The 72,089-nt window shown below is 46.2% G+C and overlaps 2 protein-coding genes across 2 annotated transcripts; both read right to left on the bottom strand.

The window, feature by feature from the left end:
* Positions 1 to 23,045: 23,045 nt before the first annotated feature.
* On the bottom strand, positions 23,046 to 26,808 carry LOC149358094 (uncharacterized). Its single transcript, XM_089578020.1, has 2 exons — positions 26,662 to 26,808; positions 23,046 to 24,777 (listed from the first exon to the last, which is right to left on the bottom strand). The coding sequence occupies exons 1-2, from the start codon at positions 26,671 to 26,673 to the stop codon at positions 24,493 to 24,495; spliced, it is 297 nt and encodes a 98-aa protein (XP_089434146.1). The 5' UTR covers positions 26,674 to 26,808; the 3' UTR covers positions 23,046 to 24,492.
* Positions 26,809 to 39,814: 13,006 nt separating this feature from the next.
* LOC149358093 (uncharacterized) lies at positions 39,815 to 42,305 on the bottom strand. Its single transcript, XM_089578019.1, has 2 exons — positions 42,294 to 42,305; positions 39,815 to 40,096 (listed from the first exon to the last, which is right to left on the bottom strand). Exons 1-2 carry the CDS (start codon positions 42,303 to 42,305, stop codon positions 39,815 to 39,817), a joined length of 294 nt encoding a protein of 97 aa, XP_089434145.1.
* Positions 42,306 to 72,089: the final 29,784 nt, after the last annotated feature.

Here is a 72,089-nt window from a genome sequence, read left to right as displayed (position 1 = left end):
CACCCCTACTGCCATCACAGGGGTCCAACTTCCGGTGACACATTTTACGGACACTTCCGGCTAATTTCGCATTAAAAATGGCGCTCCCCAATTTTCACAGTAGCAGACTTAAAAACTACAGGCGGCACGTCTGAAGCACTTTTTGTGAAAATCGTACTTGTCGCGGCGTCTGCACTTTTTCATGCTGCGTACTCGAATACTAAGCCGAAATTAGGCAAAGAGAAGTGCGAATTGTCTTCTTTAGCTGAAATATAGGTATATGTAGCCGGCGCCGCGGGGCATACCACCAGCCACGCCGCCGCCTGTGATTGGTGAAGAGGACATGACGACACTTTGAGTACAGGAGAAACTGCCGCTATGGAAACGGCGCTGCGCTGAGTGCAGGTCGCACCTTCCCGCGGTGTTGAAAAAGCGCTTATGAAGACTATTTTTTCCCTGACCGTCAAAGAAAAGGATACCGCAACTCGTTCATTCGACGCATCACTGAAACAAAAAAAGATGCAGCAAAAAATTCTACGCCTTGCCCATGCATACGCGTATGCATTCTATACGTATAAGGCGTCAACTACACCCTTGTCTCTGCGCTAGGGGGTTTCTGGATGGCCCATCGCCGCATTCGGGGCCGCGCGCTCACGCGGCTACCGGCAGTCTTTGTGCTTGTCCCGGAAGTCGAGCGTCTGCTTCAATGGTGGAATCGCCGTTATTGTTTGCGCTTTGTTGCATTTATAACTGCGTGGTTCGAAATGGCTGTCTGGAGAACATGTAGGGAATATTTAAAGGCGTAAACAATAATGCTCGCAGTTTGTATATCGCAGCAGTGCCGCCTCGAATGGTAACAGCAGCTGGAACGACATGCGCGCGGCCGTGTCGCTCGCGGCTGACCGATACAGCCAGCGCAACATAATTTACAGCTTATATTGGAAAGTTGGCCGCTTGTTAACACAAATTCTTCGCTTTTCCAGTGTTCTGCGCGTTTAAGGTAAAAAGACCGGGAAATTCGGCCCGGTTTCACTCCAGATTTCCGTTTCTAGGCAATTTACCTCAGTACGAAGTGGCATTTCGGCGCATGATGGCCTTAGTTGCCTATGTGTCATGAAACTCAACAAACCAGAACGAAGTAGCATTTCAAAAAGGGACATGAGAGCTACGAAGCAATGTTATCTTCCGAAATTCGCATCATCATTACCTACAGTTTTCTGGCGCCAGTAAGCTGTTGCCATAACATAACATCGAGTGCTTGCACCACAGGCATTATGGCTATTTCTGAAGTCTCTGTCTGCTGTTGGTTCCTTTGGAGACCACACTTCTTAAACCAATCTGCCACAATGTCAAGTACCAAGATTTTAATCCACTTTGCCGAGCAGGTGGTCAAAAACTCTTCGCAGCCCTTTGCTAAAATGGGCTGTGTTGCTTGATTCAGCTTAAAAATTTCTATCTAAAAATTCAAGCTCCAAAACCTGATGGATCAGAGCTACAGCCTGTAAAGCTAGATTGTCTTTTTTAAGGGACCGATGACAGTCATTGGTAATCTCTTTACTAGTTTTCCTTCAGGTTCTGAAAGACAACTACGAGCAAATATCAGCTCGTAAAAAAAACGTAAAAAAGCGGGAGCTTTTTGCGTCACAGATTACACTACTTCACCTTATAGCGATTGAAAAGTACCAACTTCGTCAAGCGCTTGCGTATGTTTGGGCAGTTGACCTTTTCTGTCGCTTGCTTTGCAGCATGGTGCATTCTCACCTTTATGTAGCATCCAATGACTCATTAAATCAGACGCACGAAGTGATCTGAATGAGCAGCTTACTGAAACCTGTGCTAATGCAGTGCTGAATACAGTATGCCGAGCCGAGTTGCCGAGACCTCACTCATGACCTTGGCTTCAAGGCGCTATCCATATTCGGTTTCTTTGGGAGGCGGCCGCCATTAACTTTCTCCTGAAGCCGAATGACCTTCACAGTCATCTCACAGATATACGAGGTAGAAGAGGATGGCTTGGCAAGGCCTCCACGGTTATTCCTGTTCAAGAGCGCTGAAGAACACGTCTCAGCAGTAGTAGTAGCTGAGAGGCATAAGGCGCACGGGATCTTGCGCTCTATTTTACGGCAGACAAAGGCAGCAATGTATCGGACATTTTCTAAGTAGGGAGACAGTATAACTAGCTTCCCAACTTCGACATCTAGTTCACTTTCCCTTTGAAACTCTGCATTTTCCATTAGGTCTTCAGTGTCATTCAGTTTAGCTGTCGCCATGTCTTACTCATCAGAGCAAATGTGGCTGGACACATTCAAGAGGCATGTTTCATGAAGAGATGTGCAGTTGCCTGCACCGTCTTTGACTTGGTTGCGGATGACTAGCCGCTTGTACGCCGATACAAACTGTGCCACTTTGAGGTTGTCATCCCATCCCCCTCTTGCTCGCACAACAGCAAATAACAGTTCAGTGTGGTCCTGGGAAAGCTTGTAAGTAAGAAGGTAGCACAACAGAGGAGTTTCACTCAGGAGGAGAGTGGATGCCAGGCATTTTATGCTCTCCATCGTGACAAGAAAGGCAAGCAATTGCGTTTTGCTAGGTTTCTTAAAGATAGGTCTGCCTATTACGTCAGTGAGCCTCTTTATAAAAACCTTCACTTCTTTAAAAAAACTTCTTCCATGTTCCCTTGTTGAAAGGTCTTAGCGGGGCCTTAAAATTCTTGGCAACAGGGTTGCGTCAATTGAGGTAGTCAAAAAGCCTGTGAAACAGGCGAATAAACTTTACTGTTACTTCAGAATGTTTGAACTGCGGGAGTTCTAAATCTTCCCGGCCGAAGTCTGTGGCATCGGCGGCACTGGAGCTCAAAGCTTGAACAGCGAGGTTGACTTTCATTTTTGTAGCGATAGCTACACTACGCCAGCCGCTTCGCGAGGCAGGTGGCTGCGCGCTGAGCCCTGGCACCACCGCTCCGCCAGCTGTGCGCAGGCGCGGAGTGACGTCATAACCCGCAGCTGGTGTGCGCGCCGCGCGCCTCGCCGCTACACTGACGGCGGAGCAGACGCCGCCCGCCTCGTCAGTTGTGCGCATGCGCGGAGTGACGTCAGAGCACGCAGCTGGTGTGCGCGCCGCACGGCTACATTACGCAAGCATTTCGAGCCTTCAGCGGGGCGTCGCCGTGGCTGGTCACGAGATTGGTCACGTGGTGCGGAGCAGGCGCCGGCGGCGCGCCGGCGAAACCGAGTGGGGGAGGAGTGGAGAAGGGGAAAGAGTGAATCCACGTCCAGGGACAAAGATGAAGAAGTCATTACCAACGAAACGGAGCGGCGAAAGACTGCAGTTCCACTGAGCGGGTTCAACTCGGCCAGCTGTAGCTTTCGCGTCACCCCAGGTTTAACCAGAGCTAAACCACAGCCAATTTTTTTGCCTATGCCAGTCAGTCTGAGCAGCACGGAGTTTTGTAGCAGCATGGAGGCCTTCTTTCTCTTGCACATCGTGCAGCAGGCGAATGTAGTGCCATTGCACCAATCCTCCTGAGGCATCCCTCAGACACCCAAGTGAAGCCAGAGCGTTTCTCACCAACTTCACCATGTGGCGTGCGTCCAGAAGGCAGTGCTCCTTTCTATTGGTGACAGGGTGGGGGAATGATGTGCATATTGCTGATTCATCTTCAAGTTTGGCACCTACATCTCGAAACATAGTAAAATTGCATTGAAAGCTATCACAAATGAAGGATGCGACATGGACTCCTGTGTCGTGCGACTTAGGAAGACACAAGTACACTATGTTTGCAAGTTATTTTCCTCAATTTACTGCGAGCGGCGGGCAGTTCGAGATAGGACTACCAAGGGGGTCACGCACAAGCCTCTGGTATGAGAACGAAAACAATATACTCATATGTCAAACCTCAGGTGTATCCGCCAGCATGCATGCTTGTCTAGAGTTTTGGAATGGTGTAATACGGAAGAAAGTGAAGTCCTGGCTCAGCTGCTCCAGTTCAGGGACATTGAAATTGACCGGCAAAAATGTGCGCCTGTGCACTCACACCAGTGCACGCCCTCTCCTGGCTACTGAGTACCTGCACAACAATTTCGCTTAGTCTGTGCAGCATCGAGGACTTCTAGCGTTCCACACAAGCATTCTGATGACGGCACCTTGGGAGAGCGAATGCGACGGCGCAGCTTTATTTTAATTTTATATCTTTTAGGGACCATTGCACCTTATTATCACCTTCAACAGGCGCCACAATTTCGCGGGTAGTCCTACCTTCTGCAAATGTTTTGGGAAAGAAAACAGCGTGGGAACTGTATCACGTAGCAGATGTGTCACTGCGATCGTTCGATCAAAGCAAGACTCGTGGTAGTGGCCACTACAGAGTCTGCTGCCAGGAGATCGTGTCCGTTTGTCTCTATTTAGGTCCACGACCCACCGCTGATACAGCTGAGGGTTAGAACGCGCAAAAATGCGAAGTAGAACACAACCTCTATGCATGAGAAGAGGTCGTGTTTTCGTTGTGTGCCGCATAAAGTTTTTATGAGTGCTCTAAAGTGGTGATTGCACCAGTGTTTCAGCCAAAATCGAAACAATAACTACATAAACGTGATTACAGTTAGTACACTTCAGAAGCCCAATAGGTTAGCAGATTTGAAAACGGCCTCAGTATCCTTTTAAGAGTACGACGAGATAGCGTTAATGGGTTAGTGCCCACAGATGCGGAACTGGTCATTCTCTGCTTTACATTAACAGTCTCGTGGAAGTCCTCAAACCACTCCTGGCGCAGCGGTACAACGGTTAAGCGATGCGCCCCTGCACTGCGATGGCAGGTGCTGCCACTGGTGGGGCTTGTGAGACCCAGCTTGCTCTTCCCAAGCAACCTCTCGCGAGCTAGAGTTACTGTATATGCTACCAAAAGTAGCAGAGTTGCGCGTCTGTTTTCCCTCGCCGCTCCGAACGCCATTCGCCGCGAGGCAGTCACATGATTTTCGTGACGTCTTGTGTTCAACACTCCGCGGAGAAGCTGACTACACAGGTGCAGCGCCGAGCGAACCCTTGTCTGCTCGACGCGTCATGTGAGCCCGCGCTGTCGGCTACATTCAGTTGTTTTCCGTGCACACCTGTGGCGTCAGGTTTGGTGTTCTGCAGTGGCAGTGACGGACGCAGTCGTCAGCTATGACTGGGTGCAGTACGCCAAACTGCGGCAACCGCACGGGAAACGGCAAAGCGTTTTACGCAGTGCCATGTGGAAGGTCGGCGGCCGAAGTGCGTCGGCGCCTCAAGTGGCTCTTGAGAATGAACCTCTCCTGTTTGCGGCTGTGAAAGGCTTACAGTATTGATAAGTAAATAAAAATTTCTAACCTGTTCCAAGATCTACCAGTGCCATCACAACCAACATTTGCCTGTTTCGAAAGCGAAATCAGAATTGCATTGGTAAAAACATTTTTCATGTGTCGACATTTGTTTACCTTGAACAAATCACTACTTTTTTTTTCTAGCTTACACACATTATCAAATAAGGAACAGGCAACGAAAATCTTGTTTGTCTATATCTTTCACTTAGTGTCCTTTTATGGATACTAGTTTGAGCCTATACCTGTCCCTCGAAACAGTATTTGTAGCATATCACTGCATTAAAATTGTACAGAATTTACAGTCTGCATCTGCAACTTTTTGGCCCTTCACTAGGGCAGGCTCTGCTTACTCTACTGCTGCTTCGAGCCTTCTGTAGTGATGGTTCGAGGTGAAATATAAGGGACAATGAATGTTCAAGAAGCAAATTCCATGCAAAGTTTTGCTACATTTCGATGCCAGTCTCACCTGCATAAACATTTAATTTGCCTATGCAGCTGCTGCGGAGGCTTAGTGGTTATAGCTCTCGGCTGCTGACCCGAATGACGCGGGTTCTATACCGGCCGCGGCGGTCGAATTTCGATGGAGCCGAAATTCTAGAGGCCATGTACTGTTCCCTGTCATAGCCTGAGTCGCTTTGGTCAGTTAAACCCCCCTAAACCATTTGTCTGCCTATGCTATAAAGTATTGTTCTTAGTAAAAATGCCCTTAAGAACCATCTGACAAGGATTAAGTGAGAGATGTGAGGATAGGATAGGCAAAAATCGCATGTAAACAAGTGTCGCAAATCTTGATGCCGCGAATAATTTCAGCTAGAAGACAGCGAATCAGCCTATAACCTCGGCTTTAAAAAAAATCCAGAAGTCGCGAAATGTTTTGATACTGCGACCTAAGCCGAATCTACGAAGAAGGAGTACAAAAATGCAAAGCGGAACATTAAATTAGTTTTTCCGAGCAATAAGGATGAAGCAGGCAGGAAAACCTACCACAGTAATCAACAACTATTGTAATTTAATAACTAAGGTGAAACGATAGTGCTTTTCGATAAAAAAATGAGGAAAGTTAAATAATATCTACGTGTAAGAGTACTTTCAAGGTCCTTTAAGGATCCGCCCTATCACTGCATTTAGCAACGGGGTACATTTTGTGAAATGTGTTGGGCAAGCAATTGAGTGTTAATTTTTTCGTTATGTCAGACTCGCCTCGTTCAATGCATTGGCGTTGCTTTAGTCTGCTTGCCTACAACAAGTTGCGCAATTATTTTAATGTGGTTCTAGAGAGATGCATTTTCGTATTTTCCGCGCATAGCTCGTACAGAACACGCGGCGGTGCTAGTTGTGAAAAAAAGTAATTCATCGCTATACTTTGTTTGTTCTTAAGACGTGCACGCAGGAAGACAGGATGGGACAGACGCTGCCTCATCTGGAACGGAACTGCTTGTTCTTGTGAAATTACTGGTTCCAGAAAGAAAAAAAAAAAACTCGCAGGCCGTTTCCAGTTTTTTTTCGTCAGTTTGTCATGATTACGATTTGCTGTTAACCTTTGGCGATTTCTTTTTCGTGCTGTATGCACACCCTCGGCAAATCACAGATTAGTTTTCAGCGTTACGTTTAGAAACTTGCCATCAAGTCAATCTATTTAAAGGAGAAAAAAAAGAAGCCCAAGCGCCCTACACAGCGAGCTACGCAGCCCCTGTACGTACGAGAAGTGGCTTTCCCGCACAGCTTGGAACATGATGGTGGACCTTCGCGCAACTCTGCTCCCTGCGGGAGCATATACAGGAACTCTATCGCGAGCAATCGTTAACTGCCACCTGCCATGGTGGTCAGCATGCTCACAATCCGGTGGCAGGTTGTGATGATACCACAAAGTCACGGGACTTAGGTGGCTCACCTGGGTTACTTCTCCTGGGATTTTTTGCTCACAACGCAGACGACAACGACACCAGATTATATGCATAACGAGAGCCTTAGCGCTGTCGCGTTAAATGTCATGGAATTCATCTTGCCATTCCATCCAGTACATGAACATCGTGTTGCCACTTCATCGTTCATCAGATACAAAAGCATTCATTTAGTTCCCATGCTGGCATGCCTGCCGCCAAGCTGTCGCAGCTCACGTGCCTGCATAAAATCATTGTAGAAGACAAATGCACAAAATTAATGTGTGTGAAGTTCACATATTATTACCCGCTAAACTAAATGAAAATGGTAACGCACATACAGAAGTTGCTTTTCAACAAGGTGTAAGTAAACTGCTTAAAATCAATTGACCGCATGCACCACTTCTGCGATGCATGTTCATAATGCCCTGAGCTGGCCAAAAATGCGCTCAATTTTATGCATCGAGAATATGTTACGTTAATGTTCTACACGCCAGCCTAGGGCACGACCACAACATTTAAACTTTAACTCCGTGCGTACCGTGCCCATTCAGCATTGGTCACCGGTGACCCCTAGATATTGGGCACTATGAGAATCCTACCAATGAACTTTCCGACTTTCTACCTAACAGTTATGTAGTCCCAGAAGACAGCTTGCGGTCTCAAAGTAATTTGTAACTCTGATAAGGAGCGCTGAATAGACGATATGCGAAATGTGCAGCGCCATCTCTCGGCGCTCCGAGAACTAAGTCCTCCATGTTGGCTTCGGTACAGAAAACGAAACTGCTGCCCAGCGTTGGGTTAAAACGGCTGCGCTTCGTTTGAAAAGTAAAATGCCAATGCAGTGTTGCGCTGTCCTCTCCACTGTGAAAAGACACTACGATGCGTGCCAGAACTAGGTGCGTTCCAGCTTTTCGCTTTTCTATTTTTTTACTCCGTCCCAACGTTTTAGTAACACAAAACGCCATGCGAGGTATCATGTATCAGCACGCGGATCAGTGCGCAGCTTTCGCTTTTGCGCGGATTTTTGCCAGATCTCTCGAGGTGATTTGCGTTTAAATTAAGATAGGGACCACAGCTTTTGTTGTCTCTGATCAAAATTAGGAGCCGATTTCGTGCATTTATCAACTCTCCGGTCGGGCGTGAATATATATAGACGCATACTTGAACAACGTAATAGAGAAGGTATTTTTGTTGAGCGGGCCAATAGCTCGTGCCGTGGCGAAATAAGTTCACTCGAAGAACCGTATGCCGATTACTGCTTATTTTGCTACGTGTTCAGTTAAGCTTTTCCCGTGTTAAATTATTTTTAGAAGGGCGAGCAAACTCTCTGGACCACGCATATGTTATGCGCGTTAAGGAGTCTTTGTGAAGCAATACACCCTGTATAAAAACTGAGGTGCGAATGCTTTATTTCTTGAGGATTCCTATACCTTCGATATCTGCGGCGACGAAAATCTAAAAAAAAAGAAGCGAATAATATAGCTACTTTATTGTGAAAGAGAGACGCATTTCTAAGCTAGAAAGTACGTGCAACAGTGTTCTGAAAACGCTTCAGGCTATCAGATTTTATTGTCGTTGTGGCAAGCTCCAACAGCTTGCTGCGCAGCAAAGTTTGGGAGTAAGCTAATTAAGTTTCGGAAGCAACCGAACATGCTAATTTCGCCCCTGCACACAAAGCTTGACCAGGGTATCGAGTCCGTGCATGCACCTACAGCTGTAGCATCTTTCTCTAATCAAGCCGCCGCGGTGGCTCAGTGCTTATCTGAAAAAAAAGCTGCGTCTTTGCTTACAATAATTTGAATTATATGTGCATGCCTACTTTCCTCTTGTTAATGTCGACTGACTAACTCCGTATTAAGCAGGACGCGGTTTCAACGAATTGTGGCGAAAATCAACCGACGCCGGGCTCTAAAACGGTGACGTTGAAAACCGTGGATGTGCACTGCACATTACAGTAAAGGAATCGAATTACGCAGCTGGTCGAGGGTCTTGTGTGATTATACTGCAATGCACGAAAATCCTAGCGTCGGCGTGAACGAAAGTTCGCACTGTCACAGATGTTTGTCAACACACGTACGCACTCACCGCAAAATAACCGCTCGCTACCCTACCAGATGAATTCGCGTCCACCTGGGAATAAAATAGCCATGATAATGCGTGATGCTTGAACTGGTGCTTTAATGCGAGCATTGAAACAACAACAGCACACGCTCACGGTTCGACTTTCGAACCCACTTTCGAGTGCCGATTATTGCGATCATCAACACCAGACTTCAAGCGAAGCTGACGACGCGGTAGGAGTTAAGCTGGCGCTTATTGAAAGCACCTACATTTGGTCAAAGATCAGCTGTGCAAACAACGCAGCAGCTGAAGCTTGCCTCTTGAAATCCCACTCTCAAGAAGAAAGTACGCATAGCAAACGATGCACCAGCTCGACGAGCTCGACCGAACCAAGATGGAATCCGGAAGTTGTGGGCACGGTGTTGCCAGACCGCCAAGCAATTTCGCATATTGTCTATTCTGATGTGGAACTGAAAAGCGCGGTGCGCAACTTTTCTTAGCGAGCATAGAAAACTTCACAATATCTTTACCGCCTTAAAAACCAGCTCAGTTCTGTCGTTTATTTAGTGATCGTGATAATATTTTGAATGCTTGTAGTAGCAGTCAACTTCAGGATAATGTCAGATTATATAGTTTTAGTTTTGAGGATGAATACCTCTAAAAAGCACCCAAGACCATCAATTGCTGTCAATTGGGGAGCATTTTTCGACCTGCTACCGCTCGTATAACTGAGCAGCAGAAAGTGAACAAGGACGTTGAAGAAACATACAGACAAGGACGATGCTACGAATTCCTCAAGGTGAGAGCTTCGCACGAAAAATTGTTTCGACAGTATTGCCCGTCTACAGCGGCATCGTCCTCGTCTGTATGCTTCTTCAACGTCCTTGTTCACTTTCTGCTGCTCAGTTATACGATCATGAACCAACCAGCTCACCAATCCACCTTATTAACTGCTAGCGCTGTGCTGTTTTTTCTTTGCCAACTAAAATGGGATATCCTCAGTACAGCGACAGCTATTTGTAATCTCTCTATATTATGTGGTCAGAAGTTGGTACCACCATCTTTATATATACAGCTGTTCTGCCCGAAAAAATTACCGCCCCCCGCATAGAGCTCTGCAGTTCCCCTTCGATGAAGTAGTCAGGGGACGAGATGTAGTGATGTTGTCGGGCTCTTTTTCGCAACAGCGTTCGATAAAAATTCAGTCCACACGAATAGGTATGTCTGGATGCTGGTCCTGAGCAAACAACTTCGAAACAAATCCGATGATCCATAAAAAAAATGACCCCAAGCGCGGAGTTGCGTAGTCCATTGCCTTGCTCATTTCCCAGGACGTAGTCGAGCTCACATATGACTGCATTTCTACTGGAGTAATGCGAGCTTGTTTCCTTGTATTGTTCTTCCCAAGTTAATTTCGACAAGGTATTTTACTGCTATTCTGCGCTTGTTGAATGTCTGTACGCGTCTTTCAGCGCTGAGGAGCTGTCTCAAGCAGTGACATGCCAGCCTAGGTTAGTGAAGGTTTTGTATTCTGCGGCTGAAAACATTATCGGGTACAACTCTATTCTTATGCGTAACCTTTAGCCACTTTAACTGGAAACATTTCTCTGCACAAGATACATGCCTACCAATTTGTTCTTTGATGATATGCGTGTTTCATTCTTGGTTTTGCTGTTATCTCCATTTCATTTCTTTTTTCTAGACTTTTTTTGCCGATTACAACTACGCTTTTACTGTTGAAATGTCTATCATTCAGGAGAAAATTGAAGTTAAAAGGTTTGCCTGTACTTTCTAGCACTTTCAAATAGAAACTTTTCGATGAAAGGTAACTTTTGTAAGAATTTAAAAAAATGGCTGCTTTCTGTGTGGTAGCAAACATTTTTTGTAGCAGGAGGCAGTTGTCAGTAGAAGCGTTCAAACTTTCAGCTGTCTTATGCGGTAAAATGAGCAACGTTTTTCATAGTTCAGAACTTCTATAATACATTTGATTTTCGTGTTTTAAACCTAGCGTCAAAATATGTGCTATAATTTGCACCAAACTGTGTGTATTATAGAAATTAAATTTCACATTCCAATTTTACATTACATATCTCTACTCTACATATCTCTACATTACATATCTCTACTTCTGTCAAATAGGGAATTTATTTAGCTTCATTTTCAAATGCTGCATGCTAATGCAACTACCATAATATTTTGAGTCTAAAATAATAAAAAGAACCCACAAAAAATGACAATTTCTTCGCCACGGCACCGAGAAGGGTTATGCCATTTGCACATGTGAAACTGTGACTGCTGCTACTACTCAGCCGTTGCATTTTTGGCAAGGCTTCTGTTTACAGCAGGATAACGGTCCCTGCTTTTTTGTTGTTGCAGAAGTGAGACTTTTGTTCATTTCAGTACACTGGCAAGTTGCTGCTCAGTTTTTCGCATTATAATATTCCTGGCTGTAGCATAAACTGGTTCGTGGGGGCGATTCAGTCTCTCATATTTAAAGCAGAAACACTACTAGAACAGGAATTTAGTGGAGTCTTTCCTACTGAGGCAAGGAACTCGCCTGAATTATACAGAAGAAAGTCATGTCATTGCACGCTGTACAGCATTTGTGACCTAAATAGCGGTGTATAAATAAAGTAGAGGCGAGATTAAACTGGGATAAAAAAATCTTTCCACAGTATATCTCACAAATAGATCAAAATGCAGTGTAGCTAGAGCGCCTAGCCAGCCAGTTGCTGTGTTCATTTTTAACATGTCAGGTAAGACATTGTTCGGAAATTTATCACAGAACAAAGAAAAACGGGACCGCTTTATAGTTTAGCTCCTTGAATTAAAGAAACAAGCAATTATTTGCAAAACAAATTTATTCAAGCATATCAACTAATCTTCAGCCAGCAGTTAAAAAGAAATCCTCTTAGAAAATTTTGTACCACTAAAGAAACGTTTAATGTAAGGGCATTTACAGCGTGCATAGTCGATAGAATCGCGCTAAACTATTACATGGCCTCCTGAAGCACCGTACTTGTACCCAACTGCCCCGATGATTAGTGGAATGAGAAAAAAGTGTGCAGCCTTTTCTTTGTCCAACTGTTTGTCTAATACCATGAGGCAAGGCACTTGAAAGGTTGCTGAGTGCGAGCGGGCAGAGTGGTGACTGCGCGTCTTGGACAGACTTAATAGATCTAGTTCAGCATTTCCCAGTGTGGTTGTGTCAAGAGAAGAATGCTGAAGAGTTTCGAAACATGCTGCCTGATTTCTTTAAAAAAAAACCAGCTTATGAAAGCATTTGTGTAAGGCACCACTTAACTGCCCGTGAACTTTCGTGATTTTTCAACTTAAAACACAAAAGTGCTATGCTATAAAGGTTCCATAAACGAAATATAAAACACAAATGACATAGTGCCAAGTACTGTACTCTCATCTCTTGTGCCACCCTTTTCGCCCCTTTTATGTTCTAAAATTGCAAAAGTTCATCATCAAAAACAGTTAGCGCTTATGTCGTCAACTTCTTCCACCCCATCTCTTCTAGCTTGCTTTCAGCTATGGCAAACCAAGTGCCCGTATAGCCCGCACACCTAACATCGGACTTGCTGACCCCTAACGAATAAACCAGGCATCCTGCAGAGACAGACTCAACCAAGTTGTCCGTCCCAGTGACGCACGACACTCAGATAGCAGTTCGAAACTTATACACACCTCAGGAGCACTATGCGACGCACTACGGATCACGCTATGGTTTCAACGAGAGAACTGCCACGTATCCCATCCTGCGATACTATGCCAGGTCCATCCCTCTCATGTCCCGGCATATATGAAACTCATGTACACCGAAACATTCTCAGAAATAAGCTTAAAGCCATCTCTAGAATCCTACGACACAAATGATGCACCCTTCCCTTACCTCGCCCCATATCCCTCTCGCACGAGGACAATTCGTTATACTGCCCACTGCCGTCACTGGCCACACTGTGCAATGCAACCAGGACAATCGCGGTCACCACTGCTGTGAATAATCTGGAGCCTACCCTCACAACGCATACGCATTCCCGACCTTCACGCACTATCTGTTGTGGGTACCAGTTAACAACATTGTATTTAGTGTGCCGAGTGGCTCATTCTAATCCCCCAGCTTTTCTGCGGATATAAGGATGCTCTGATTTAGAACGTTCGAGCTGTCCTGGCATATTTTGTTGCACTAAAGGTGTTTGCCTATCTCCATGTCATCCAATACGCCGTAGTGGATAGGGAGCGTTAATGCGAGACCATGCCACTGCGCGGATAACTGCATCGTTTCCATCCGCGTCACGAGCAAATGTTTCCAGAGTTGGTGTCCGAGATTTGCGCATTTCTCCTATTTTTTTTTCGAAGCGAGCAGCTGGCGAGCGCCTTTTTCATCCTACTTCATGGTCGCAAGCGAACCGGGACGCCCTCCAGCGCTCAACAAGTGTAGTCTATTTACACACTGAGCCGTTTTGCTTTTTTAATACAAGCTTCAGAGCCCGTCTTCTACATTTAACAACACGTAGAGTCCCCCCCCCCCCTTCCAGCCCGTTTTATCTTCTTTTCCTTAGCACTGCACTTGTTCTTTTCGAATTTTTTGGTCTTCGTTTTTTCAGTCTGACCACCAGGAGATGGCTTTTCGAGATGTATGTCATGCATGTGCGCTGAGCGTTTGAGGTCGGTGCAGCGCTAGCGGCAAATGACGTGAGGTATTCTAGTTTCACGCTCCACAGTCTGCCAGACTGAAGCTGCGCTAATGTGAGAATGATACTCTACTAAAAGCAAAAACTTCGAGCAAGAGTAAGAACAAATGTAGCGATGTTCTGAGCAGTGTTTGTTTTTGATTAGTCCATTTTATTCTCTATCTTGTGCGTTTCGGGACGTGTGGTGCACGGAAATACTGCAATAACAGCAATCCGAACACACATAGTCAGTCACGCTACTGGGTGTAGTTTAGGTGGCGGATTACAAAACTTGCAGTCTTCGATAGGCAGCGCGATGACAGGAAAGGCGACAGATAATAACTCGAGCGCAGATGCCATGCACGTATATATTAAGTTTTGAAGACAAACAAGCTCTAAAGATTGCTACTACGTCATAAAAAGGGGCGATAAACGTGGCGGTAATCAACGTTACTGAATGAGCATAACGCGAAGTCAGTTTCCCAGGACATGAAAAATAAACTAACTTATTTATATATTTACTACATTGCCCTTCAGGGCCCGTGAGCATTACAAAGGGGGTAGACGTTATGTTCAACAACCTAAGAAAACAGGAAAAAAATTGCAAAGTATCAAAGGCAATAGTTGAAGGGAAAAAAAATTCAGGAGGCACTTTTTCTCTCTAAAGTACTGCAAGGCGAAAGCGTTTCCTGGCGCAGTTCTTTAGTTAATTATTTTTTATTTTTGTATTTTATGTTTCTTTTTCATTTTTATTTTTGTTTCTTTTCTTATTTTTATTGTTATATTTATTTTTCATGTTTTGTTTTTACTTTATTTTCGTTTTTTGTTTTTGTTTTCATTGAAGTGGCAGTGAAAGAAGACAGGGGGCCGTAATGAAGAAACTGAAAATTGTTTTTGAGGAAAGGAAATTACGCAGTAACTGTCTCACATATCTCGGTGGACACCCGTCAAAATGCGGACACATCTGTCGACACGGATTGCTAACGACAGCATGAGGCATTAAAGGTTTTCGCCTTAAAAACACATCAGGTGAAACGCAGGGAATACTGAAGAATAAAAATGCACAATAGCTTACATAAAAGGGTTAGTGACAGCTGATCTAAATAATAACGTTTTTTAATGAATCTGAAGGATGGACAAAGGCGGTTCCATTCTGCGCTAGATTTTGATAAAAAGGAATCGTAAAGTTCATTACATCGACAGTATGGAATGAAAACGTGATGGCAGAAATTTGACCAGGATGATAAATAAGAGTGTTGACCTAAAGGTTCTCTTTTCAGGAACGGATTACGGAAACATATTTTATGAAAGGCACATAGAGAGGAAATCTTTCTCAGTATTGGGTAGTTTAAGTTTAAATTTAATGAGTGAAAGACTATCTGTGGGCGAATAATTAGAGACTATAAGCGAGCAGACTGGAATGGCTTCAATGGCATTAATAAAGGTATTTTGAGCTGAGCGGGGTCCTGTATTGCTGAGCCACATTTAATTTTGGACTTGCAAAAAAGTGATGTATTATAATTTGAAGATGTAATGGGAATTGAGAAAAACTGCGCCGTAGACAGCTAAGAGTATGGTTTGCATTATTTATGATGTAATTAGCGTCAGTACTACAAGAGAAGCTATTGGTAATGTGAAGTTCTTGATAATTATATGTATTAAAATGCTCTGAAGGACTGTCAATAATTTTTGGCCGGATATTTCGGCAGGATTAGAACGGCAGCGTGAGATAGCTAAGTGCACGAATTTTTTGTTATTAAGAATCGTTAGCCATATGCTACACCAACTACAAATATTCTTGAGGTCGAATTGCAAGGTTTAGTTGCTTTACGACAAATCACGCAGTCGTCACCAAATAAATGATTACAGGTTACGACATTACATACAGGCAGCCTTATTCTGGAATAGAAGCGAATCAGAGCCATGCACTAATTAAATCTTCAGTAAAAATTGGCAGTGGTTTGGCTCTGGTTAAACCTGCAGGATTGCGAAAGCAACGAGGAGAGAGAGAGAGAGAGGCCATGGAGGCAGCGGCGGCGGTCCCGGCACGCTAGCTATGCGCCGTTACTGCGCATGCACATCTGGCGAGCAGGGCGGCGGCACCTCTGAGTCACTCGCGCAGCGACGGCGGCGGCGCGCCAGCTGTGCACCGTGTGAGGTCACTGCTCCTCGCGCATGCGCAGTATGGTCTTTCCTCAGCTCCGCGAAATGGCTGGGCGACTCGCGTAGTGTTGCTTTCGCAACAATAAATGGGTTCTCCGCTAAGAACAGTACGCGCGCCTTCAAGGTTCTTTTTCTCCAGTACACTGTGTGCCTTCTTTCTTTGGACCAGTACATACTCACTGTACCGTGCCTTTGGCTTCAAAATTGTGTCATTTTAAAATACTGCTGTAAGGAAAACTACTGCGTGTCTCGCATTGTATATTGTCCCTGCTACCTGCCCTCCCGCTGCGTGCATAACCTCAAATTTGGTAACGAAATTTTCGTTTGCAGTCACCATGCGGAACTGTCCCTGCATATAAGACCGCCTGCAGTCAGCAAACCCCTTCTCTTGTCTTTGTGGCTGCTTTTAATGTGTCCTTTAACCTCCTAACGGCGCATTTTTTTTTTCGAAAATGGTACCAAAGCGACATTAGTACCTCTGCTGCCATCTGTTGTCAGACCAAAATTTGCTCTAGACGAGCCCTATTTGCTGCAAACCGGACACAGAGTATCAGAAAGCACACGACGAGCTGGACTCGTCCGAAGCCAGATATGTGTCTTCTTATGACGAGCCTGGCTCGTCGAAGTCCGCTAGGGGAGCAATTTTCTGGGTTGTGTTCTAACGGGTCCCGTATACCAGTCGCAATGCGCGTGCAGCCGTTCTTAAATTCGAGAAGAAATGGTAATTCACCGCATTTGCTAAGTCGTAGATATGCTTGAAGACGAAGGCAATGCAATGATGCGAGCCATCGAAAACAAATGTCCGGAATGGAGCAGCATCGACGGAAGGTATTGAAGGCGTGCGATGTGGCTGGTATCTGACCAAAGATGGAGAATGTTCTACCAATGGCAGCCGCCAGGAACTTGAGATCAGTGACTTCGCTCTGAATGCTGTAAGTTAATGAACTTTTCATGGAAACTGTTTCAGCGAATTTGCGAAGCAACCCCGCCGGTTGGGAGAAGCTAACGTAAGCTAAGGTTCCAAAGCGTCATACTCGACAATACGTAAGCAGTGTGGCACCTTGAATTTATTTGAGGATATGGTTTAAATGTACGGGTGCTGCAGATGGTTGGCCTAGTTTAATGCGCGTTGAAATCCAACACACTACACTCTTCATTTTGCGTTCAACAAATCTTTTCTATATCGCCGCTCAGTTGATTGATCTCGAATACTCGAGTTATTTGAACTGAGCGGCGATGTAGAAAAGATTTGTTGAACGCAAAATGAAGAGTGTAGTGTGTTGGATTTCAACGCGCATTAAACTAGGCCAACCATCTGCAGCACCCGTACATTTAAACCATATCCTCAAATAAATTCAAGGTGCCACACTGCTTACGTATTGTCGAGTATGACGCTTTGGAACCTTAGCTTACGAAATTTCCGGAGCCCTTCACTACGGCGTCTCTCATAGCCTCAGTCGCTTTGGGACGTTAAACCCCAATAAACCAAATCGAGTTATTTGATCTCATTATATGATCGAGTTATTTGAATACGCGAATATTCGAGTTCATTAATCCTGAATAAACATGTTACTAACCGCTCTCATCAAAGACGTTCCCCTCCAAAGTGCTCTTCGACCTATATCCTGTCGCTTTACGCGTACTAAGCTAGAAGAAAGAGGCAGCCTTGTTTGTTTTCTCGTCCAAGAGTTTATGGTTTATGGAAGGTTTGACGTCCCAAGTAACTCAGGCTATGGGCGACGCCGTAGTGAAGGGCTCCGGAAATTTCGACCACCTGGGGATCTTTAACGTGCAACGACATAGTGCAATACACAGGCTTCTAGATTTTTGCCTTCATCGAAATTCACCCGCCGCGGCCGGGATCGAACCCGCGTCTTTCGGGTCAGCAGCCGAGCGCCATAACCACTGAGCTACCGCGGCGGCCTTCTTTCGACTAACAGTGTCAGTGTTATCGCCGCCTTATATATATGCCGCCATTTAGTGCGTCGTTATTGAAGCGCAATGAAATCATTTAAATATTTTGAGGTGGTAGCTCCTGAAATGCAGAATTTTCTTGCGGGTGGGTTCTTCGAGAATCGTTTGTGGCGAGCAAGCGAAGTAATAGGCTTTTCCCTTGGACGTGCGCGTCCCTGTGCGTGATATTCCTGCATCAGCCAGGTCAGTCAAAGGTCATAGGTGTTTCAGGCCACTGACATTTAGGTTTTAGAAACTCTCGCAACGTTTTAATATGCTGAGAATTAACTTAAAGACAAAACGCGTATGCTGCGGGAATGGCTCTGCAACAGTTGTGATCCTTTTTGAATGAAGCGTTACGTCTCGCCTTCGTCGTGGGGAAGACAACGACATGGCAGCAGCGAAACGCCGACAAACCCCGAGACGCGCGTTGGGTGAGCGCCTGGATTGCCACGGAAGCCGCGTCCGTCTGCCCGGTTGAGCGAGCGTTTCCCGTACACCGAGTGTGAACGCGCGTTCGAAATGCGCGCGAACGCCGCTCATGGACATTCCGGCGTCTGCGCTACGTGGATGGCATCGTTCCCCTCTCCCAGCGCGTGACAACGGCGTGATCTCTCGGGAGTGAGTGAGTGCGTGTGTGTCTGTGATTGGTGCCAGTGAGAACTTCCTTCCCCTGCAGGCCCAGCCCCCATCTAGGGACCCTAGGGAAGGGAACTCTTAAAAACCCCGGCCGCGGCACGGCCGAAGAGCTCTTTGTCTTTGAATGATCTCCTGATGAGCTGTCGTGATGCAGCGTTCCTGCAGCTCACTTGTAAATATGAAAATTGCTGTATAAAGTCCTCTTTCATTGTCTTTTTCCAGCAGCCTCGTCTCAGACGTCCCTCATTCTCTCTCCGGCACACGACCATGCTACCTCGTATGTAACAAACTGGTGGCAGCGGTGGGATGATGCTACCTCGTCCTTAACAAACTGGTTGGCAGCGGTGGGACGCGAAACATCGGACGCCAGCGGAGAGTTGCGGACAACGGGACGCTGAGCAGCAGAACGGCGAGTCGGGGGCAGTGCAACGAGCCCTGTGTGTTGACTGGTTGCCTGCAGCGGACCGACTGCGCTGGATTCTTGGCTGCGAGGTTTGGTGAGTGCGGGACTTTCTTCTGCTGAGTTTTGCCAGGTTTTTGTTAGTGTCAGGAACAGAGCTGGCAATTGGGTTGTCGTTGCTGCTGGGTTAGTTGCAGCAAGACAATAGCGGGCAGTAGAGAAGCAGCACTCGGAGCAGCCATGGATTTGAAGACGCTGCGGAAACCAAAGTTACTGGAGCTTGCGAAAGAGTTGGGTCTGGAGGTATCAGACAAACTCAGAAAACCAGAACTGCTGAAGGCTATTCTTGCGTTAGAGGCTGAAGATGACGAGCTTGCGGAATGCCTTGAGACCATTGAGGAGAGGGAATTGGCAAAAAGAGAACAAGAGGAACTTGAACGTAAAGAAAAACAAGAGAAAGAGGAACGCGAACGTAAAGAAAAACAAAAGAAAGAGGAACGCGAACGTAAAGAAAAACAAGAGAAAGAGGAACGCGAACGTAAAGAAAAACAAGAGAAAGAGGAACGCGAGCGTCAATACGCTTTGGAAATGAAGCGTCTCGACATGGAGATGGAACGCGAAAGAGAGCTGCGGGAACAGGAATACGAAAGAGAGATGCGGGAACTCACGCGTGAACTTAACGCGATCAGAAGTATGAGAACGCGATCTCGCTTAAGAGTTTTCAGAAAAGGGGAAAATTTCAGAAGTTTTCTAGAAAATTTTGAGAGAATTTGCATGGAGGAGCAGCTTGACCAGAGTTATTGGCCAACTGTGTTGATGGGATTTCTTCCATGTGAACCTTGTAATGTCTGGGCGAGGTTGTCTGACGAGGAAGCCCACAACTATGCAATAACTAAAAGTGCGCTCCTCCGATACTTTCGTATTCCCGCGGAGGCAGATTTGGAAGGCCAAATTGACGGTGGTAATTAAGCTACACCGCGATAGTGTCAGGGACCGAGTTAGAAGCTCCGCTCAGTCACCGGATGACACGAGTGCGGTTCAGAAGTGGCGACATCGGACAGGTTTGGTCCAGGAAAGAAAGGCCACTTCGGCAGCGAGGACCGATGAGTTCGGTCTAAAAGCTAGCGAAGAGTGCAGATCCACAAGCCGTGAGGGCTTGGGGGATAATGTAGGCACTAAGGCTAGCAACGAGGAAGAGTGCAGATCCGCCAGCCGTGAGGGCTTGGGGGATAATGTAGGCACTATGGTTAGCAACGAGGAAGAGTGCAGATCCGCCAGCCTTGAGGGCTGAGGTGATAATGTAGGCACTAAGGCTAGCAACGAGGAAGAGTGCAGATCCGCCAGCCGTGAGGGCTCGGGCGATAATGTAGGCACTGCTAAATATAAGGAAAGGGGCAATGCGTTGGTTTTGAGCCCAGAGAAGCATGCACTTTCCGGGAAGGAGGCTGATTGCTTCGATCGAGAAGGTAGTACCCAGGACAATAACGCTACGTTAGCCGAACAGCGTCTCATAGTTCAAGTTCCGGGCAAGAGCGTTAGGGTAGTAGGATCGATTAGCAAGCCTCAGGAGAGCAAGTTATGCCCAGCAGAAATTAAAGGGCAGTCGGGACACTTAAGTGCTGCGACACGCAGTGACTCATCGAAAGAGCGAGCCGATAGTTCGAATTCTAGTAGAAAAGGCGGCTCGCTGCTGAGTCAAAAAGCTGATGAGAAGGCTGAGTGCCCCGCGAGAAAGGGAGACGCGCAGGACGGAACAGCTAAGAAAGTTTCCGGAAGGCGACCGCGCGCAAGGAGAGCCATGCGAAAGGGCAGTCTGGACAGAAAGGACTAAGGACGGGCCCAAAGCATCGTAAGGGTGAAGGCCGATCAACCATGTAATGCTCCAAGACTGTCATCGCGGCACGCCAGATGCGATAAGCGCCGTACAAAGGCAAGGCTGGCTAGGCGTGTACAGACAGCGCGAAAGCCACCTGACCCATTGTGGGGACGCTACGATAGCAGGACGCGTAAAACTCGCAGCGGGCCGCAGAGGACGCCCAGCTACCGCATGGAGGAACGCCGCAGAACGCGTTCCAGTCGAAGGACACGGTTGAATCGAGAAAGGAGTTCTCATAGGCGTTTCCTTCATGCGCGACCGTCAACCCCTTGCTTTCAACTGTTCAGACGCTGCTCGGGTGATGATGACGCGCGGCCGGGGTGCGGAACATATCGTAGTTGCCTGGCGTCTGGGGCTCGCAGGTGTCGAAGAGCAGAGGATTTTTGTCGATTGTCGGCTGCTAAAACCACTGTTGGTGTGCGTCCGCGCAGGGCGCGGTTGAAGAATAGGCGACCCCTTTGAGCCGCGGCGCGGCTCGTTAGCAGCGGATTCCGAGGATGTCTCTGCTGTTTGCCTTTTCTTTTTTAAACCATTCCTGCAGACAAAAAGTTTTGCAGAAAAAAAAAGGTTTGAGCAGGAATAGGTTTCCGACGCGTTGTTTGCATTGAAAGCGTTTCTTTTAGCAAAGATTCTTTCGAAAAATGCACTAGTGGTGCCCATGTGTAGCAGCGTCCGTTAAAACGCGAAGTGCTAGCCAGACGGGCCATTTAGGCCACTAGCATAAGCGCCTGGAGTCGCTTGATTTTTTTGGAAAATTAAGGTGACTTTGGCTCCGATGTTGAGCGAAACTTTGCGGGGATATACAAGGTGACGGCAGTATGCTGCTATGCAGAATTAAATGTTGTGGTCATTACGAATCGGAATACATCACAAAAAGGGGAGTCTCAAAGGTAATGCCGATAGCTTAAATTGAGGTCCCTAGCGCAAGAGTCAGCATCATAGTTGCAGTTTGCTGGTGTTTTTCTTCCTGATGTAGGATTTTGAACCAATTGGTTTTGTTTATTGTTTTAAATTGAGATGCGCTTTGTGGTGTAATGTGCCGATCTGTGGGAGTTTTCTGAGTGCTGCTGAACTACTCCCAGTGATTAATTGGCTTTGTAAGAGGGAAAGAGCCTGGCATCGCTTAGTGGGGATTGTGTCGTGCTCGCTGACTGAGCGGTTGGGTTTTCGGCGTGGTTCTAACGCTAGCGGAGCAGGAGTCACTTTGCAGTGCCCTTTGGGAACCTGCACATGCGAAGGAAGACTTCGGGGTGCGCTGAGCTCCAGAACCGCCGAGAGACAACTGACTCCGGTTGAGACCAGCCTCAAGCAACATCCCTCCGGACAGCGGATGCTGTCCCCTGTCCATCGGGATCTCCTTCCCCCGGCGGGGCAGTCTGTTACGTCTCGCCTTCGTCGTGGGGAAGACAACGACATGGCAGCAGCGAAACGCCGACAAACCCCGAGACGCGCGTTTGGTGAGCGCCTGGATTGCCACGGAAGCCGCGTCCGTCTGCCCGGTTGAGCGAGAGTTTCCCATACACCGAGTGTGAACGCGCGTTCGAAATGCGCGCGAACGCAGCTCATGGACATTCCGGCGTCTGCGCTACGTGGATGGCATCGTTCCCCTCTCCCAGCGCGTGACGACGGCGTGATCTCTCGGGAGTGAGTGAGTGCGTGTGTGTCTGTGATTGGTGCCAGTGAGAACTTCCTTCCCCTGCAGGCCCAGCCCCCATCTAGGGACCCTAGGGAAGGAAACTCTTAAAAACCCCGGCAGCGGCGCGGCCGAAGAGCTCTTTGTCTTTGAATGATCTCCTGATGAGCTGTCGTGATGCAGCGTTCCTGCAGCTCACTTGTAAATATGAAAATTGCTGTATAAAGTCCTCTTTCATTGTCTTTTTCCAGCAGCCTCGTCTCAGACGTCCCTCATTCTCTCTCCGGCACACGACCATGCTACCTCGTATGTAACAAACTGGTGGCAGCGGTGGGATGATGCTACCTCGTCCTTAACAGAAGTCATTCGCCGCTGATTAGATGATGAGCGCTAGAAAGAAACAGAAGGCAGACAGACTGTTGTAGTGCACTGTTTATTCGGGATTCGAGACAGGACGCGACACATTCCATTTCGCCACGCTTAGAAGACACTTTGCAGGTGCTTTGATTGATTCTCCTTTCGCAGGACCTTAAGTAGACATTACGATTTCTTGTTCTCACCTAACGTGTCATATATTACAAGCCTGCACTGATGATGGATTTAAGGGTAGAGTCTAATGCTCTTCTGTAACGCGTTTTCAGTAGCTAAGGAACTACCGCCGTCACGTCACGTCGACACGATTTGACGCGGAGTAATAAAATTCGCTAAAAGTTATATCATGGTGCTGATGAGCCGAAAAGATGGAATGAGAAGCACTGTGGTAACATGTACAAATGGGTTACAGATATGAGAAAAAGAAGAAAAAACACTCTTCCTGGGTTGCTGCGCTGATAGAGCTATCTCCTGCGATCACTGTACTTTTCCCCGTGGGCTAAAAAAATATCAATAGACGCGCTCAATTTCACGTGCAATGCGATAGCGGAAGCTAGGGTGCATACAGCGGTAAGTAGCAATTTGATGGGCTGTGGCAACCGGGACTAAAAAGGCATGAGCACCGAATAGCGCTGTTCTCTTCCCGTCTGCAGCTTGAGCAATGTCTTGTAATCTGCGCTGCTTCAGCCCTGTCTTGCGATCCAAGCTCCGACTACATTCCCCGTGCTGTGGTCAGGGCCTGTGGTCGGAGCTCGCATCGCGAAAACGCCGATAGAAACGCCGATGCTGCGGACCTTCTTTAAGGACGCATCAGAGGCGCGGCACTTCCTGGTTGCTGCTAGCGGGGTCGACGTTGAGTCAATGCCTGCCTCGACTTGAGTCATGACTCGCCGCATTGCACATGAACCGAAGAGAAGGAGCGAAGATGCGAAGAATGACATTTCCTAGCAACTCTGGTGGATTTCTCCGCCCGTGTGCTCTGGAAAGGACACCCATCGCGGCTGTTTTCCTGCCCCAGTGACTCTTTTCGAGGCTCTAATGAAGCTTCCAGTTCCAACGGTATGTGGCGACGGTAGTTCCTTGCGCGTCTAAAAATACGTGCAAACGCTTCTAGAGAAGAGCACAGCAGGGCATGCTGTCAAATTTGGATTTATAAATAACATTACACACGCTCGCACGGATTAACCAGTCGGCCAAGCAGTGCTTTTTAAAGGCTACTGGATACAGCAAACCTCTTCAGATGGCATCGAGTACAGCCGCCGTGCTTCTGTGCCGTTTATGGCCGCGTCTCTAAGCGCAGCGGAACGCGGTGTCCTGTTCTCTCTGCGGCCCGGAGGGAGCGTGTACGCCTGGCCAGGGACGCAATAAAACGCGACTGTACAAGTTCGCGTCCCGTAGAGGCCCGACCGCGGCTTAATCCCTGCTACTCTGCGCATCCCGTGCGGTCAGGAAGACGCGCGAAAAGCCCAGGGTAGCGAGCGGGGGCTTTTCTTAACTCCTAAAGAATTCTAATAGAGCTCAGTGCTTGAAGCCACCGAAGCCGAAGCCGCCTCCGAAACCGCCTCCGTAGCCGCCTCCGTAGCCGCCGTGTCCGTGTTGTCCGCCGACTAGGTGCGCTCCTTGGTGCAGCTTGTTCACGTGGTGCACGGTTTTGACCAGGAACGAAGGGCCGGGAACGGTCTTGTGGTAGCCGTGTCCGCCCTCGAAGCCGCCGAAGCCGCCAAACCCGCCGAAGCCGCCATATCCACCGAAGCCACCGGCCAGGACCACGGTGGCGCAGGCGCACAGGAGAAGAGCAACGATCTGCAAACATGAAGAGGCTGACTTAGAAAGAAGCCCAGGAGATTAGTCTGAGATGCAACCTAACCGCGAAAATTTCTCCTTGACGGACGCTGGGGAAAACTCCATCCAATCTTCGTTCTCGGAAGCGTGGATTATTTTACATTTTTTTGGCTCTGCTCATGTCTTATCGGCAGCACGAGCCCCGTTTATTTACGAGAAAGTTATAGTTTAAACGAAGCATTTTCTCTCCCACCACTCGATGCGAAACTTCTGAGGTTGATGATTAACTGAACTTTGTGATCACCAACCGGAAGTGGATAGCGATGTTGCCTAGGCTCAGAGCTGAAGAAAACTGTGTTTTGCGGTGATACCAGTATTTTATATCTGTGGCCTTTTCTTCCCTAAAAAAGCTCCGTTTTCAATGAATGTAGCCTCTCTGTCATCAAAACGGGGTTATTAGTCGATAGAGGCCAAGTGAAATTTTTTCTCAGTGCGTAAGTGCACTTAACTCCCGGCTCAGTACTACTGGCCATACCTAGTATAGAACACGCTTTATGGTCTCCGCTGTGCACCTCAGCCCTGTGCGCGATTAGCTATTAATTTAAACACATCACTCCGGCTCGCGAGGCTGCTCTATATATTTGGTTGGCTTGAGAGCATACGGTCCGACTGGATACCACAGGAGGCACAAGGAACATGTGAAAGTAGAGCTTTTTTCTTCTTCATTATTTTTACACCAATGTGCCTCACGAGTAAAACCACATAGTTCTGTCCCCGCAGCGAAATTTTGATGCGCGGCTAACGGCATGTTCGCAAATCTTCCCTAGCAAGTTCATTTGTTAGAGAAGAGCGATCGCTTGTTCGCCGACCAATGACTCAGCGCTGTAACGCGAGAAGAGTTTTTAGAACTCTCCAGCCAGTCTACTTAGCGGACTGTCTGCGTTGTTCCAAACATGATGACGAACAAATAGCGCTGTGAAGTGGGACGCATCCAACTGCAGAGCACCAGCCACGCGATGACGAGTATGCGTGAGGGCATAACCAGCGCAGTCTGGACGAATGAGTTATTAAGCGCGACGAATGAATTAAGAGATTTCGGTATAAAAACATTCCTCGGCATGTTGCGCTACGTTATTTGCGCAGCAGGAGCTGGCAATGGGCTGAAGTGCGACCGCGTGGCTGTCTTTTGTCGAGGCAAGCAAAAGGCAGCTATACGCGGTGCGTTCCGAAACGCGATTTTGGGGCAGCGTTCAGTAGAGCGTTAAAACAAAGGGCTATGCGATCGACGTGAACAGCTGAACGCTGAGCATTGATGTTTCTCAGTGGCAGAACAGAAAGCTTGTTTCTGCAAAACCTGGCGGTAAGTTACTATGCCTGAACGCAGTTTCACTTCTGCTCATAATTTCTTACATTAGATTGACTTCGCAGAAAATTATAAATAGCGAGACTGTGCTGATATTAACAAATCGGGAAAAAACACGAACAAATAAAAATTAACTTCAAGAATTACTGTACGTCACAAGAGATTGCAGCGTCCGGCAACGGCGGAATTGGTAATTTTCATTTGAGGAACAAGCTTAATGCGAGTAATTTCAAGTTCACTGGAACAAGTAAGACGAAAAAATCCGCCGCAGTGGTGCAGTAAAGTTGTGCTATTGAGAACGAAGCACCAAGACCGGAACACTAAACATGGACGTCTGCAGCGTCAGCGGGCAATTAGGTAGAGTAAAGCAGTTGTAAGACAGGGAACGTTGACGACCGACAGCAAGTTTGCACCCACAAAGTAGACCTTGCGGGTGCAAACGAGCCGGTGGCCCACGAAGGATCCGCACACGTCGCCCAAGAAGGGCCTAGGCGGCTTCGAGCGCGCTCCCGACGACGGCCCGCGGACTGGCGGCCACTCACCGCGGCGTTCATGGTGACTCTTGGCGTCTCGCTACGGGAATGCGCACTCCAAGGATTTCTTGGGCTGAGGAAGCTGGGCTCAGGCAGTGAAGTCCGAGCGGGCGGCCGCTCCTTTTATACGCGGCTTCGGAAGACGGGAAGCGGCGCTGGGCCGTTTCTGTCGCGCCAAAGCGGGCGAGAGAGGCGTGGCCGCCCGTGAAAGGGTGATACGCGCGGCGCGTTCATTCTTCCTTCCGACCGCCAAAACGGAGCGATAAAGCGGCCTCGGTTCCGGCTGGGCCACGCTGGTCGTCGTCCGCTCCTGCCGTGCGCATTTTTTCTTGCTTCACCGCTAGGGCCCCCTCGGACACTTTCAGTGCCGCTTCGCCTTCCGCGTACAGAGGCGCGTGGCGCAATTATCTGCCGTCTGGTCGGCTTAATCGTACGAGCATGGTTATCGCGTCCCACTCGCACTCCATCCCGGCCCGGACCGCCGCTCAGAGAACGCCCAAACCTGTCCACAGTCAAATCAAACGGGCACGCGGGAACACAGCGCGGTCCGCGTTTATAATTAGCGGTCGGACTCGTCGGTTCCTCTGTTCCTGCTTTTCGGCCGGCTACTATTCGGCGGGGCTAGTTTGCGTTTGGTTCCTACACATTGCTCGTCATTTAATTTTAGCTCAGCTGTACATTTAGCCATTTTCGGCGCCAGTTTTGTTTCGAAGAACGAATTTAATGTACAGTCGCCGTCAAAAGTAAATGGAAAAAATTGTAAATGGAAAAATGGAAATTTTTTCGTTAATATTGCCTTCCATGTGCTTTTCACGGCACCTGTACACAGAGGCGCTACGAAGGCGCTGTAGATGGGACGCACATTACAAAGATGGCAATTTGAACAAATGACACTTTTGGAGCGAGGTACAGTCAGGGACAAAAGTCTCCGGACCACGTGTTCCTCTAACGAAGCCGATAGCTCTACTATTAGTCGGCGGCTGGAGACCACACTTGTGGAGGTAAAAGTTACATTTTTGTTCTTTCATCTCAACAAGTGCGGTCTCCAGCCGCTGTCTGATAGTAGAGCTATAAGCTTCGTTTGAGGAACACGTGGTCCGGAGACTTTTGTCCCCGACTGTACATTCTTCTGACATGGCGCACTTATTTGACAACGGATTTTGACCACTGCAGGTTGTGCGCCGGAGTGTAGACTCTCCTGAAGCTTGGAGCTAAGTTTTTAAAGGCTATTTTGGGTTTATTTGGACGTGCTGCTATGTATAAATAAAGTTTGTTTTGTCTAATGAAAACCACAAGCACAGTCTAAAGATCTCGTTTGTGTTATACAACGACCGGTATTTGCGCAAACATTGTCAATGCCATACGTTAGTAAAACCGTACGTATCCTCAGAATGAACAATGTGCGCAATGGAACAGGTTTCGCGTCTTGAACATTTACGCACTACACTATGAATTCAGTTTTTGGCTTTTGTTTCTTTTTTTCATTCTGTGGCCTTTTTCGGCGTTTACTTCCGATAGAATTTTCGCTTTTTTTTTCAGCGGATATTATTTCCGGCGGAATAATTAGTTTTTTTTTTTGAACATATATGTCAGACCCCTGTGGGCTCAAATGTCACACATAACCTACACATTCATTTGTTTGCCAGGAAGAACAGATTTTGTATATGTTATTTGCGCATAAATGGCCGTGTATAGAGCTGTGGTTGCATTATGTATCACTATCATCCTAACACAAGAAAGAGCTGCGTGAAAGTTTTGTTATCAGGCAAATGTAAATAGAAGTTTCTTTATAAATCTGAGTAACGCGAAAATCTATTTTAATTATAAAAATTGACAACTGAAAGTAACAGAGGAGAAACACATATGGGCACGTGCTTCACCGGGTAAGTGCAACTAGGCCTTTGTGTATTTTATTCACAAGTTTTAATGTATTCATAAGTGGTTGCAAAAAATCAATATACAGAAGGAGGTCCAGAGTCAATAACTTTATCGGGACTTCCTGTTACTTGTAAGTAAGCATATACTACGACAACAAGCGAATGACCTATTGCATTCATATGTAAGAGAACAAGGAAAAAAGTGGAAATAATGTAGCGTACTTCATAGATAGAAGAAACTTGGGGGCTTAGGAGTGATAATGAATCAAAGGTGGGAAATATTATACAAACAGAAAGAAAAAATACAATAAAACCACATACACTAAAACAATTTAAAGCCATACTGAAGGGAACAGAACTAGAGAATTCAAATGCACACACAACATGAACAACCAAAAAGGTTAGGAACTACATAAAAGCAGCGAAAAAGAAAAAATCGACACAATAATGAGTATTCATAACAGTAAAGGTGCAAAGCGATCCATATTAATTATGTCCTGTTAGAAGAAAATTTTTCAGTTGTTTTTCAATACGGATATTGAACGTGATGCAGGGTGATGCAGGGTGATAGTGTATTCCCAAAAGGAAAAGAGCTGAAATTATTGTTCAGTGCAAATCTAGTAGCATTAGTGTTTAGCATATTTAGTCAGCTTTATTTCGGAATAGCTTCATTTGCACTCTAAATACGAATACGCCCATACGGAAATAAAAAGGGACGTAATCTGTCCTTTACCTTTAGCGCACACCCTTTTATGAAAGGCGGTGCGCTAGGGGACAGCCTACTCCCTCTTTACACCTTTCTGTCTAGATTGTGGTTCTAATAAATGCTGGTGAACTTGTTGCTTGTCACACACTGATCCCTCCTTCAGTCGCGGAATGCATTATGAAAGCAACAGACGCTTCACAAGAACAAAGTTTCGGATTGGAAAGAAAGAAAAAGTGACCGCGACCGAAATACAGAAAGAAAGGAGGACATCCGATCACGTAGTCCCATGATGATGCCAGGGATGAAAGTACCGCTGAAGTGTAGTGTAAACCAGAACATCACACCTTTTCGTGAGGTTTATGCATAATTTCGTGTTAGCGGCCGTTTGTCGAGGTTAGAAAGGCTGTCAACGTCCTTAAATGCCTTGCGAAAACTGCTTTACCAAGCAGTGGCTTTGACAGGGTGATGAGTCTGTTAGCGGGCGGCGCTGCGCTAGTAGGCCAAGCTTGGCTAGGTAGAGGAGCCTCTCACTCTGCACTCGGCGTTTGTCGGCAGTAGCGGAGCAACGCCTCAAACAGCACAACTTCACTGTATACTTATTCAACGATTCCTTTGTCTGACCGCGGTCCTGGCCTCCGCAATTTGTTAGTTCTTTCTTGTGACTGATTGTAATTCAAGCTATGGCGTAAATCTGAAGGATACTGACTTTTCAAAAAATAAATTTGGCGCACGTTTATTCTTTGTTTCTCTTGAAATCGAAAACTCAAACCTATAACTCTACTATACCAGGCAAGTTTCCAATGTAAACACTCCTCACAGTTCTCCTTCGAGTATTAGCTCGGCATTGATTTCTATGGCTGGGAGATGAGTACAGACTTGAACTTTTTACGCAGTAAAAGGAGCTGAGCTGCAGTTGGTCACGCTAACCGAATATAAAAAGATGATCTTTTCTTTCTTTTCGAAGGCAGTCTTTGCGATTGATTCCTACAAGATAATGCTTTCGAGAGAAGTTTATTATGACCATTTTGAGGAAAGGTCCTCCCAATTAATTTGTTTTCAGCGACAGTTTCAGGAGCACGGATTACTGACCGATGATTTCCAGCGGTGCTCATAAAGACGCCACTTGCTTTGTGAAGTGTCTCTTGACGTTTGTGGGGTGTTCTTCCGGCCCAAACACTGTATTGTAACTTGTGTCGCAGTCGGAACTGACGGTCGTTTGGCCTTTGGTTGATGCTCAGCGGGCGAATGAAGGTGGCCATTTTTTTTTACATTGTACGTCTGATCGTACTGGAAGCGTCCTGTCTATACGAGCGCATCCGGCTGCTGAGTGTTCACTCCTGTCGGTGCTTTGCGTCAAGGCTTTGTTTCTAGAACTGACGTAACTTTGACTAGTTTTGCTCAGAGCATTGTTGAATGTCTAGCTCTGAGTATTGATAATATCATAGATTTATTTCCAAGAACAACGGCGGAAAACTTCTACGCCGGTGCTTACTGTTCACTGGCCGTTGACTGGTGTTACGGGGATGGCTTGATAAGTCTAATAACAATGTAAAAATAAAAAAAATAAAAACCCGCTGTTAAATTTCAATTTCTGTTGAAGGCTGCATACCTTCTCTGTCTTTTTTTTACCCTATATGTAATGCAGGTGTTGTCAACACGCGGGGGGTTACACATTGACGGCTGCGGCGACATCTTGATTTGGAAAAAACTTCTTCCGGCTGATCGAAGCTTTCAAGTTAGCGAACAAGTATATTCTACGGGGCCAGATATTAAGATTGCTGGCAGGGAAGAGGGATTCGGAATCTAATTGGGCAATTCTGCCATTGCAAAGATTAATTTGTAGATCGGCCTGTTTTCATGGTGAAGAGTACTTCACCTACAAACCCGTTTGGCCCAGTCTTTCTTTACAGTGTACTGATCATACCCTTAGCAGACGACAAAAAGATGCCTGCTTTCCTTGGAGCGCTTTCACCAGACGTGGTACGCTGCTTTGTATGCGGCTGCAACTGGGGAATGTAGTGGTAGATCTATCTTTGTTCCATGGTCTCGAATCAACGAGGAAAGGTTTGTAGATTGCCATTTTACACCGCGAAACGCTGCTTGGAAATGTTCTTTCGAGTTCACTTTCGGTCCACAGCCGACAGTCGTGGTGTCCACCCCATGTGGAACTTTACTATTCCTATTACTTTACTACTGAGTATTTGAAGTAGTTTTTCAGTTGTGCTGCCTTACAGTATCAACAATCTCGTGCACTTTCATACGTTGGTGCTTGATATTACTGTCTTGGAGTTTTTCCACTATGCACAAATAACAGTTCATGCTTACCAGAGGCATGAGTTTTGGGATGATCTGTGTAATTTCACTTTGTGTGTTGCCGCAAGTGTAGTTAAATCGTGCTCTTGATGGCACCACGTTTCATAGCATATATTTTGCTGACCGTGCTCAGTTTGCGCCCCAGAGAAGATCGCGCGCACTTCGTGGAAAAGAATTGAAGCTTTAGGCGTAAAAAAATAAAGCAATGTAGGGCATTTTATGTTGGGAGCTCAGCGAATAAAAATTAGACCTTATGCAGCCTTTCGACGCCTCGGCCTCTCTTTCCAAGGTTCTTTTGTAGAATCACGCTCAGATGGTTTCTCTTGGACAACTGCATGCTCTTTAACTGTTTTAGCCCATGATATGAGACGCCATTTGGTAGGAGGTAGTTGAAATTTATCAGCTGGGGTCGAACTATACTATGAAGACCATGTAAAATGTGTTGAATCTACACAGTTCTCGCCGAGCGATATCGTATACGTAACTGTCACAATACTTCAGGGTTCATGCATACCATTTGACTTGGTCGATGAGGTACAACCACGCACCTATTCGGATAGTTCGCAGTGCAGCGTCACCTGACCTTCATTAGGAGGGCTGTGATATTATCCCTAAACTGCATGTGTTCTTCGCTATCCACAGCATTTTCAGTGAAAATCTCTTTAAGGCAAGTTAATACCTGCGCAGATATGCGTATTCCGTTTCGGCATCAGTCTGAGGGCCGCAGGCAGAAAGTAGGCAGGCTTGGCAATTGGGACGAAAATGCTTACAGGTCGAGGAGCAGCTAGAACTTTCGGGCTGTGCTCTGTTTCTTGCTAAATGAACATAGGTCGTATTTAAAACTTATTCTTTCTTTTATTTGCTTCTGAAAAAAGAAAAAAATATTTTTGAAAACTCCCAATATCTGATTAGCGCGTTGCCCAAGAAAAACAAACAAAAGCGAAATCGGTAATGGCTAACTGAGATAAAGAGATAAAATTTATTAATCAAATTGGGCCCGAGTTAACTCGTTTTAAAGGAATGGAGGATCGGGGTTCAAAACATTTTCTTCACCACCTTCACAGCCGATTAGGCACTCTGGCCTCCCAGGCGGGCAGGGTGAGGTTGCGAACGTGGACGCAAGTCTGAGCCTTCGGGCACACCAGATATGCGGGCTTGTACGTATCTCAAGGCTATCTGCTGTGAGGGCAGGAAGGATCGTTTCCAATTCCTGTCAGCCCCAGAAAGAATTGGGATGGTAGGTTCTCCGTATGGACGTTCTTCGAAATGCAGACTTCTGCTGTGGATAGAGTACTGTACCTATGTGCGTGTGTGTGCGGGGAGGGGCGATAAACCTGTCGGGAAGTTATAGGCTCCTCAATTTATCGTCGTACTCCATTTTACTGCGATGTGTACGTTCTAACTCATGAGTTACACTACCCGTTGACATGACACTATGGAAGCCAGGAACGTGGTTATTACGGCGAGCAGGTCCGCCTGACTAGAATAAACAAAGATGCAGTTATGTAACCTTTCACATGCCCCTTAGATCTCCGAAAATTTAACGTTTCATTGCCGACTGGGCCAATCTCATAATGTGAGTTTAATTCGTAACATCGTCCTCAAACGGTAAATTATTTAGTGTTGTCCTGATATGAGGTTCATTTGAGAGAAGAGCGAATAAGGTAGCTTCTTAAATGGCTCTCACTTTGTATTTTCGATAAGTGTACAAAACAATGAGCAACAAATCTATAGTGACATTCCTTTTCGCAGTGGCTATTGAAGCCCAGGCCTTGTGAAACATTCGCATTTCCTGCGTATTTTTGCTTGGCCTTTGCAAACGTACAAATCACACTTGACTATGGCCCATAATGTTTTCCTTCCTGGTGTTTTTTTGTTCGCGCATTCCAATGACCAATGGTGAGACTATAAAAAAAAGAATATAAATGTGACTTTTGACTCTCTCCCTCCTTTCTCTTTTTGTTCTTGCTTTTCTGCATCGCCTTGTCACGCCCCGATAACCTAAGCATTCGGTCCTAAGCCCCCTTCCCATCCGCCCTTCCTTGAACGAGCGGGCATTTTTTAACGTTCTTCATGCATACAGGGCGCATTGCTGTGCCGCGAGCGTGAAAACGCCTGCCGTACTTCCTCTTTTCACCCACTGAATGAGAAAAAAGCGCACAAAAAAGCAGCAAATACTTTTATTCGGTTATTGCAGAATGCCGTGCAGCAACAATGCGACTAAATTTTACTGAGGTACAGACCAAACTCAATGTCGGCCTGTAAAGACCGCAACTAGGAAAGTGCGAGTGAAACGCTGCGTTGAGCGGATGCATACTGAGCCGCTTTAGAGATATCCCAGGTATCTGAGCTAGTTCTGTGAACATGTTCCGTTTCAGTCTGCTTTACTATATATTAGCAGAGCGCTCAAATATGGAGCCACAAATATTCGTTGCGCCATTGTTTATTACGAAAAGCAGTTTTTTTTTATGGGTGCGTTTTCCTCAGGATAAAAAAATATTATCGCCAAGAAACGATTGCGTCGGTCTAGAAATCACCAGAATCGACGAGGGACGTAGAGTCTTGAAAGCAAGGCGCATTCGTGTGGCTTGATAAAAGCGCAGCTTTTTATGTATAGTATATGTCGTGTGGTCTTTCACATAATGATTGTGATTATGAAAGAGGAAACAGTGTCCATGTCTGCGTGGGTAAGAGTAGCCGCTGCCGTGTCATATCCTTAAAGGAGGAGCTTAAGGGTCCCCCAGAGTTGTGTGCCATGCGTAGGTGTGTGTAGTGTTCACTTGCACATGAATAATGTTGCTGGCGGCTGCTTGTGATTTGCTGATTCTTAGAAGTAGAGGCTTCTTGATCACTACTTGTAGAGATGATAAAAAGCTGTGTAAAGTAGGCGAAATTGGGTATAGAATTGTTTCAACAAACAACAACCATAGAAGGCTGTAATTAAAAGGTTTGCTTTCTGCCTGCTGGCTCGTTTAAAGTTTCAGACGTTTATAATTTATTGGGTTTAACGTCACAAAGCGACACAGGCTATGAGGGACGCCTTAGTGGAAGGCTCCGGATAATTTTGGCCACTTTGGGTTCTATAGACGCGCACCGACAGCGCACTGTATATTTCGCCTCTATCGAAATGCGACCACCGCGGCCTGGATCGAACCCGCGTCTTTCGGGCCAGCAGCCGAGCACCACTGAGCCGGCGCTGCGACAAAGATTCAAGTGAAACCAGGGAAATGTACGAGAGCATAAAAGAACCACACAAGACCTGCAGGATGGGCGCAGTAATTCAACTCTGGAGAGTGGTTTAAAAATAAATATGACAGTTCATCCCTGTTCTCCTCAGCAGTGAGAGCCAAGGAAGGCGTCATGCGACTGAAGTGAACTGTCATAATAGTGACCATCTACCGGTTCTGTTGGCCACTTTTACTGACAGATTACGAGGCCGAGGTGGAGCGATTCCACTTTGCGCTCTGGCCAGTAATACGACCTGTATAACATGAAAAACGCCCGCCCGAATTAGGCTTCCGTCTCTTCTGAGCTCGAGCATATTGCTCTTTCGTACTTTCTGCTTCAACAGAGGGAGTACAGGGACGCTGCACTGGCCGCGGTATTCACCGTACATTATATTGTCATGGTAATCAGTGGCCGAGCTTGTTTGTGTTTGTGAAGGAACGTATTTGGGTAGCAGAGTCAAACGCTAATACTTAAGAGGCGGCAGCGTCACAGAACGGCGCAGTCGGCAATGAAGCTCGATATGGTAATTCAGAGAACTACATGAAACCCACTGCTATAGTTGCAGCCGTACTGTGCCACTAAAGTTTTACATTTTGTATTTATTTGTAATTTCTTACCTCACATCTTGGGAAGGGGGGGGGGGGGGGGGGCTACAAAGCAACTACTCAAGACTAATTAATAAAATTCGGCTAACAGCAATACACCTGAGAAGTCATGCAAATATATGCACTTCATAAAAAAGAAATAAGCAGGCACAATAAAACGCCAAGTACAAAGTGATAAACTTTGCAGTTACGGAGCCCATAGGTAAAATACTTAACAAACAGAAGGAACAACGAAATAAATGACCGCAAAAAAATATTTTGTATCACATAAAACAAAATGTGTCCCCAAAATAGAACAATCTGGAGGGTTAGAAAAATAAAAATAAAGAATACACCAAATTAACATGTTCTTTCTTCTTCGCCTGTTTTCTTCGCACGACCAAATCATGCTCACCCGAACAAAAGTCTGACATAATGCTGTATTCCATGAAGAACTGAAGCAGGAAAAAATGAATGGTATTACGCCACAGAGCGAACAAAATGAAACGAAGAGGTTCCTACTCTTTTCTGAAAATACGTAAAATTACCGTTTACATCTGTTCTTCTCAATATATCAACTTTTTGAAAACTTTACGCTTGGCGTCTGTAATTAGTCCTTATAGATGGCTGTCTAAGTCTATAATTTCGGATTCCATATTGAGATTAATTATCTGAGAACGTCTGAAGAATCTGCAGAAAAAAATTGAAATTATACACCTTGTCGGCCCTGAGCATGGCATATTAATGAAAAGCTGTTGTGTGCATAAATTTTTATTTCTGGATGATTTTTTTTCGTATATGTGCAACACTCTTTTTTGAAGAATCAACGCACTATTGTCATTGACTTTGTCGTTTTTCCCAATATTAGGATGCCATAGCACAACCTGGAGTAGAATAAAGAAAAGTAGTTCATTTTCAGCCACGCCGAGAGTAAGTGCTGTATTTTACATATGTTACCAGTCATTCCAGACAGATCAGTGCAGAGCCTAATAACATGGCATGTCCATGAAAGATCCTCAGTGAACCAAATTCCGAGAAATTCTTGTTGAGCAACTTGGCTAAGCAAGGTGTTTTCAAACTTTGTGTTCATGTCGTAGGAATATTTTTTGTTGTTATGCTTTAAAAATTATGAATTTTGTCTTACCAGTGTTTAGTTCCTAACGGTTCATTTGCAACCATGCCGACTAGTTCGAGAGGTAGGCCTTAACTGGTTTTGACAGGCATTCATTGGTATGTGTCTTAAAGAAAACGTTTGTATCGTCACACAGCAATTTGTAACCAGCACAACCAGAAGGGCTAGCCATCGTTCGTCTATTGTTTCGTTTGCTGTCTGTCTGTCGCGCTTGCGCTCCAGTTGCATGAAAGAACTGCAGTAAATAAGCTGATCTCGAATATATGATCGTTATAGTGAAATCTTACATTATATGAAAGAATTGCGTTCATGAATGATTTCCTGCTGTAAGGCGCTTTTGTCCAGAATTGCTGGGTTTGCATGCATGCTATACTTGAGAAACTCACTGCCCTTCTGCCAGCGGGAATGCGGACGATGGAAGCCTGCTGTTGTTGTTTTATTTCCCTCATTGTTCCACGGTGCCGTTTCCAATCAGGACCTTGTCTGAACCAAACTACGAAAGAGAGGCTGTGCGCGATACGCGCACCGAGCTTATATTTTGAGCACGCTCCATTCACACGGAACAGGGCTAGTTCCACATGCTTCAAATGTCCGTTTTCTGCGGCGCGGTAAAAATCGATGGCAATGAGGTTTGTTGAATGATCTTGTTTTCGTGGTAATGTTTATCCCTGTGGAAAAATAAAAGCACCCTCGCATTCCTTCCCCCCCCCCCCCGTCTCCTCCCCCCTCCCCGAAAAGAAGAAACAGGACGCCTAAATTGCATCTTCGAAAATTTTCCCAGAGAGCCCTCAATTACTTTTGCATAAAGAAGAAAAACCACACTAAGGCGATACCTTAATTAAAGGTCCCTAGTATGGGGCATTACAGCGTGTTTTGTAAATGTTTACAAGGTTAGTGTGTTTGGAACAAGCCAGTGCGACACTTTCTGGCTGCTCTTGCAGAGTCACTACTAAGTCACCGCAAAGCCTTCCCCGTGACGACCTGCCTCACCCCCCCCCCAGCGCATCCGCTATTCTTGGGACAGCTCGGCCTTACCTCGTGCCGAATGCATTCCGACCTATGGTTTCTCTGGTGGGCCATATCAGCATATGTTGGGCAACCACCATTGCACTACGAACTTCATCTCAAACACAACTCGCTAATTAATTAATAAATTGATATGATATTTACGTGTTTCATTTTTGTGCAGCATAGTGTATACTATGTTTTCTGAGAAAAATCACACTTCCCTCCATCCGCGCGCAAATAAAAAAATGTTCTAAATAGCCTGCTGTGCCGTTTGAATCATAAAATGCTGGTAACTGCATTCTTGATTCAATGGCATCAGAAATGGCATTTTCTCCATATATCTTGCACTCCATAATAATCTCTCACTCGCTTCCTCAAAATAAAATTTTAAGGGCTTATAATTTCATTTTGAGCTGCTAGCGTGACAATACAGGGAGTGGCGTGAAAATGCAGGGAGGTCACTATCCCCTTTCATCTGCCGCTCCCTGCATTTTCACGCTAGCAGGACAATGAGACTCGGCCCACGGCATTGGCTGGAAGGGGGCCCGTTGACGGGAAAAAGCCGCTTTTTACTTGACTTGTATCCGACAGACAAGCTGTCGTACGTCGTGCACGATATTTTCGCTGAAAAATAGAATGACACTTCGTGAGTGGATTAGTAGAACCAACTTTTACAGTGTAGTTCCTATAGATAGGAAGCGTATACATTCGGTGTTTTCTTTCACGTTGATGAAATATGACTCAATGTAGCAGGGCTAAAGCTTCCTGGAAAGTGGGTCGTCAGCGTTTTGTGATGAGCACTTTGCGTGCAGCCGTCCTGCCCAGATGCTGCTGGCTTATATGAACCGCCATAAAAAAAAACGAATAAAATCGACATTTTTTTTTCAGCATGTCTCAAAAGAGCAAGACATAAGGCCTCAATGTAGTTTAGCGCGGCAGCCATTACCGTCGCGATCTCTTGGTTTCGCTGTCGCTTACAGCCTGTGATGGCTATGACACTGCACTGTGTATCGCGCTGAACTGGAGATTCGTTTGTTGTTTTCTTTGAACAACGAAACGGGGGCTGCCACGTACTGTAACACCTCGCCGTTACTGGCAGTTGTGGCGCCATGCAACTTTGCAACTTGATTCTGATAGCCACTCTGCAAGCAACGGTCTTTTCCTTTTCTTAGATAAATGCAGGACAAATCCACACAATAAGAAAACAGACATATTGTGACGTGAGCACTTTATTTGGGATTCGAGACAGGACACCGCACTGTTAATGTTGGCGCGAGTAAAACACGCGAGAGTGGTCATTCTAGTATAGCTATCCCTGGCTGGAACGACTCGTCTACTCCTCTTTACGACACGATATTAAGGTGTAATGAAATCCCAGACTGAAGGTAGCGCATGCGTGCGAGTTTGACAACATATCTTTTGTCTGCCCTCGTTCTTCAGTCGAGGTTTCGTTCCGTAACAGCGCGTCTATGCTCTCCTGTCCCCGATGTAGCAGGCCTACTCGAGGATATGTCTTCGAACAACGCCATCACGTGCAGCGACAGAAAGTCATTTGCAAGGAAGATCCTGAAAAATGGATGCCCGGGCGGACGAGATCAAAGCAGCTTGTTTCTTTTGAGTTTGAAACAGGCAGCTCGCTCTCATTCCCGTTGCCAGCGGTCCCTTTGTCAGAGGAGTCAGGCTTACAACTTCCTGGCAGTAGGAGGGTACGCACAGATTAGGGTTGGAAGAAGGGGTTAGAGTAGGGTGGGCAACGGTACCATCGCTCAGTGGCTGCTGCAAGGGCACAGTGCTAGAGGCGGTATCCCATTCTGGCACCGCGAAGACTAACTGGCGGGGGCAGGTTTGTCTAGGACTAAAGAGGAATCGAAGGAGCGACAACTTTAACTGATACGCACCACGGCTTCCCGTGAACGCTAGGAAACCAAACTACATGAGGGCACACACGCATGCCAGGCTCCTGCTGGGTTGATAACAAGCATGACAAGAGAAACAGCGTCGTGCGTTTCATTCAAAGCTGGTGTAGAGATGTTTGTCTTCTGCGCAGCTTCCTGGTTGTGACTCAAAGCATTGCAGAATTCAGCGTCCTGTCCTCTGGATGATCCCGTTGAGAGTGCCACGTGTCGCCGCGACAGTTGGCGGGAAACGCGAGAAAACGCCCGTATACACAACTGCGCCCCGCAAAGACACAACCGCCGCGGCGAAAAAATCCCTGAAGCTCGACGAACCACATGCACGCAGAAGGACGCGCCGAAACCCCATCAAAGGGCAGATGGAGTTGTCGCGTCGCAGTCCTGCTGCACTGCGTCCGGGCTCAGTGCTTGAAGCCACCGAAGCCGAAGCCGCCTCCGTAGCCGCCTCCGTAGCCGCCGTGTCCGTAGTGTCCGCCGACGAGATGCGCTCCCTGGTGCAGCTTGTTTACATGGTGCACGGTCTTCACCAGGAACGAAGGGCCGGGCACAGTTTTGTGATAGCCGTAGCCGTGGCCATCCTCAAAGCCACCGTAGCCGCCGTAGCCTCCGAAGCCGAAGCCGTAGCCACCAAGGTCTCCAGCGAGAGCGACGGCAGCGCAGGCGCACAGGAGAAGGGCGACGATCTGGATATGCAAAGGAACTTCGTATCAAAACTGCGAACAGACTTCTCGTCAAACAGCGATGACGACACAGATGTGCTCCTTGCTCTGATGTTTAAACCCATGCGCCGTGTCATCTACTAGACAGTTGAAAGTTTAAGCGCCGAAACTACGCACTAAACTTCATATCCCTTCAGCTCACGACTATCGTCTTACGACAGCTGTTAACTGCGCTGTTTATCAGCGCACACCCTAACATAGTTTCTGCGACAACTCTGAAGCTTTATAGAGCACAAATGATGCGAGGTCGGCATAGTCTCATGAAAAATAATTATAATAAACTACTGCTGAATATTGCAGAATGCCATGCAGAAGGCCAAGCGACGCATCTTTGAATAGCGCGCCGCGATACAGACTTATACAGTGTCAATTTCATCGATAACGAATGCGTCTGCACGCTAAAGTACTGATGACCTGCGCAGGTCACTGGCACGTGTTCGCTTATCACTAGCTTTGTAATTGCATAGTGACTGTTACTGGTTTAAAGAAGACCGTATAAAGCAACAGCTGCTCGTACGCATCGAGTTTAGCCTGACAATCGGCATGTCCTCTAAAGCCCATCTGAATTCACTGCAAATTCACAGCCTCAGTTCGAGCTTCGGCTGCGAATAAATTAACCGATTGAGGGCTCCGCTGGCCGATTTGCTTCTGCCATTAATGCAAAGGCGCTCTCTGTTTGCCCACTTCTCCCTGTATAGTCTTCTTCTACGCTAATAAGTACACTTACACTAAGTACACTAAGAAGTACAATACACTTCTTCTACACTGCGCTCGACAGTTATGACTAGACTTTTAAGGAATAGTATGGGCTTCTGCGTGAACCATGACAAGGTCGCATTACTTTGCCGCATTCGTTTTCACTATCCCTTTTGCTTTGTGTTATGTGCATTGCTGAGTAAAATTAACAATCACGCCTGGTCAAGAACGGCCGCTTCCTCCTTTGTGCAGTGTACAGTATTCGGTGCTAAGTGCAATCTCAGGCCAGGACAGGCCTTTTTTTCCCAATGCTGAGGAAAAGAATCGCCAAATGACAATCTGCTAATACTTCATTATTTGAACTCTGAACCAAGCAACTAGAAAATTCGCTCGCAAAGGAAACACAATAGCACCGTAGTGCCAGATTGCTGGCCATGGCAGTTGTCTTTGCTGGGCTCAAACGATTTTTTTATACAGCTAAACAATACCAGGACTCCGGTACTGAGGCATCGTGGCGTATAGTGGAATCACATGTAAGCCCTGCTACCGTGCTGCCGTTGAGTAAACGCAGGGGAGTGCTTGAAAGCCCAAATTCCCTTGCTTGGATAGCACTCCCGTTTGAAAGATTTCTCTAAACCACTGTGAAGCGCCCTTCGGGCTTTGAATTGTTGACACGTTGGTCCTTACCCCAGAAACTGCAAGCCCTTCTGCTTAGCTTAACAGAGCAAATGCTCCCGTGCGGTGGTCGTGCCGAGTTCGAACCACAGACTAGTAGGAATTTATATTAAAATACGAAGATTTGAAAAATGCGACCAGTTTTCATTCGCAGACGCATGTGGCCACACTCTTGCGGAAGGTGCCTGGGTAATCTTTTGGTTGTTTAAGTTCCCTTTCACGTTGGCCGATTTCGCTAAACCAATCGACAACAGCAGAAGAGACGCTACGAGTATATAGATGAGAAACCCAACAGAGCCCGACGCTAGATGAATGACCGGGGAAGCTGTTGTCTCCGAATGTGGCCTATAGGGATAGAGTCGACAGAACGACTCTTGCGTGCCACGCACTCCTAGATGTTGTAAGCAGCGCAAAACACGCTTCAAGAAAAGTTCCAGATGTCGTTGCTAGCGCGTCGCTGCGTCTCGATGAGGCAGGCGAGACATGGCAACACGCTACTCGCACCGACATGTTTACCTCGACAACTTCTGTGGGATAGCGGGAATTACTCAACTGCTCAATGGTGACTGAGTGTAACGGGGAGCACTTTAGTAATGGGGAGCACAATTTTCTCAGTACATGGAAGACCTGCGCTGAATCACGACGTTACAAAGTGCGCACTACCGCAAATTATGAAGCACGGGGCTGAGGCCGTGGCCATCCAAAACGAAATGCTACGCAAATCGTGCAAGAAAGGGTACGTGTTAAGTCCTATCCGCCGCACTCGCTTCGTTGAGGCGGGTGCACTTACCGCGGCGTTCATGGTGACTCTCGGTGTTTCGGCACGGACGTGCGTACTCCTGGAATTCTTTGTACCACGGAAGCTGTGGGCAGTGAAGTCTGAGTCGGCCACAGGTCCTTATATACGTGTCCGAGAAGGGGGAAACAATGTTGGGTCCCTTCTATATCGCGCCACAACAGTGGTGAGAGAGGTTGCCCCAAGAGGGGTGAGGGAGCGCGTGGAAGGGTAGCCAGTATATAGGATACGCGAGTGCTATGTCCGTTGTTCTCGCTATGCGGGAGTCCGCGAATACAAGAAGATAACGTCTTGTGTGTGCCCGGGTGTGGGCGCACTCGTTGCTCTTATCTTTGTGTTTTATTTTCACATTTCGCTAGAGAGCTCCCATCGAGTCCCCCTCCCAGCGCCTTTCTAAACACGTATACCTGTGGCAAAGCAATTATCTCCGGTCTAGATGGGCGCAATCGGGCACACAGTTATCGTGTTTCGCGCGCACCCCCCTTTTCATCTCGGTGGTCCGAACGGGCGACGGCGCGCACAGCTCCCAGTACCTGTCCGCAGTCAAACTGAAGGCGAGAGGACAGGGGCCCACACCGGTGTACAATCCCGAGATGAGAATTTCGACGTCATTCAAATCTCTACGCAGCGTTCCATTTTCAGTGCTCGTTTCGCTTTTCTAACACTATTCTTTTTCCGTCCACGCTTTATCGCCCCTTTCGCGCTCGCAGCATTCTTAAACGGCGCGTTTGTTGCTCAAAGCGAGAGCCAGTATTTCTAATTTCGGGAGCCGCGGGTCGCTGTGCAGTGGCCGCGGCCGCTTTCCAGCGGCGGGAAGTGCAGCCAGACGCAAAGATAAAAGGTTTAATAATAAAGGCTGCTCGCCGCTGTCCCGTGGGCTCGCGTCGTTCTCTTTCTTCAGCCCGCTGCCCCTTCGGACGTGTGCATTAATATATCTGTCCATCTATATAGGCAACACCGCATCGGTCACTCCTTTCCGCAAACGATCCGACCAAGCAGCTTATACATGGCGCGCGTTCGCGTCCAGTAGCCGCGGCAGTTTCCGCATTCGAGCTGATAGCAAACCCGCTGCCCGCTCGGTTGCGGCGATTGTCGCCCGATGCCGCGACGAAGGCGTGCCATGTGCTAAAAATGCTTTCGTGCCGTTTAGACGCATTGTTTGGAGGTTGTTGATTATCCCGCCGCGAGAACTAGTGGAAGACTAACTGCCGAAATGTGCCGAAGCAAAAAAAAAATAATAAGTGTTCGGCCTATAGCTGCTGTGTGCGCTGGGAAAAAAAAAAAGAGACGTCACTGTATTACCACGGTAATGCGTCCTAATGTGGTGTGATCCGCACACACGGGAAGTTGACCTATGTGTCGAGGGAAACGCCTTTACGCACGAGGCTTCGGAACGCTGCAGGCGATTGTTTACACATTATGTGTTCTAAACACCCGGTTGCTTAAGTGGAGGTTGGCCTCGGGTTAACGCGAGTAGCTGACAGTCTTTAAGAGTAGGGACATGGGTCTCCAAAATTCCTTTTACTGCCGAGTCGTCATGCGAAGAGAGGAGGAAGGGGAATAGAAAGTGAAAGTGCACAGGCTGAAGTTGACCCAAAGCGATAGAAACTACCTTCATGTCTTCTCAAAAGGAAAAGAAACTACGCGTAAAAATTCTTATTTTTATTCGTAGTAGACTCAACAGGTCAGATATGATAACGCTTCTCTCCATGCAACTAGAAGAATTCCATTTATCGGACAGAACTCTAAGGTCTCCTCGCCAATAAATTATATCTCTCTCTCTATACTCCGTTTCATACATAGCAGTCAACGCAGCCAAGGCTGCGGCAACTGTTCGCGCTCCTCGTCCGCATCGTAATGTAGTGCGTCAAAAGTAAACATCGTAATGAACTCAAAATTAAAGTAAATGTAGGTTGATATTGCAGTATAATGATAACGGTGTTTTATTTTGCAAAAAGATTGCTTTTTCTTTTATGTTCTACAAAACAGAATGCCTTAGTTGTTTGTTTTTTTTTCGGTCCCTCCTGTATCAGGTTTTCGCAGCTAGGCCGGCCGCGCAGGCCGGCCCTGTCATGTCGTCTGCTTGAGTCATAGAGTTTCTTACTATTACCTAGAGGGAAAGCTGGCGGCGCTGCACTTCAGCCACCATGGACGCCCAAAGCATCATGGGGCGGTGAGCTACTTGTTGCGGCACAGTCGTAATTTTTTGGGAACATGGAGTGGCACTACTAAGACGTTTCATTCCGAAAACGCTGTTCGTTTGTGCGTAGACAACTTTCGCGCGAACGCAGTGGGCAAAACCCATAGTAGTGAAAACGCGACGACACACGACGCCAATGAAAGGTTTCACTTTTCCGAAATGCCATTAAAAAACCTCTTATAGTATTTAAGCAACAACATCTTTTTTGAAAACATATTTACTTTCAAAAGTGCGCCTGTTAATTACGAAATATTAGTTTTTATAGTGTTCACTACTCCGTCAATAGGAGAGCGAGTCGTCTCTTATTTTGGGCAAACTTTCCACTTAAATTCTTTTCTGCTCGTTTGTTGCAATCATTAGACAAGATATTGAATGTTATGACGTTTGTAGTTATTAAACAGCTTTATTTTTCTATTATTTTTTGGCCAAAAGTTGCAGTTCCGCAACAAGTAGCTCACCGCCGCATGATGCTTTGAGCGCCCATGGTGGCTGAAGTGGTCTCGAGGGGTCTCCATGCAAACTCCCATAGACGGGCTGCTAGCTTTCCCTCTAGGTAATAGTAAGAAACTCTATGGCTTGAGTGGTTCACCTGAAGCATTTCCTTCCTCCGAGACCTGGTACGCTGTTCCCTTTTCCGTAAAAATCACCGACCGTACAACCGCTGTAGGCCACTCATATGATACGCGTAGCAAATGTTATATATACCATTCCATAACCTACAGCACCAGTTTCTACACTCTTGTGAGATGTGGCAGTCGTGAAAAACAACGATATTAGATTACGATCGAGCAAATGGACAAGTTTAGTTGCAAAGATGATATTTACAAAGATTAAAAACATGAGAGCGGATGTCAACAATTAAATGCCAGCCACAACGTTCACTCAAGCTGCGCTTACATCTCAATGGTGTGTAAGAAGCCCGAATTTTTACTCCTTTATATTGTTACCGCGAGAGGACGATGACGAGCTACTGTGTGGAGAACGAACAGTGAGCTTCGTCAACCTCTTTGTGCGCCCTATTCAGGAACCACGGAACCTCGTCGTCGGCTTCTCACAATAACAATGTCAACTGCAGCGGCAAGTGCTCTAATACTATACGACACCACTTGTTGCGTTTGATGACCTGCGCAGGGGAATCTCTGCTCACGGCCGAAATACACAGCTTTCAACAATCCCCATCTCACCGCACTAGCTCACACCCATAACACACCGAATCCGACATCTAATACAAAACATTACTACGAACGGAAGCACTTCAAAGAATTTTTCTTGTGACAACAGCTCGAAAGTGGAGACTTCCCGAATAAGACGCCGCTCACTTTAAAGCCGCTGAGTACGTGGATCAATGCCGGGTTGCCACTAGCCGAGGCTGCTCGGAATAATCGACGCCGCACTGCATTCTATAACCACACAATTAATGATTCATTGTATGCCGCATGCAAAAGAGTCACTGAACGCCCGAGAACAGCACTTCGCAATCACGTCCGTCGCCAATACACTGCACTGTTTTTTCCCTTCGAAACAAGTAAGCAGCTCAAGTAAATAGCGCAGTGTTTTTCAAAGTAGGCATTAGAGTTTGACAGTTTCGACTTTCTACCTAATGATAATTATAAGAAAAATAAAAAAGAAATAAAAAAACCAGCCAAGCCGGGAGTCGAACCTAGGCCCTTCGTGAAATTAAGAGACAGGCGCGCGCTTTGTACCTCTCAGCCACGACGCGAGGCGGACGGATACATTTTGCTTGTTTTTTGCAGCGGACTACTTTCGTACCTTTGGCAGCGTTTACAGCTACGTATGAAACGGAGTATAGGAAGACGTATGCCAAGCAACTGCGGGCCTTCCGAAGATCTCGGCAATGCAGTGCACCCATTAGCGACCTGCGAGATCAGTCTTCGCGCAATATTAGCTTTCTTCACAGAATTCTTTAAGCCAATAATACGTCACTGGACTCGAAACGAAATACTTGACCTGCTGTTTCTTTGCAACGGAGTTTATAGTTTCCCTCGCTAGATACTTTGAGCCCCCCCCTCCCCCACTTTCTCCCTAAATCACTTTGCAGCGCACTCAAGTTTTCAAGGCTTCCATTCCGCTCGATGCTTAATTTTTATACATGAGAGAGGAATAAAAAAAAGAATGTTTTCGCGCGAGCACAGAATTCAGATACCGCAGTATTCTGGCCACCGAAGACTGATATTCCTCACCACGGTCATTATTTAAAAAAATATAGTTTAACAAATTTGCAGCCTCACGTCCCTGTCTTTCAGCTAACGTATACACGAAGCTGCTGCTGAATCAAAAATATTTTGTAAGCATGCGGCAATGCATGTGAGTGCGTCACCGCCGTTAGTCGTTCGGGTGACAGTCATGAACTTTACAAGCTTTACTGAATCATCGGAGTGCATAAGTAGTCATTAAGCGTTAACAGATGCGTCGGTTATAGTTAATTCCCCTCATGTCCTAGAAATTTCTGGCGTTCGAAAAGGCACTATTCTAAGCTCTCTTCGTTTACTGATCGCCTGCTTCGCTAGGTTGATTTGCCTACTCTCGCGTTACTGAACGCTAAGTAATATTCAACTTCATTTCCACACTTCACGACGTTGTCGGTCTCCTAGGCAAAAAGCTGTAGCAACAGCTTGACGAGGCATGACACCAATGACGCCGTGGTGCCTCAGTCGCCTTGGGGTTGTGCTACGTAGTGACTACTAAGGAGTCCGTACAGTCCCTGTGCAGCTACTACGTCTAGAGGGAGGCAAAAATTAGAAACGTTCGTATGCCTAGACTTTAGTACTCCTTAATGAAAGACAGGTGGGGCCGTTGCGCCGTATATGGTAACAATTTCCTGCGCTTTGGCATGCTAAATTCTGCAAAGGAATTAACTGAATTCACTTTGAGAAACGCGCGTCAGCGACGAGTGTAAACGCATGGCGCTTCCTGCAAGACAGACAGATGTGCAGGTCCCTCCAACATGAAAGGGAACAGTCAGTTTGCACATAATGACAAATTTTGTTGTTATTTCTGCATTAGAGTGGAAAACGTCCCATGAGTATTATATGGCCAGAGAAAAACTACTCAGAAAAGAAAAAAGGAAAGAATAGTGTCACTGTCACTTATACTTGATGATTGTGATTTCGTTACGGCGCAAGGGCATATGTGGCCAAAGAGCGCCATGGAACAAGGTACTTTTCTTCTTCTCAAGGTTGGGGCTAAAACCCAAAGATCCTAAAGAAGCCGAGAACCAGGCCAGAGTAAAGCTTGTACCTGTTGTATCACCGGTGGGTACCCGGCGCTACTGCGACAGGAAGAAAACGACATGCGGGGGATCACACTGCGCACCTTCCTCATGGGAGGCGGGTGCGCAAACGATTAGGCTGCCGCTGCGGTACTGTCACTTATACTTACAGAGTGATCATCGGTTGAATGCTCATACTGTGTTCCTGTTCATACTGGAGCAACCTGTGAGCTAGTAGCGAAACTTGCGAGAAGCCCACATATTAAATAAAAATGGCGACTTAGAAGGCTTGCGCAGCGCCACCTCTGCTATGTGCGGACATTTAAGCAGGAGGTGACGTCAATGCCGCCATCCCCCCCCCCCCCCCTCAAGAAAAAAAAATGAAACGTGACGTACAACATGCGTGTTCTTTGGCGGGAAAAGCATTGTTCGAACACCTTCACGCGCCGCGTGACACACGAGATGAGAACGAGAGGAGGGGACATAAGGAGAACTGACCATCAACACAATTTTTAGGCAGTTAGTGCTCGTGGTGTCTTCGTCCTTCGCCTTTGCCGCGCGTGTCGTGTGTCGCGACGCCGGACGTTGGGCCCGAGTCGAGGGTAGCGAAGACCAGCGAGGCGTCGAGGAACCTCGGAGGCGAGGAGCTCTCGTAGGCGAATTAGAATTTATTTACATCTTTACAGATGGAGATTTCAGAGAATTCTGCCTCTTACGAGGCGAAAACACCGGGTTTTAAGCCTTGTAATGTCCCTAGGTCCCTAGGCAGGGAATTTGTTGTCCTTGGGCACGCACCAATCAAAGAGCACAAATTGCCATTCTTTTCACACGGCACCATAAAGGCCCGCCCTCGAATTCCTTCACGTAAGCCACAGCACGCGAGCACACACACCACCAGCCTTCCGCAGGCAACCGCTGTTTCTCACGCTGCGAACTTGGAAGATCGTGTTCTCGGCGTGTCCGCTCGTCCTCCCGTAGGCTTGCTTCTCGGCGATGTGTACGTTTCTCCAAACGGCGGGTTTCGGTAAACCGACCCCGGTGCGAAGCCAGCGTTGCTTGTGTTATGCCCACGCCGTCGCACCTGGGCGAGGTCGCCGTTCTCGGGTAGCCTTGTATATCTTCTGCCTCATCCGGACTCTCGAAACGATGCGAACTTGAGCTCCGTGTAAGGCCACGCTCTACGGCAACCCTCGTCGACGAGTGCTTGTTTCCAGGCCACGGTTGCTATCCGCCTTTATGCGCTCCACGGTATACTTGTCATCAATGAGACGCACCGGCGCCTTCGCAGACAGTTGAGACATTACAGCTCCTCCGCCGACGGGATGATCTCGGACGGCGAGGAGTGTCGGCTGCTCGACGTAAGAGATCTGCATCATCGTCCGGTTGATGGACACTCCTGAAGGGTAAAGACTAGCGCCACAGAGCAAGCAAGCGCCAGCAAAAGCTTCCTGGCAACCAGGCTGTTGCATGATTAGAAAGGTCCTGCCCAATATCGTATTTCGCGGTCATTGTCACACTGTACTGTGGTCTTTTCTTTAGCAGAACAAGGAAGAAAAAAGTCACTAGGTTACATAAGCTGCCAAAAGAAAGAATCACTGCAACAATACTTAGCATAAACACTTAAAAGAGCAATGAATATAACCCTTGTTCCAGTAGGTGCGCTCCACGGTATACTTGTCATCAATGAGACGCACCGGCGCCTTCGCAGACAGTTGAGACATTACAGCTCCTCCGCCGACGGGATGATCTCGGACGGCGAGGAGTGTCGGCTGCTCGACGTAAGAGATCTGCATCATCGTCCGGTTGATGGACACTCCTGAAGGGTAAAGACTAGCGCCACAGAGCAAGCAAGCGCCAGCAAAAGCTTCCTGGCAACCAGGCTGTTGCATGATTAGAAAGGTCCTGCCCAATATCGTATTTCGCGGTCATTGTCACACTGTACTGTGGTCTTTTCTTTAGCAGAACAAGGAAGAAAAAAGTCACTAGGTTACATAAGCTGCCAAAAGAAAGAATCACTGCAACAACACTTAGCATAAACACTTAAAAGAGCAATGAATATAACCCTTGTTCCAGTAGGCGGTTAAAAAGCACGGCTCAAGCCATCGACATTAGCGTTCGCCTTTCCTCTTTTATACCGCACATGAAAACTCAAATCTTGAAGCGCAAGGCTCCATCTCAGCAATCGGGGGTTTTTGCCTGACATTTGCGATAGCCATGTCAGCGGGCAGTGATCGGTCACAAAGACGAACGGGGTTCCGTAGAGGTAGCATGCCAGTTTTTGGGATGCCCAAACGAGGCATGCACACTCTTTCTCACATGCACTATAGCCTCCTCTCTCGCTGTTAGCTTCCTGCTTGCGAAGAGCACTGGATGTTCATTCCCCTTTTCGTCTTCTTGACAGAGAATAACCCCTAACCCACGGTTACTTGCGTCGCATTGAACGACAAAGGGTCTATCATATCTCGGTGCACGCAGTACAGGAGAACTGGATAGGGCTGTTTTCAGCGCCTGAAAAGTACTGTCCATTTCTTTGCTCCACCGTACTCTCTCTGGCGCGTTTTTTCTCAGTGCGTCTGTCAATGGAGCGGCAAGTTCAGAGTAACGGGGTATGTATCTTTGATAATAACCCGTAAGCCCTAGAAACGTTCTTATTCCGGACTTGTTTTGTGGTTGCGGAAATTCAACCACTGCCTCGACTTTCAAATCATCTGGTCTCCTTCTGCCTTGCCCCACGACGTGCCCCAAATACCTCACTTCTGCTCGCGCCATTTGGCACTTTGCGGGCTTCACAGTTAGACCTGCGTTCATCAGACGGTTGAATATGTCTCGCAGGTGACAAAGGTGCTCTTCCCATGTAGCCGAAAATATAGCTATGTCATCCAAATAGGGGAGAGCGTAAGTCTCCGCGCCTTTCAACACTCGGTCCATGAGCCTGGAAAAGCAAAATGGCGCATTCTTTAGACCGAAACTCAAGGCAAGGGGTCTAAAGGTGCCCGTAGGTGTTACAAAAGCGGCGTACTGGCTAGCTCGTTCGGTCATAGGTACCTGCCAGTAACCCCTGACTAAATCCAAGGTAGATACGTACACTGTAAAAAAAAATGCTCCACAGTACAGAGAAACCCGCTGGTAATGCGTTGCCGGAGGGTTTTCCGCATCATGAATACAGCGACTCCGTCCGACGGTTGTCACATTCTTGGTAACGGAAAGTTACGCTATGTTATTCACGAGAATGAAATCGTTTCTTTGCAACGAATGCTTCTGTTGTGTTCTTATTAAAGGTCCCGTAATGTGTATGCATACTTCCTCCGTTCATTTGGAAGTCATCTGATCTAGAACGGAAATAATCTGCATTGTAATTATGTACTATCGAGAGCAAAAATAACAGACCCCTGCCAGCTCGTGCCAATCCGCGCCAAACTGCATGCGAGCACCGCCTGACGAAGCGCTCCTAATGCCGAGACCAGCGCAGTGGCGTGCGCCCATCTCGAGGAGCGCTATGCATTGCGTGCCACTGCGCTCGTCTCGGCATCTGGAGTGCTTCGTCAAGCGGCACTTGCATGCAGTTTGGCGCGGATTGGCACGAGCTGGCAGGGGTCTGTTATTTTTGCTCTCGATAATACTTTCAGCAGTACATGCACATGCATCTGTGTATAGCTTCTGCCCAGAATGTTCACTGCAGATATAGCAGTCCAGAGGCCGAGGAAATAAGTATTATGTACAAGACTTTCATGCATATTATGTATTGCACACGTACAAAGAATGCAACTTAGAATGAAAGAGTGGCAAGTGTTTGGTTGAGTACAAGTACATACGTTTTATTTTCATGACAAATTGCACACATTGTACCTCTAAACATTGCTGTCGGATTCATCTGAAAAGATAAAAAAATCCTCATTTAGTAGCCACACAACACCTATTATAAATTTCACAAATACATTTGAACCATCTGCTATTGAACAATCGGCTTTCGTAGAAGCTTGCAAAAGCCATTTACTGAGAACCAAACCAACGTGATTCATTGCCTAAAATTCATTTCTCATAACAGTAAACAGCCAAAACCACAGGGCCAGGAAGAAGCAGACAAAATGCGCTTACTCGGACACCACTGTGTGCATGAAAGTCTTTACGGTTGTCAACAATTTTGTGCAAATAGAAAGTAGCTAAGGATGGGTGCCAAATACAATTCAATGCAGATGCTTTTCATTACATAGTACTCAATGCACAACTTAGCGAGCAAGGAACATTGGTAACACCTGAAAAAGGCCAGACACTTGCCCACAAGCATGATGATGATTGTGATTTTTGATGGCGCGAGGGAATCTAAGGACAAAGAGCACCATGGCACAAGGTATTTTCTTCATCTCAAGGTGGGGCAACGAACCATTTGGCAGGCATTTCACCCTAAAGAAGACGACCACCAGGTGAGGAGAAAGCTTGTACCCATTGGATTGGTGGTTACCCAGCCCTTGCCCACAAGCAATCAGGAAGCATACTTCCCCGAAACCTTATGCTTTCAGTCATAGTTTCCATTAACTCAGTATCTGCAAGAAAATGTACTAATCTCTGATGTCAGTGAAAATGCAGTCACAGGTGCTGGTTGCAGCTTACTAAGGTATTCAAATATCTCTGCAGTGTGCCTCACAAGGAACAGATGCTTAAGTTTCCACAAAGGGCTCTTTGCAGAAATTTAACCGAAGGCTGCTGCTATGTTAACCTTTTTAAAATGATGGCCCAGGAAGACAAAGTGTTGTCATGTGTCTGATGTAGAAAAAGGATGAAGGCATGAATCTTTCAGCTTCTTCAACAGCTGTGATGTGTTTGTAACTGGTATTGCTTGGTTTGGTTTGGTTATTAGGGTTTAACGTCCCAAAGCAACTCGGGCTATGAGGGATGCCGTGTTGAAGGGCTCCGGAAATTTCGACCACCTGGGGTTTTTTAACGTGCACTCACATCACGCAGCACACGGGCCTCTAGAATTTCTCCTCCATCGAAATTTGGCCGCCGCGGCCGGGATCGAACCCGCGTCTTTCGGGTCAGCAGCCGAGCGCCGTAACCACTGAGCCACCGCGGCAGGGCTGTTGCTGGTATTGCTTCGCACAGCTTCAGTCTTCTCTTTGACATTTCGCGAAATCATTCCAAATCTGTGAAAGATCTCGCTCGCAAACATTTTGGTTCTAATGAAGGAGCAAAAAAGACCCATGTCCTAGGCCTTTTTTTTTTGTGACACTAAAGGAAGGCTCGCTTTTAGGGTCATTATTATGAAGAGTTCCATGTGGCAACAAACTTTGAAAGAATTTCTGCAAGGGCTGAGTGTTCTGAAGCCTAAGAATTTCTCATGAAGCGCCCTGTAGATTGAGTGCTCTGAAGCCTAAGAATCTCTCATGAGGTGCCCTGTAGATGCATCAGAACACCTAAGTGAGCTGTTACTGGGCCCTGTGAGTGCTCTGTCACTTGACATCAAGGGTATGTACTTTTCCTCGACGCATGCAGTGATGATGTATATGTCGAGCGAAAGCATAAAAGACTTCGAAGAGTTGCACTTCCAGATTGCTTGCGGAGGAAAGCACAAGAGTCTGGCCATGCTCAGCTGTTACCTTTGCTCTTTGCTTGCTGAGTTCTGCAGTGAGTACTACGTAATGACAGCAGGTATCTGCATCGACTCATGTTTAACATCTTTCTGTGCGACCTCCATCTTGCACGACATGACAGGCAACTCCATAATGCCCTTCATGCACCGAGTGTCAGTGTGTTCGGTCAGCTTCCTGGTCCTGTGTTTTCTGTTCTTAAATTTATTACTGCCTTCATTCTCCACTCCACGAAGCCTGAATGTGCTACACTGGGTTTTCATATATTGGAGGCACTCAGGTCGCAAGCCATGCTTACTATATTCAGCACATAAGCGTACATGTGAGGCAAATCATTTATAACCAATTTTAAAGGTGGTATTTCGTGCAAGAATATCTAAATGCTACTCAATTTTTGCTCAAACTTTCAGATACACACTCTTATTCAGATTAAAAACATAATTTGGCTTCTGTGCTCTCGTGATGCCAGGTCCTGAGTTTGCATCAGTAGCTTGGAATAGTGCCTCTGTTACCTCTGGCAATTAAATCGAAAATGTTCAGCGGAAGATTGTATGCATCCTTTGTGATAGATATATTGAGCGCTGTCGTTTCTAAGACTACGACTTTCTTCTAGTAGACCTTGGTATGTCTACTCTTTATGACAGGTGACTCACACGTGACATGCATTTTCTACATAAAGTTGTGCTTGGCTCTATTGACTGTGAGCAGTTATTGATGTCACTGCGATTTCGTGTGCCTCAGGGAAAAACCACCAAATACTATGATAGATTTTATCCTGACATGCATGCCATTTCACCAATGACTTATTTGCAAATAATACAATTCAACTTTTTATGACACAGAAACATTTGCCTAATTTGCTGTTTTCGTTGTTTACTTCATAATGCTTGTTTTTCTTTACTATTATTATCATTGTATTTGTGACCATTTTTCTGTATTATGTCTGTTCACGTCATGGTATTTGTATTGACTTAGTGTGCACTCGTTTCGGCCAATTGGCTGTTCAGGCACATTTAAAACAAAATATCTACCTATCCATTTCGCAGAAGCACAGAACCAAGGTACTCACCAACTGTTTGAAGCACTGTGCGCAAGTTCTCGTGCCGAGATGAATACAGGTACTTTGGAATGCATACTGTCCAAGTCTTCATCATGCCATGCCGCTCCGACTGGTGGCAAAATTTTCCACTAAAAAAAAGAGCAATTTTGTTTGTGTTAGACTAGTAATATTAAATTTTACTATATACTAGGTACTTCGCATCATTCTACCCCAGACTAAACCATACACCAGTGACCATCATGTTTTTAATTTTGTTGTATTGATCACAAAATGTGGTGTAATTAACATGTTAGAAATTCTGGTCAAAATAAATCTGACAAAGTATTGTTTAAAAAAATCTGGGCACAAGGAAGAAGGAAGCTAGCCAGATAGCCTGGACGAATGTTTTCAGTTTCATGCAAGCATCAGTACCCTTGCACACAAAATGTACAATTTAGTGGGTTTACCCTTCCAGAATGGAATTTCATGCTGCAAACATCTAGCTATGCGAAAAAAAAAATTTAACTTCCATTCCAGACAAAGGAAAGAAAATTCCTCTGGTTTTTCTTCACAAGCCTCTGCAAGTATACAATTCAGTGAATCTACTCTGCAAGTACGTGAACCTACCAGCACGAGACAATGACAAGAAAGGAGACAAAGCAGGCGCTGACTCGCAACTGAAGTTAATTGAAGTAAACAGGGAGTACATAGAAAAGCCAAACAACACCACAAACCACACAATTACAGATAAGCTATACCACAACATGAGTAAAAGATCGCCCTTAACTTTCCTCTCATCTAGATAGTCCAACTCGTCGCATATTAACACGATGGACAGCACACTCACAGATTTGTCACCGAGTCATAAGATGTGTCTAGCCTCGATAATTTTCCGGTTAATCTGCTCCAAATGTATCGCCAAAGTGAGTGTTGCCAAAAGGAATGGCTAGCAGCCTTCACATTCCTTGCGATGTAAGATAAGTTAGAACCCCTACCAATATCCAAATATCTCTTGTGCTCCCGTAGTCTTACATTCACACACCTTCGAGTTTGACCAACATAAACCCAACCCCAAGATAACAGTATCCAATACACCACATACATTTTACAAGGCACATATGCTTTTTCCGGACCAAATTCATAAATTTATTCTTAATTTTACAGATTGTAGACAACTTATTAGGGGCCAAGAGCACCATTTCTGCATCATAACTTCTGACCACATTTTTCAAATTGTGCGACAATCTGCGTATGTACAGTAACACAGTCGATCTTTTGGCATCTCGAGGCTGGCCCCGGCCGTATCCTGCCAATCCCTGTGAAGGGGTTTTAGCTTTAACATGCTAAAGAGAAGAACGGTACAGCATCAAATATAAGGACAGCAGGACAGCAAGCACACACACAAGTGCCAACCTTGGAGCGGATACAGAATCCAAGAGCACGTGCTTGACAATCAGCACTGACAGTCAAGGAAATGAGAAACACTGATTTGAACATTCAAGATTGAATGAGCCCGATCCTTGACTGCCAACACTGAATGTCAATCACGCGCTCTTGGATTCGGTATCCGCTACAAGGTTGGCACTAATGCGTGTGTGCTCTCCTGCTGTCCTCGTTACATGATGCTGCGCCATTCTTACCTTTAGCATGTCTGACCAACTTGGTCAATCTTATATGCTCAGCTTTAACAATTTATCACACACTCCTGCAATAGCATGGTTGGGGAATAATGCTTTCGTAAGCCTTAAAATCTGCTCTTGGAGACCACTTGTCATGCTGTGAAAGCATCAATTCATCTACCGAGCCTAGCCTAGATGATACAATGCTATCTTTCACTAGCGTAGAATGGTTCGGCCAATAGTCAAGTAGCTGCTTGACACTCCTGGGTGAATATCGGCAGCATACATGGCATGTGCAGAACATCAAGGTGAAGCCCAGAAACCGCAGCTCTTTTTGATGGGACATTTCCTCTAAGGAAAACCTAAGACAAAGAAAGGCCTTGCTCCTTAAACAACTTGACAATATGCACAGGTCCCACACTATCGCAACCTTTTGTAAAAGACCAGAAAATCAGACGCAGTGAAAGATTTTCCCCCAGCCCATGCAAGTTCTTGGCAATCACTCCATCCACCCTGCTTAAGAGAATATTACTTAGCACAGAGGCATTCAATCGATACATATACTGGACTTTTGAACATATGCCGCACAGCCATACTCCAGAAACATGCTCTTCAAATAAAAGTAGGTAAGTCCAAAAAAAAAAGACTATTACGCACCTGTTCCTAAACACAAGCTCATCATTGTGCTCCGATATACACATTCACAAGCTTTTCATAAGGTCCTCATACGGGATGGAATAAAATAGTTCTACATCGACACTAACCGCCAGACAATCCGCTGGACTGCCATTCTTCAGATACTCAACCACGCTGCGAAGTAGACAGATGCTTTTGCAAATAACCAGACAAAATTTTGCAAGAACCCTTTTCTGAAATTTATCTGAAGAGCATGCTAGTGAATAGCATTTATTTTAAGAGCATGGTTGTAGAGTATTGTAGTGTGGTATGTGTTCAAAAATCTGGTTCGAAGATAGGCCTTGTGCTAAGAGATATTTTAAGTAGGGTGGATAGAATGATTGTCAAGGACTTGCATGGACTGGGGAAAAAATCTTTTGCTATGTTGATGATTTTCTGGTCTTTTGCAAAGGTTCTGATAATTTGGGACGTGAACATATTCTCAAGCTGTTTAAGGAGCAAGGCCTTTGTCTTAGGTTTACCTTGGAGCAAATGTCGCCACAAAAAGAGCTGCGGTTTCTGGACCTTACCTTGATGATCTGCACACACCATGTGTGCTGGTAATATTCACCCAGGAGTGTTAAGGTGCTACTTGGACACAGGTTGGCTATTACAAGCTAGTGAAAGATAGCATTGGACTGTCAAGCCTGGGCTCAGAATTGATGAAGTCATGCTTTCACAGCATGACGACTAGTTTCCAAGAGCACATTTTAGGTTAATGAACGCAGGATTTCCTAACCATGTTATTCCAAGAGCATACAATAAATTGTTAAAGAAGCCGAAAGCTTTTCACGGCGACTGGCGCAATCAGGCCGGGGCCAGACAGCGAGATGCCAAAAGACCGGTTGTGTTACCGAACGTACATAAATTTTCGCACAAACAGAAAAATGCGGCCAGAAGGTATGATGGAAAAGCAATTTTCTTTGCACCTAATAAGTTGTTTAAAATATGTAAAATTGTTAAGAATAGTTCTGTGAATGTGGCTAGAGAAAAGTACACATGTGGAGTGAAATGCATATATACCTTGTAAAATGAACATGGTATCAGACACTATATCTTGTGGTCGAGTCTATATAGGTCAAACTGGAAGGTGTATCAATGTAAGATTACAAGAGCACAAGAGGGTAGGGGTTCTAACTTTTCTGTATATTGCAAGGGATGTGAAGGCTGCTACCTTTTTCTTTTGGCAGCACACATTTTGGCAGTAAATTCAGAGAAAATTAAATGGTAGATTATTGAGGCTAGACACACCTTACGACTCGGTGACTAATGTGCAAGTGTGTTGTCTATCGCACTAACACGCAATGAGTTGGACTATCTCGATCAGGGGAATGTTCAGGGGCATTGACTCATGTTGTCATGTATGCTTATCTGTAATTGTGTGGTTTGTGGTGTTGCTTGGGTCCTTCATGTATTCCCTATTCACTTCTATAAACTTTGGCCGCGACTCAGCGACTGTCTTGTCTCGTCTTTCACACTGGTAGATTCACCATGATGTCTCACCTCTGCAGAAATCCAACACGACATTTTCCTCTTCACACTTGAGGTTCAGTGCATAATAAGGCCAACGCCAGTCATCCGCAAGAAAAGTTCATGGCTCCATTAACACCGCCTCCTGCTTACAAGACACAGTGCGGCATTCATTGTAGATTCTACGTGCAACACAGAACGCAAAGTTTTAGTCTGAGTGGACTAACTAGGAAAGTAGCACAAAATATCTACAGCCAAACGGCCAAGCTGAAAGAAATTGAGGGTAGTGTAATAGTGAATATACTGATATAGTTTTGTGTAACATCTTCTATTCATATAAAATGTACACTTTTTTTTCTTATGCTGACGCCTGGGTACGCTATTTTGTGCACTTATTGCATGGGCCCGAACTAGCAGCTTGCTAAGGGCCCAGATGCTTTTATCACCCTGTTTGTATAACCTTCATCCAAAGTGAATAAACTGATACTGATATAGCATGCAAGATATATGCATGATATATTGTGATATTCAACACTGCTACCATTGGCTTAGCCAACTATTATGCATAACAAAAAGATGCAGTATCACATAAATACTGATACAGTACTATTAGTGTTAATATTAGCAGTGCAGGTTCAATGAAAAAAAGGGGCCTAGTGCCAGCTGCCATTCCCACAGCAGGCTTGTGACCAATCGCCAGTTTAAAGGAAAAAGGAATGACTGAAAAGGGAGAGAGCCAGTAGGAAGGAAGACAGGCATAAAAGGACTTATGATACAATAGGCAGGCAAAGTTATTTAGACAGCAACCACAAAAGAAACATTAACACCCAAGTAAAGATGTACAAGATCAACCATACCATTGTGCAGAGTGGATAACTTGTTAACCTCATTTAGCCCAAAATATATTTTCATATATACTTGTGCTATAAAGTGATTACATTCATTAATAGCATAACTGACCGACTGAAACCAAAACAGGGATGAAGGGCGGTGAATGAGCCCCAGGCGTGATGCTTTTGCCTTCCTAGTGGTACACAGAAGGATCATTCAGTTGAACATCGGGTCTTTGAGATTAATATGTAGTTTAATATTAGCGGAAAAATAGAAGTAGTAACAACAAAGCAAGCAATGTAGCTGAACATTGTTCTATGCACATGAGAAAAAAAGCATTATGAATAACCAAGTATGCAATGTTTGTAGCTGCACATTTCTTCACACACGCGTCTAAAACATATGCGCATGATTTGCCACAAGAGAGTGTCTCATTTAGATAGGGTACCTGCTATGGCAGTAGTGTACAATCAGGCTGGAATGAAATGCAAACAACGCCTATGAACAAGGCAAAATATTTCACCTGTGTGATTTCAGCTTGAGTATGCAGCTAGCCTGATTCTTGTTTCAGGTTAAGAGATCTACCTAATACACATATATGAACCCTTTCTAAATGTATACCTCGCTGCAAATTAGAAAAGTACTGCACATGTATGTTCGCATTTCGTTCCGTCCTAACTGTAAATGCATAATGTGTGTCTAATGCATATCATTATCAGTCAAGGCTGTCCCTTCCAACACCAAGCAGATATGTGAAACGTGTAAGAGCTCCTTGAAGGCAAGAGTCTGGAGACAAGCTTCTAGACCCACTTTGAAGGATGTAGATTTGGTGTTTAGTGCGGCATATAATTACTTCTGCATTAATAGCGAGCATGTAAGGCCAATACAGGGTGCTTCTGAATTTGGTCGCCTAAAATTTGCTTGGGAGAACGCAAAATAATGCTAAAGAGCAATCTATCGACACAATATTGCATGCTGAATAAACAACAAGAAAAAAAGAAGGCAATGCTCTGAAAGCACCTTCAATCATTCAAGACAAAAATGATGAGGCATGCTGATGCTGCTACTTGAACAATAGAAAAAAGCGACTACTGCTTACTTACAATGCTTTCTCTGAGCAAGCAATGAAAGAGAGCTGTAACTCATGAAACCTCACGTCATTCTTTTTACAAAAAAGGAATTTAAAAGGTTGAAATGCAAGAATCCCTACCATAATAGTATTCTCCTCACACTTGGGTTACACAAGCCAAGGCTTCTAACAGTATGTGTTTTTGCATGTGTTCATTCTGAAGCATTACCCGGTTGAAGCGACACAAAATATTTACGTCCCCATGAACCTGTGCATTTAGCATAATCACAGAAAATATTTTTTACACTGGACAGAAATACAACAGCATAGTGGCGTGATTGACACACAACAGGCTTCAGGGACAGTGCAAGACAATGATCTGAAATCCTACACAACAGACCTGCGACATCACAATGGCTAAATCCTTGATAGTAGTATTTAACAGCCATCTAAATACTCGTGCGCAACAGGTGGGAGCACTTTACTGCGATGCAACAGTAAACCTTTGCCACTAGTCTAAACAAAAGTGCGCCTCATTGCGACTTCCACTAAACTTTTTTGCTCCCAGTGCAACAAAGCAAGTACACAGGGGGCTCGGATGGCAACGATACGATGTGTTAGGCTATCATGTCGTCATCTTAACATAAACAATGCATGTGGTCCCTGTTCCGGACTGCCAATCAGCCTCGAGAAGACAAAGATGCTTATAAAAAAAGAACACAGCAACAAGTTCTCAAACCTCACAGTGAACATAGAAGTAGCAGAACCATGTAACCTAGCCAATAGTTCGAAGCTAAGCAGCAGAAGAAAATATGTTAAGGCCAGGACTGAGCAAAGAGAAAATCATGGAGGAAACCTAAAAGCAGCAACAAGCAATGAGAGTGGAGTTGCCTTGATGTTCATTGTCAATACCTACTACTCAAAGTAAAGCAAACCAGGGTATAAGAAATACAGCATTTCATACTATGCTTTGAGCAAATGCAGTGAGAATGAAACAGGGTAGAGACTTGTCTTATAAAATTTTCACTCTTTACTTTGCACCAGAGGAAAACAGAATTGTGTGCAGTTCACCTACTGCTTGGCACTGTCCTAGAAGGAATGAATCCAGGTTTTGAAAAGTCTACAGAGACAATACTGATGCTGCATGTGCATTTCTCTCTAGACGCCCTCGTTTATTCCTTCCCTTAGGTTCAGGAATCCACCGAGAGAAGTGAGACAGTTACTGCCCCATTTCCTTTCCTCAAAAACCAATTTTAATTTCATTTCTCTCAACTGTCCTGAAATGTGTATAAGTTACCAATTTTTTTAGTGCCTAATTACATACTGTAATTTTTGCAAGGGATATGAGGTTGATGGACAGAAAAAAAAAGTCTGGAATGGTACCTTTGGTAACTTGGCACCTGGACAAACAGCTGACCCACTGGGCGTCCCCAAGGGCTCTGCTGCGAGGCGTCCCTAGCAACAGTAGCCGGTTGTCCAGATCCAAAAGAACCACGCGAATGATTACTGAAAAGTTTAAGGACAGCAGATGCATGAACACAAAACAGCTTTTCAGCACTGTTGCAGTGGAATGAACGGTTCCAAATCTCTAGACCATACCTGGTAATAAATAAATTATCAGAAGACCATCTCGAGCGCAGAATGATCTCAAAGCACATTCGACACGCACTACCAATATGGACAGCCTGTGCTTAATTGAATCCAAAAGTTTACGCTGATCGACCAATGTTACTTCAAATAGAGACAGAAAGCGCATGCACGTTGTGCTGATGTTACCGTGAACATAACATGCGACGAGACACAGGGCTACAATAGAAACAAAAAACCGCTTTCAAAATCTGAGAACAAAATTAATTGCTCACCTTCTCACAAGTTCACCAAACCGGAGACGATGCCGTGTGGCTGCCGCCAGTCACTCGCGATGCACAGAAACAATACAAATGCAATGCCGCTGACTTTCCTTGAGCAATTTTCAGTCGATTAAACTTCAAACTGTTCGCACCGACCACCGTTCACCTCACCAAGCATGTGTGCACGGAGGAAGTAAAATTCATGCGGGCAAGTTAGCCGCGCAAAAAGCCGAGCACGATGCCATTTGCAGAGCTACGGTGGTGGCTAGCAGAGCTGCACGGGAAATTCATAGCATCATTCGCGTATTCGCATCCATGATTACGTCGCTGACACCGCAAAAGCGCACCACCTTGAAAACATATCAGACGTATTTAATTTTACCTTAGCTTTTTTAGCTGACAACTTGAATGGTTTTACATATTAAAATTTTCTTTTCGTTTCATGAGCGTTGTTACCACAAGAGCGCAGTGCATGCAGCTTGGCCGTGACGAGTCGAAGCGCTAGCCAAGCCCGCAGTCGGAACCATGCGCGGAGTATGTGTGGTGTTGAGTGAACAGGTGCTTTAGAACGGTTTTTGTTCTTCCGTGTTCACTGCGTGCGTCCTGCGCGCTGTATTATCGTTACGGTGTGTGTATGTGTGCGGCATCGATGCATAGTAAAACGACCGTGCAGAATGTGCGTTACAATGCCAGTGGCCCTGCACGAAAGAGGAGACTTGAAGCCGGCGGAAAAGCTGCTCACCCTCGTGGGACTGCAAGAATCTGGCGAGGAACAGTCGACACGCGTTTCGGTGGATGATTGCGTTTATCAAGCTAAAAAATTCAGGACTGGCCAATAGCACTGATGAGCTGCTGCTGCTGCGTCATGATAAACACCTGTCTAATGTTTATTACAAGCTTGTTGGATGTGAACGTGGCCATGAGTGGTATTCGTCGAGCAGTGGCCCTCAGGAGGTGGAACCAGTCGATACCTGAAGACGATTACTGTTTGCCCACGCCCTGGCGCCTCGCTTCCAACCGCATGCGTTAGCGTTATTTATATCTGAATTTCACACGTAGTTAAACTTTCGCAAATATTACAGCCGCATCTTTCAAACGTGCCGTGTGAAGAGGACCCTTTTTCATGTTTTTTTGTGGGAGGGGGTGGGGGAATGAGCGGCTGCTCAAATGTCATTCTTTATTATTTTGAGCTTATTTTCATTATATGTGCCAGGTTGGCCCATTCTTACCTCTTGGTTGCATGTAAGCAATGCATTTATTGGGCTTTAATTTTTTTGCTGTTGTATTGGCACAGGGTTAATGATTCTCATTGTATTGTGGTGGCACATCATTGTATACACTCCTTGCAGAATGTCTAAGGGGGTAATAAATTACTGAGCAGAGAGTATGCCTTGTGATAAATGCGAGGAACATTACTGATTTACTTCGCACTTGGCATGTTCCGTTGTCGTTAGTGGTTACGTATGCCTTGCCTGCTGCTTTCCAGTGTAGGGGCGAGAGGCATGTCAAGCTCCACTTAGCAGCTTTTTCCTGTCCACTCTTTACTGGTCAACATGGTAAAATAAACTGAACATAATGCATGCTTGCTGAGACTTAGCTAAGACTACAATTCATTTATTTACTGTCAGGGCCTATCGGCGCCGGAGAGAGGAGTGGGTGGCTAACAAAAATACATGTGTAATAGGCAGATTAGTTAAGGTGATTATACACAGCATACTTGAAGGCGTCGGATGCAGTGATGGACATGACAAAGGCAGAGAAGATGTGACAGTTGGAAACGTAGAAAAGTAGAGATCTGCGTGAGCTTGCACATGACTTAATGTGAACACTAGCAAAAAATTAAGAAGGTGCAGAGGACTGAGGCCAGAGTTAAAGCTAGTTTAACAAAGAAAAGAACCTCCCAGCAATCCAAAATGAGCACATGCAAGCAGTTACGTAAACATGGAACATAAAACTTTTTGGATGGAAGAAAAGCCAAGGCACATTGCTCATTGTGACGTTGCTTAAAAAGTGGGTGTCCAGTTGCTCACCTTCATATCCGCTCCTTCCACACCTAGCGAATGAAATGCCATCAAGGAGGAGCATCTCCAATCCCTCTAATTAATTGCATGGGAGGTACACATCTTGAGATGTCGGAGGCTTGGTGTCTCATTTTAGACTAGATAGTTTGGTAAATATAAACATTACCACATGTAAGAGGCATGTGGTAGCCTTGCAGGGGGTGTATTTTGTAAGTCTTACAGCATGTTGTGCAATGCTGGCATGTTTCATTATTTACATTGCAGTAATATGTTAGCACAGGCAAGAAAGTTTGTAACTGAGCAGAAAAAAACAATATTCTTGCCATGTCTTAGCCGCATTCTTTGTACCATATAAAACATAGTGCGTATAAGGAACTCCTCATTTTTTTTCAAATTTTTCTTTCTGAGCACTGGTTTTTTGCAAGTTAGCACGGTTCTACAGTCTTCTGTAGCTGTCGACTGGCCCGCATGTTTGTCAAAGCTGCAGAGTTCATGATGGGTCGTGTCAGTGCAAGCTAAATAAAGGTGGATAGGAAATTCACGCTTCCAGAGTACATTCCAGAAAAAAACAGCTATTATTTCCTACTCAGGATGAGAGAGCAGCACCGACGGTGCACATCCTCCTTGTCACTACAGCAATTATTGCTGCTCACTGCTTTTTGGCAGCGTTTCATTTATCCGCAGGAAGACCAGGCATGAATGGCCGGCTATAGGTACCTAATAAATTGAACATTGCAATGAGCAATATTTTGTTGTGCCTGTGCTTTTTTTATCCGTGAAGGAGTTAGCGTTTTTGATTGATGGTTGTGTAGCAAAGATGTGACTGCTACATTGCACTGCATTCACAAATTTGTTTGCCCATGCTTTTGGCTTTCTCATTGGTTCGTTTCCTTATCAAACGGCAGAAGGAAATTCTGCTTTCACCTTGTGCACTTTCATCATGTTTGTAATGTATTTTCAGCTGGTATTCAGTTTCAATTTAGAGAAGTTGTCTAACCATTGTCTGTGTCTAAATGTTTTTTTAACTCTTGACCTCATTACGCTGCATTTCTACATGATTTATTAAATGCATTTATTAATTGTTACCCTGTCATGTGGTTAACAACAGTGAAAACATTTTTTTATGAAGTCAGCGTTCTTCTTTTAAAGTTATAGCAAAGTAAGTCCTTTGTTATTTAATGTTGCTTACAATTTGTAGCAATCCCTCAACGTTGAAGCAACATTATGCGTCTCTTGGGTCTAATTTGATTATCACCCCCCCTCGGATCTTCACCTTTGCACATGGGGTTAATCTCATTTTCGCCATGCTAGTTTGCGGACATTGTCGAACAAGAGTAAACCACACAGATCGGAAATGGGACGTCATGTGGTGCCTAGTCCGGGGGCCAACAGTTACGGCGAGTCATACGTTTCAGAAAATGCATAATACGGCCAGCCACCTTCACGAATGTGTTACGGATGGACCCTCAATTTTAGATTCAACAGAGCAAGCGTTTGTTTTGTTATGGAGAGTTTGTACGTAACATTCACGGAATTTTTTTGCAGTGTAGTTTGCTGAACTCACTTTCTCTACGCGCTCTTCTACGTTCGGAATAGGGTAGATCTGATCTTTGGTTATTGCATTTAACTTCCGATAATCTACGCAAGGTCGAGGGTCTTTGCCCGGAACTTCCACAAGTATCATAGGAGACGCGTAGGCACTCTCGCACGGTTCAATAACTCCTAGCTCGAGCATGCTTTCTACCTCCTCCTTCAGTATTTCCTGCTGACGGGGCGCCATTCTGTAAGGCCGTAACTTGATCGGTACATCAGACGCAAGCTCGATATCGTGAGCAACAAGCGCTGTCCGCCCTGGTCTCTCGGAGAAGAGACCGTCGTACTCAGAGATTAAACTGCGCAAGTCAGCCCACTGCGTTTCGGTCAGGCCTTCAGCAGGCGCTGCTACTCTCATAACCTCCTCAGCCCCAATACTTTGTTTAGAGCCTTTCAGCTGAGGAATCTCCGTGTTTAGTTCCTCACTGACGTTAAGAGCCATGTTGACTGTCTCTACATCTGCGACATATCGTTTCATGAGGTTGTGATGATAAATCATGATCTCTCGGCGCCTTCCTTTCCGTTCGATGGCGTAGTTCGTATCGGAAAGCTTTTTCACAACTCTGAACGGTCCTTCCCATTGAACCTCGAGCTTGTTCATTCGCGAGGGTCGCAGAACAAGCACTCTGTCTCCTTCTTGATACGACCGAAGTTTCGCATTTCGGTCATAATAACTTTTCGCCCTAGTCTGCGCCTCTTTCATGTTTGCTTCTGCGATTTCTCGGCATCGATGAAGCCTACCTAGCAAGTCCAATATATATTCGACCACAGTAGGGTCTGTGTCTTTTGCCTCCCAAGATTTCCTTAGTAGGCGTAACGGTGAACGTAAGGTCCGCCCGTACACTAGCTCTGCTGGACTGAATCCAGTCGCCTCATGAGTGACTGTCCGCAAAGCAAATAGCATAGCGGGGACACATGCGTCCCACTGGCGTTTCTTTTCAAAGATAAGTGCCCTCAGTATGCGCTTCATTACTGAGTGGCACCGTTCAACGCTGTTCGACTGCGGGTGATAAACAGAGCTATGAATTAGTTTGACCCCGCACCTCTCCAGAAAACCGGATGTGAGGACACTCGTGAACATCGTACCCTGATCGCACTGAATCTCTTGAGGAAATCCTATTCTTGAGAATATGGACAGTAGTGCGTTGACTACTTCCACGGAACTCTGTTCTTTAATGGGGATGGCCTCTGGAAACTTTGTGGCTGGACAAACAGCAGTCAGCAAGTATCGATGCCCAGATTTTGTCACTGGGAGCGGTCCCACGATATCTATCACCAGCCGATGAAATGGCTCCGAAATCAGGGGTACTAGTTTGAGTGGAGCCTTCGTCTTATCGTGCGGTTTCCCCACTCTCTGGCAAGTGTCGCATGCCCTGACATAGTTTTCGACGTCCTTGAAGCAGCCGGGCCAATTCAGAAAGCAAACGGTTTTTCGTCTTACGGACCCCTAAATGTCCCGACCAACCTGCTCCGTGGCAAAGGGACAAAATGTCGGTCCGATACTTGGCCGGCACCACCAGCTGGTCGAACATACGGCCTTTGGCGCAGCTGTAGTGTCGATACAATATTCCATCTTTCACTAGGAAGCGCACATTCTTACGAGCTATTCCTTCCTTAGCCGTTTCCCTCATATCTTTGAGCGTCGGATCTTCTGCCTGCTCCTTAATAAGAGTGTCCCTGGTCACCCTTCCAAGAATTCGGTCAAGTGATTCTGACGATGGAAGCACAAACAATCCCTCACAATCCAGTACTGCGCTTTCTGATTGCCCTGGCCGGTTTGAATTGTCTCCTTCCGCCTCCATCACTGATTCATCTGAAGGTAGTGCGGACGGTTGTTCTTGAGTTTTATTCTGTCTGTCTGACTTCTCACCTTCGCTCTCTTTGTTGCCGCCCATCTGCAATGTTGGAGGCTGTGCACTAGTGCCATGGCTTTCTGTCGCATCCTCATCCGAGTTAGGCACCGTCGTCTCCAACCTAGCAGCGATAGCACGCGCTTTAGCTCTTGTCAGAGCCTGAACAGTTCCTTCTGTCAAGGTTATTCCTTCACCTTTCAGAAGTCGGTCAGTTCGGTTAGAAAACAAGTACGGGTACTGTGGGGGTAGCTTGTCTGAAACTGCCGCCTCAGTATGAACTTCACCGAACGGCCCGCTTATGACCACGTCTGCTACTGGAAGACAAACGTTCGCTTCTTCCAGTATAGGTTTTATCCAGGCGCATTTGCCGTTGTACTGCGTTTGTTCAACGTAGTCCGGATGTACAAGGTCAATTGTCGCTCCACTGTCTCTGAGCACCCGACATGTCTTTCCATTCACAGTAAGATCAAACAAGTATGGGCTCAGCAGCTCCTCATTTGAGGCTGAATCGCAAGCGTAAGCAAACGTTACTTTTGGTTTGCGACATCCTGCAGCGATGTGCCCAGTTTCCTGACAGTTATAGCATGTGAGCGGCCTGCGCGCTTCAAAAATTTTTTTCTTTGAGCGGTCATCATCTCCCTTTTTCTCTCGCTCACTTTGCGTGTTCTCAACTTTAGTAGGCTTTATCGTAGCCTCTGGTGTCTCAAGCTTCGGCTTTGGTGCCGCTCTCCACTGACGCTCTGTCCAGCTCTTCCCCTTGTCAGCCGGCCTGGCGGAAGAAAACTCCTCTCGCACCCCTCGGCGGGAGACATACTCGTCCGCCAGTTCGGCCGCTGCCTGCACCGAGCTGACAGTCGCCCTGTCTTGAATCCAAAGTTTCATCGACTCTGGAACTTTCGAAAGAAACTGCTCGATAGCGATAATTTCTAGAGCCTTACTAAACTCATCATTAGCTTTGGCGCCTTTCATCCATTCCACTAGGTTTGCCTTCAACTCATAGGCAAACTCTGCATAGCTAGCGCCCTGCTTCTTTGATAGGCTCCGAAACCTATGCCTGAATGCCTCTGGCGATAAGCGAAATCTCTTAAGAAGGCTTTCTTTCACTTTGTCATAATTGTCCGAGTCCTCAGCAGAGAGTCTAGCGATCACATCCGCTGCTTCGCAAGGTAGCAAGCTCAACAACCGTCGCGGCCAAGAGCTGCGACTGAACTGCGCTTTTTCGCAAGCTCTCTCGAAATTAACGAGATAGAGGCCTATGTCTTGCCCAGTCTTGAAGGGCTGCAGCAGTTTCGATAGATCATATAGATCTGGCCGGGCCACTGCCTCTACGCCTTGAACACTGCTCGTCTTTCTGAGATCAACTTCTAGGCGAAGTTTCTCTACTTCCAGCTCTAACTGCTTTTGTTCTGCCGCTTGGCATCTCTGCATCTCTTTCCATGCTTCTTCTACTTGCCCGCTCTCGGCATCCAAACTTTCTATTGCCACGATGATATCAGACTTTGTCATCTCCGGACCGACCTTAATGCCTAGCTCCTCACTCAGACTCACGAGCTGAGTCTTGAGTAGCCGCTTCAAATCCATGACTGACAGCAGTGCGACAATGCCGTGGCCTCCACCCAGAAGTACTTTAATCCACGCTTCTGCGGCTGGCCTCCCCAGGGAGAAGATTACACCTCTATCTTATCAGCCTGGCAACCAAAAGCAATGCCGGCACTCACCACTCTGCAACTGCCAGTCTCTGCGATCTCTGCGTGCTGTCCTCCGTCGGTCAGCCAGGCTCGATCCCACCACGCTGCCACCAGTTGTCGCGACGCCGGACGTTGGGCCCGAGTCGAGGGTAGCGAAGACCAGCGAGGCGTCGAGGAACCTCGGAGGCGAGGAGCTCTCGTAGGCGAATTAGAATTTATTTACATCTTTACAGATGGATATTTCAGAGAATTCTGCCTCTTACGAGGCGAAAACACCGGGTTTTAAGCCTTGTAATGTCCCTAGGTCCCTAGGCAGGGAATTTGTTGTCCTTGGGCACGCACCAATCAAAGAGCACAAATTGCCATTCTTTTCACACGGCACCATAAAGGCCCGCCCTCGAATTCCTTCACGTAAGCCACAGCACGCGAGCACACACACCACCAGCCTTCCGCAGGCAACCGCTGTTTCTCACGCTGCGAACTTGGAAGATCGTGTTCTCGGCGTGTCCGCTCGTCCTCCCGTAGGCTTGCTTCTCGGCGATGTGTACGTTTCTCCAAACGGCGGGTTTCGGTAAACCGACCCCGGCGCGAAGCCAGCGTTGCTTGTGTTATGCCCACGCCGTCGCACCTGGGCGAGGTCGCCGTTCTCGGGTAGCCTTGTATATCTTCTGCCTCATCCGGACTCTCGAAACGATGCGAACTTGAGCTCCGTGTACGGCCACGCTCTACGGCAACCCTCGTCGACGAGTGCTTGTTTCCAGGCCACGGTTGCTATCCGCCTTTATGCGCTCCACGGTATACTTGTCATCAATGAGACGCACCGGCGCCTTCGCAGACAGTTGAGACATTACACGTGCTGGTTTTCAAGATAAACGCGCTAAACTGTTTGTCTCAATGCTATAGTTACAGTTTTAACAGACTCCCTGCTTTAGGGAGCTGTTCTTCAGCTCACCAGTTTGCGAGCAATGGGTTGGGATTGAATCGTGTTGATCGCGCATAGGTTTGGTGTGGTTTATGGGGTTTTAACGTCCCGAAGTGACTCAGGCTAGAGGGACGCCTTAGTGAAGGGCTCCGTAAATTTCACTACCTGGAGTTCTTTAAAGTGTACTGACATAGCACAGTACACGGGCCTCTAGAGTTTCGCCACCATCGAAATTCGACCGCCGCGGCCGGGATCGAACCCGCGTCTTTCAGATCAGTAGCCGAGCGCCATAACCACTCAGCCGCCGCAGCTCGCATAACAAGAGGCAATATACTGCACATTTATGTCGAAGGTTATAATTTCTTATCTGAAAAACCACGCAATATTCAACTTAAACGGAGAATATTTACGCAAAAAGAGAGGGATGAAGTAGCCCACGAGAAAAGTTTTAGCATGTGCATGCGCAGAGTAAGGTAACTTAGTTGACGGGCGCTCTTTCGTCTTCCGTCTGACCTACATGAACGGGCTTGCGGCGTCTCCTTGTTCGTTCTAACCGAATGGTTCGACCACAGTCGTTCGTTTCACCCGAGAAGCAGTGCCATTGCCTTAACAGATATTTTGACGGTAGCACCGCCCTAGTTCATAATAAGCGAGCGTTCGTTATAACTGCGGGTGCTACAAGTGAGCGGGACTGTAATTCAGTTTTGACGTTCTAGAGCTCATTAAACCTGCGCTTTTAGTGAAGATAGCATCTTTTTCATTAGAATGTGATGACATATCGGTAGAGGCCAACTTCAATTCCTCCTTGTTGCCCTTTTTTATATGCTTCTACTCTCTTATGGCCCTATGAAGTTAATGCTTCAAATAGGCGTTTTGTTGCCTTGATTTGCTTCCGACTGTTCTCGAATCACTGTATTTACAATGTTGATTGATCGTTGTTCGCATTGTCAGTTCGAATGCTTATAGCTCCTGCGTATACTATATACAGTGAGTTTAACCAGACTGATAGTAATATTTAAAGATATGTCTCTGCGCTAAGAGAGCTTTTTCTTCGGTATGGCGTTGTAACCTGTGGCGTTCGTAAGAACATAGCCAAAGCATGTTACCTAGCAAACTAGTTAACTGAAATCTCAGTTTCACTTCATCTCTTAAATATTTTTTAGACATTTGTAGTTCACCGTTGTTAATGTCGTACATTTTTAGACTAGAAAAAAGCATGTGGCACGTTCTTCATCCGGCAGCGCACGAGGATCATGTTTTTTTCGCAGCACATGCTACAGCAGCATCTAGTTTACGGTTAAAATAGTGAAGCAAGGAAGTTATGAAAAATGTGACGCAACCTTCTGGCAAGGCACAACTTGACACTATTAATATGTATCAGCCATAAAATAAACGGACTACTCCTGTCAAAAAAATAAGCAAAAGGAGAACTTGGAGCTTTACAACAAGGCTCACCAAACCCAGCCTTTCGGCGCTATATGCCTGAAGTGGCTGTTGCACAGCGTAGGAATAAAAAAAAATCTCTGCCTCTGCCGTAACCGAGAGTAGAGTAAGCATGAAATGTTTACGGGCATATAACACATTGGTTCTAGATGGTTCTAGTCAAAATCTTGATATGGGTCTAGTGTTCAACACACCACACCACACTCTTCTTGTTGCGTCGAAGCGATCACCTGCAATAGTGCGGGCTTAGGTTGGCAGCCGCGAACCGTGGCGGTCTTGTCGGTTTCGGGAGCGGCCGCATAAGCATGGCGTTGTCGGCAGGGGCGAGCAGTCTTCTGCTGTGGCGTATCACTCGCAAAGCGATCGCTTTCCGCAAGACGCTTCCTATCTCTCCTTTCATCAGGCGCCATTGCTCGGCTTAAGCAGCTGTGACGGTGGCGGCAATGAAATGCAGGACGATGCAGAAGCGTACGCGGACACGACGAGACGCAGGCCTGACAAGAACGTATATGCCGCGCGTTTGAATACTCCGCGAGCGTGTGTGCATCTGCCTATGGTGGCCATAATCTGCCTGCCAAAGGGGGAAACATCATGAGCTAGAGGCCCAGCGGCCGGTTTTTTACATGCGTGCGTGTGGGACCGTAGCGCCATCCTTGGGGACCGTGCGGAAGGGCGGCCATCTGTCTTAGAGGGTCTCGTTAAA

The sequence above is a fragment of the Amblyomma mixtum genome, chromosome 3 (assembly GCF_055824585.1).
Source record: "Amblyomma mixtum isolate Tamu chromosome 3, ASM5582458v1, whole genome shotgun sequence".
In the NCBI taxonomy this organism is placed as follows: domain Eukaryota; kingdom Metazoa; phylum Arthropoda; class Arachnida; order Ixodida; family Ixodidae; genus Amblyomma; species Amblyomma mixtum.
Note: the sequence above shows the minus strand (reverse complement) of the source record. Positions and strands in the feature narration are given on the sequence as shown.